Below are 72089 nucleotides of genomic sequence, written 5' to 3'. Positions count from 1 at the left end.
TTTTGACGTTTCAAATTCGATCAGATGGGCTGATGCATCTACCTTGGTAATTGTGCTATGAACAAAAATCAGCTGACTGCCATTTAAATCCTCCAAAATGTATATCTAAATGCAATGAGATTTGTGCTGGATTTATTAAATCCAGTCGAGGATTTATGGCTAGTCTAAATGAGCTATTATACCATGATATTTTAGGAATTCAGGAAAAACAAGGGTTCTATAGATTTTTTCCATTTAAATCTACCTCTTTACTTCTGCATATGAATCGGACCAAAAATAGGGGTTGCATAAAATTCCGCTGTCTAGTAATAATATAAAGTGTAATAGCCCATTTAGATATGACATCACCAGCCGGATTTAGCACATTATCAGGTTTAATTTGCTAAATCCAGCCAAAATCTACCAGATTTCCCATACAAAAATAAATCCTCGTATTGGGTGGATTTGTTTTAAATCTGGCATAAATACTCGTATACAACTCTGTTTTTTGCAACATGTTGCTAGAAAATACAAAAAGTTGCAAGCTGGCACAAGAAACAAGGTAGATGCATCATTAAATTGCTACACTAAAAATAATTTAAAATGTAAACATTTGTAAATAAGACGGAAAAATTAAATTTGTTTTAATGTACAAAGTTTATTTTAATAAACCAAGAGTAATATTTACGATGTCTAAACGACAAACTGCGATAAAATAATTCTTTATTTGCTCTTTAGTTAGCATTATTAGCATAATGTGGTAACATTTTCAGTTTTAAACAATAAATTTGTAATTTGACGTATGTTTTTTGAGACGAATTCAATTTACAAAAAAAAATTTTGACGTTTCAAATTCGATCAGATGGGCTGATGCACCTACCTTGGTAATTGTGCTATGAACAAAAATCAGCTGACTGCCATTTAAATCCTCCAAAATGTATATCTAAAGGCAATGAGATTTGTAACGGATTTATTAAATCCAGTCGAGGATTTATGGCTAGTCTAAATGAGCTATAAGTGACAATCATACGGTTTTGGATATACCCCGAATATTCCAAAATTTAATAAAAAGATTTACAATCTGTTAGCCCCAATTTACATTAGGCGAGTTAACTTGCGGCAATTGTCAGTTTGTGGGTGGGAGAGGGTGTTGAGAGGCAAAGGGTTACCATATACCTCACCTCTCTCTCCATCAAACTGACAATTGCCGCAAGTAAACTCGCCTAATGTAAATTGGGACTTATATTCAGTACCGCATATTAAATATATGAAGTGTAGAATTTATCACATTTGCTCTGTTCCAGAACCTGCAAGAAGCATGGTATAAGTAAAGAGGTAGATTTAAATGAAAAAATCTATAGAACCCTTGTTTCTCTTGAATTCCTAAAACTTCAAAATAAAATCAACAAGCGAGGTTGTTTACAATGCATTTTTTGAGCATTTTATAAAAAACGAGAAAAATGAATGAAGAGTTATGTTTTCTCCACATAATCGAATTGTGAATATGATCAACTGATTGTTTCAATACAAATCTCACCAATCTCTTCCATACAAATGGTCTAAAAACAATTTTAAAATCATTGAATTCGATTGTTTTTAAAATTGTTTAGCATATTATTCAAACACCACACACACATACACAGTTTGTTTATATTGTTTTGAAGTTTTAGGCATATTCGAATGAAAAAATTTAAATTGACATAAAGCTTTGGCTAACCTTTATTATTAAACCATGGCAAGAAGCTACTATTTTTACTACGATAACATTTTTTCCTTTATGTTATCGGAGAAAATAGTAAAAAATAGTAGATTCTTGCAGTTCTGGAACAGACCAATTATGTATAGAGTAATTTCGATGAAAATTAAATTTTAAATCTTCTCTTTTATTTCCTGTAAATTTTTCTGAACTATTTTGTATTCAAATGTTGCCATTGAAATTTAGTTTCCATAAAACCATGTTGTTATTGTAAAATTGTTAGTTGTTGTAATTCATGTAAACACCTTAAGGCCTGGTTGCCTTGCTTTCCTGCTTCATTTTTGACATAACCCAGCAAAAAAGTTTGGGAGTAGTGCAATGCAGAGTTATGATTTCAATACATTTTTCCATGCAGTCCACACGGAGTTATGAAAAATGCACTCCCCTCGATACATTTTAGAAGCACTCGTATAGATCCCTAGCCAAGCAAGCCAATTTTTTGATACCTACAGTCGCAGTCTTTTTTTCTGAACACAAGAAAGAGTGTCTAACATTATAAGAATTTGTTTAAAAAAAATAAAGAAATACAAACTAAAGATACTAACATTGCTGTAATTCACGAGACGCAAATTATTTTTGAACTGGAGTTAGTTTTTTTTGAAATCTGAACTGGAGTTGGAGGAAAAATGAAAAACCATTTGGATGATGAAGCAATATCAGTTGCGGTGTCACAAAAAGCAGAGCAGAGGAAATAAACTCAGTTATGATCAAATTAGTGTAATAAAGTTAGTGTTCTTGTTTACACGAATAAGCTATGTATTTTATTTTGGGATATTTGCAATGGCTTGCATTTTATAGCATCTTTAGACTGCATTTAAATTCAATCCAAAACACTGCATCAATGGCTGTGATTTGGATCGAAAATGGAGTGCATCCTAGCTGTGTGCCATGGAAGCAAAATGGAGTGCATCCTAGCTGCGCGCTCTCTTGTAAAATTCATAGGTGAATTCATAGGAAAAGATGTACTCCAGCGGCAATTGTTCTAGTGATTTAACTGCATCCGCGGATGCAAACTTTTTGCTGGGAATAAAAATAAAAGAATAAAGGAGGCCGAGCAAATTTCGAACTGGGTTGCCCTTTTCCTTTTTATTCTTTTATCAGAAGCAAGCAAGGCAACCAGGCGAGGCAGCTTATGTACGTAGGCCTTTACTTCTTACACCATGGTTGAACTTTACCCTGCGTTTACAAATGCCAGGACAGTTGACTTCATGTATTGATTGTCAAAATCCCACAACTTGCCTGTGTGACGTAGGCGTCCCAACAACTGCAAAAACAGTTGTAAAATTTTGAATGAAAATCATCGACATCTTTTTGTTTTCAGTTCACATATTTTGTTATTGTTCATGTTCTTTTGTTTTCAACACATTTCAATTATTATCTCACTTATTTTTACAAGAATGTCAAAAATTTGTTAACCCGGCTGTCTGTGAAAAAATGATGTACAGCTGGGAGACAAACTACAAATGTATGTATGTGTTAGTAAATCAGAGTTGTATTTGAAGACAAACTGTCTGGTGTAAACGCCTAGTTAGATGGGTAATATGTTTTTTACATTAGCATAAAAATGAGGTTTTAGGGCTGGTGCTGGATTCTTGTTCTATGAAAATTTGAAATGAAAAATATTTCTATTTGAAAATTTTGCCTATTAGGCGAAGGTCATTTTTTATTAATTTTTTAATTAATTTCTCGTTAGAGACGAGCTTACTGACCAAGATGCTTTTTGAAAAAGGAAAGCCGACGATACGAACCCACACAATCACCACTGTGTGACATGCATGTTTCGCCTTTTGGTTTAGGAAGGCTCCTCAGACACATCGACTGTGGGGCGGCTTCGCTATCCTCTAACTTATTTCCTCTTTCAAATGCAAGTTGTTTTTTTTACAAAGTTGAATTTTTTGTTCAAATCTTTGTATGGCTTTCATGACAAACGCTTAGCGTAGCCTTTGAAAGTTATGAGTTTGGTTCTGAACACTAACACGCCGTGACAACACTTTTTTCCATGTGTTTTTCAAGGACGTGGGTTCGAACCCCAGCCTGGCTCAAGCTGATTTTTATTTTTATTTGAAAATTTTGCCTATTAGGCGAAGGTCATTTTTTATTATACCCTCCACCATATGGAGGGTATAATTAAATTTGTCATTCCGTTTGTAACACATCGAAATATTCGTCGGAGACCCTATAAAGTATATATATTATTGATCAGCATAAAATTCTATGTCGATTTGACCATGTCCGTCTGTCCGTCCGTCCGTCTGTCTGTCTGTTGAAATCAAGATACAGCTCGCAATTTAAAAGATAGAGAGTCAAAATTTGGTACAGAAGTTTTTATTACTTGCAGGATGGTTGGTATTGAAAATGGGATATATCGGTCCACGTTTTGATATAGCCCCCATAGAACGGTACCTCCCGATTTTCGGTATTTTTAAGGTTTTAGCTTCATTATCCTACCAAAATAGCTGAAATTTGGTACGTAATCTTCTTTAGGGGTATAAAACTTTCCCCCAGAATTTTGTCGGTATCGGTCCACACCTTCATATAGCCCCCATAGAACGGTACCTCCCGATTTTCGGTATTTTTAAGGTTTTAGCTTAATTATCCTACCAAAATGGCTGAAATTTGGTACGTAGTCTTCTTTAGGGGTATAAAACTTTCCCCCAGAATTTTGTCGGTATCGGTCCACACCTTCATATAGCCCCCATAGAACGGTACCTCCCGATTTTCGGTATTTTTAAGGTTTTAGCTTCATTATCCTACCAAAATGGCTGAAATTTGGTACGTAGTCTTCTTTAGGGGTATAAAACTTTCCCCCAGAATTTTGTCGGTATCGGTCCACACCTTCATATAGCCCCCATAGAACGGTACCTCCCGATTTTCGGTATTTTTAAGGTTTTAGCTTCATTATCCTACCAAAATGGCTGAAATTTAGTACGTAGTCTTCTTTAGGGGTATAAAACTTTCCCCCAGAATTTTGTCGGTATCGGTTCACACCTTCATATAGCCCCCATAGAACGGTACCTCCCGATTTTCGGTATTTTTAAGGTTTTAGCTTAATTATCCTACCAAAATGGCTGAAATTTGGTACGCAGTCTTCTTTAGGTGTACAAAACTATTCCCCAGAATTTCGTCGGTATCGGTCCACACCTTCATATAGCCCCCATAGAACGGTACCTCCCGATTTTCGGTATTTTGAAGGTTTTAGCTACATTATCACACGGAAATGGCTGAAATTTGGTACTTAGTCTACGTTGGTGGTATAAAACTTTCCCCCGGAACTTTGTCGGTATGGGTCCATGCCTTCATATAGCCCCCATAGAACGGTACCTCCCGATTTTCGGTATTTTGAACGTTGTGACCTGAATATTCCACCGAAATGTCTGAAACTTGGTATTTAGACTTCGTTGGGGGTACTCAAACTTCCCCTTTACATTTGTCGGTATCGGTCCACGCCTATATATAGCCCCCATGGAAAGGTATCTCCCGATTTTTCGTATTTTGAAGGTCGTGCCTTTAATATTCCACATAAAATGGCTGAAATTTGGTATTTAGTCTTCAATGTGATATAAAACTGTTCACCAGAAACATGTCTGTACAGGTCCACGCTTTCATATTGCCCCATTTCTGACTACAATTCGTCGGTATAGGTCCACGTTTCGATATAGCCCCCATATAACGGTACATCCCGATTTTCGTAATACTGAAGAGTGTTACGTCAATATCCAACCGAAATGGCTGAAATTCATTATTTCGTCTTCCAAGAGTTATAAAATATTCCAGAAGAGTATTATCAGTATAGGTCCACGTCTTCCTATATACCCATAGAAGCGTACTTCTTGATTCTCTTACCGAAATATAGAAAATTTGGTATTTAGTGTTCTTTGAGCCTAAAAACTTTCCGTCAGAAATTCGCTATCCTCTAACTTATTTCCTCTTTCAAATGCAAGTTGTTTTTTTTACAAAGTTGAATTTTTTGTTCAAATCTTTGTATGGCTTTCATGACAAACGCTTAGCGTAGCCTTTGAAAGTTATGAGTTTGGTTCTGAACACTAACACGCCGTGACAACACTTTTTTCCATGTGTTTTTCAAGGACGTGGGTTCGAACCCCAGCCTGGCTCAAGCTGATTTTTATTTTTATTTGAAAATTTTGCCTATTAGGCGAAGGTCATTTTTTAGTAATTTCTTAATTAATTTCTCGTTAGAGACGAGCTTACTGACCAAGATGCTTTTTGAAAAAGGAAAGCCGACGATACGAACCCACACAATCACCACTGTGTGACATGCATGTTTCGCCTTTTGGTTTAGGAAGGCTCCTCAGACACATCGACTGTGGGGCGGCTTCGCTATCCTCTAACTTATTTCCTCTTTCAAATGCAAGTTGTTTTTTTTACAAAGTTGAATTTTTTGTTCAAATCTTTGTATGGCTTTCATGACAAACGCTTAGCGTAGCCTTTGAAAGTTATGAGTTTCCTTTTATAATTTTTTTCATTTGACAGTTTTCTCCTTTATAAAAGTCCCGGTCCACACTGGAGTGATTTCATTTAAAAAATTGCATGAAATTATGCGTCTCTAGATCGACTTCCATAGTAGAGTAAAATAATAAAATTGTTGTAGTGGGGAATTCGATTTAAGAACGCCTAATTTCATGAAATTTTTTAATGAAATTCATGCTAGTGTGGACCGGGACAAAGTTTTCATTTCACATTTTCATAGAAACAGAATTGAGCCCCTGGTTCGTCATTTATTTGCTAAAACAGGCAAAATTTTTCGTCATTTACCATACAAAAATAAATGGCGATAGCTACGTCATTTATTCTAAACCACGCACGAAAACGCCATACTATTATAAGAACCCTGCTTTTTTGTCATAAACTACCGAAAAATTCAACTGTTTTATGTTGTTGTTGTATGATGGAGAAAAACAAAAATACTCAAACAATAATAAAAGTGGAAATAAATGGTTAAAAAACTAGCAAAATTATGTTTTTTGTTTTTGAACTAAGTCAAATTAGTTGGCAAATATTTGTGTTGTGAAATTCCTATTTTTTCCGAATAAAAATTATTGCGTACGTGTGTTCCAAATGTAAATAACTTCATTTATTTCTAAGATTTCGTAAAACGAAATCATATAATGTGCAAATCTAAAAAGCCTTTAAGCGCTTAAGGCCTGGGTACATAAGCTGCCTCGCCTGGTTGCCTTGCTTTCCTGCTTCATTTCTGACATAACAAAAATAAAAGAATAAAGAAGGCCGAGCAAATTTCGAACTTGGTTGCCCTTTTCTCTTTTATTCTTTTATCAGAAGCAAGCAAGCCAAGCAGGCGAGGCAGCGTATGTACCTAGGCCTTTACTGTAACAATAATATCGTCTGCTCCGTCGAAAAAGGTCGTAAATCCCTCTCAATAAATTTTTCAGGAGGAAGAAAAACATTCCAGCGCTTTCTGTATTAAAGATTTTATTATGGTGGTAAAGGCAGTATTCTTCGTTTATTATTTCCGCTTCAATATCTGTACTTTGTTTGATAAAATTCCGTCGCGTTTTGGAGGTAATTGGATGTTTTTGGACTTGTGACCTTTTCCTTGTACAGTTTTGTATTTTTGTAGGGACTTAAGGGCTGAGTACATAAGCTGCTTTGCCTGCTTAACTTGCTTGCTTCTAATCAAAAAAAGAATAAAAAAAGAATAGGGCAACCCAGTTCGAAATTTGCTCGGTCTTCTTTATTCTTTAATTTTTGTTATGTCAGAAATGAAGCAGGAAAGCAAGGCAACCATTTTAAGAATGATTTGAGTTTAAGAGAAAGGATAAGCTTGCAATTTAACATGGTGATCAGATAATTATTAGCGGGTTTAATGGGTGAAATATTTAATATAAAACATGATTATTATAATTACTATATATTTATTCCTTTAAGACACGCTGTCCTTACGAATTTTTGTTTATACAGTTTATGTATTTTTGCTGCGAATTGCGACCTTTTCCTTCAATATGAATTTCATGGAATAAATAATGTTACGAATGTAACTGATAGGCTTAAGTTAGTTTAGTTTAATTTCCGTTAATTTAAAAATTTGAATTGTAACGTAAAGTTTTATGTACGCAGGTCTTTACTTTATTTAAGCAACAACAACTACCATGTAGAACTCTCTTCATTATTCTAGATGTTACTTTACCTTTCATTTATGTGCTTCTGTTTTGTTTTGCCACAATCATGTAATTATTGTTTAGTTTGTTACTTCGTTATTTCTTGCATCTGTTTGTTGTTGTAGTTACGTCATTACTGTGCTTGTCGTCCAATTGTATTCCCCCCCCCATGTATGTATGTGAGTATAGTTGTTCGCTTAGGCGGCCATCAGACCATCTGCTTTTTCACATGTATGTTGTCACTTTGGGTATACTAATATACAGAACAGCTGATGTCATACATGTGAAAAAGCAGATGGTCTGATGACGGCCTTAGTGCGAATGTGCGTCTGTGTGTTCGTTGCACAGATTCGAGATGTTGCCAGATTTTGTGGATACTTCTAGAACAGGGAGACTTTGGGGTATAAATACAGGGGAAATGGCAATGACGTTTTGAGTTGTGAATTTTATACCGAAGTGTAAACATCGACTAGTAAAGAAGTAAAGTAAAGCTATAACAGTCAGCTCCGAATAAGTGTGATAAATTAAATAAAGCATTGTAGAAACGTAATCTGAAACAAACCCTGTTTTATTTGGTGCAAATCGTATCGGGAAATAAAACAACGTCTACACGGAGATTAGTTAAACCTAATTCCGTAACAATTGGTGTCAGAAGTGGGATTACGATCATCCTACAATGAAGTTTAAGGACCTACGAGTGGAAGACTTGAAGAAGGAGCTAAGTAAGTTGGAGTTGTGTTCTACTGGCAACAAGGCCGAACTACAAAAACGCTTGTTGGAAGAGTTCGAGCGCCGTGGAATGAACATCGATGAATATGAGTTTGACAGTAAGGAGGAAGTCGAGTTATCGGCAAAGGGTGAATCCAGCGTTGAGGAAGTTTCATCGGTAGCTGCCACGGGTGACGATTTGAAATCAATGCTGGCTATGATGATGCTGGAAATGAAATCTGACAACTGTAAGATGTTAGAAGAGATGTCTAGAAAGAATGAAGAAACTTCCAGACTTATGATGGAAATGAAAGCAGAAAACTGTCGAATGAGCGAAGAAACCTCCAAACTTATGATGGAAATGAAAGCGGAAAATTCTAGGATGTTTGAAGAAAATTCAAGAAACTTAAAAGAGGAGTTGGAAGAGAATTCTAGAAAAATTAACGAGAAACTCGAGAACATCACGATAGTGATTGAAAAGAGAGTAGAAAACATGGAGGTGCAAATTAAAGAGTTGGATAAAAAGATTCTGTCTGTTGACGAGAAATTTCTGGCCCATGACGAGAAATTTGTGAACCTGGAGAAGAAAATGTCGGAACTGGAAATCAAAGGTGGCCCAGTGAGAGCTACATAGCACCTTAAAAATCAAGACTCCTGTGTTCGACGGCTCAACCTCTTTCAATGTGTTCAAATTACAGTTCGAGACCGTGGCTACTAGAGATTCTTGGAACGACAATGACAAGGCTGTATCACTACTTATGGCATTGCAGGGCGGTGCTGCTGAGGTAATACAGACTATTCCCGCCGCTTCTAGAAACAGTTATGGGGATATAATGGCTGCTCTCGAACGTAAGTACGGTGGCGAACATAAGCAAAACATCTACCTAATGGAATTAAAGGGAAGAGTACAGAAGCCAAATGAGACCTTACAGGACTTCGCAACGGAAGTAGAACGTTTGGTGCTAATGACGTATCCAGGAGAAAACCAGCCATTGCTGGACCGTATGAAAATCGAAACATTTGTGAATGGTATACGTGACGCCGAGATCAAACGTGCAACGTATGCGTCACCAAAATCGTCATTTGTTGAAACCGTGTCGTACGCCCTTACACAAGAGACGGCAAGAATAATCACCAATCCCCAGACTCACAAGGTCCGCAAACTGGATACCGAGTTCGATGAACCCAAATATCGTGTTAACGAGATCGAGGCAGCAATGAAGCGGGTATTACAAGGAAGGTATACGACAACACCAACTAAGGCCAAGGGTAGGTGTCACAATTGCGACAAAATGGGTCATTTTGCGCGTGAATGTAGAGCGAAGCGCAAGCGTTCGAGGTCATCGTCACCATCCCCGTCAAAAGAAAGTAAAAGAGTGGCTCAACGTTCTGCAAATGAGTCACCGTCGACGACGGCCCCACAATCTCCATAGCGATAGTACAACAGAAAAACCACAACCTTACAACAACTGGTTATATCAATGGCGACAAGCGAATTCTGACCTTGGATACAGGCGCATCAAAGTCCATCATCAGATCAGATCTGGCCAGGGGGAAGATAACGCCACTAAATGGAGTCAGACTGCGCACAGCAACAGGGGAGCCTGCGGCAGTACATGGAAAGATAACCGTGAGACTAACTATTGTCAATAAATCGGTCGATTACGAGTTTATAGTTGCTGATATCGTAGACGAAGTTATAATAGGTGCAGATTTTATGATTGCCTTTGGTCTTAATCTGGATATGAAAGAACGTGTGATGACATGGTCCAATGTGGAAATTCCATTAAATATGGGTTACGAGGAAAACACACCTATTAGACGTCTGACTATGGAACATCCGGAGATTATACCGCCTTGTGCCGAAACATTGATATGGGTACCAATGGATGGAGATTGTGGAGTCGGGAAATTGTGGGTGGTGGAACCAGCAGAGAACAAAAATAGTAACATCTTAATAGCGAATGCCCTGGTGAAAAGCAACGAGGATGGATTGATTCCAGTTAGAGTTTTGAACCTGTCAGATAAGCAAGAACAAATTTGCCAATTTTCCGACTTTGGACAATGTACACCAGCCGAAGCTGTAATCTATTTGGAAAATAACACCGAAAAATCAGCAGCCACGGAAAAGAAGCACCTCGATGGTTACATCAAAGAGTGGACACACAACTTATCACCTTCCGAGAAGAACAAGGCCAAGCAGTTATTATGGAAACATGCCTCTACCTTTGCGTCTACAAAAGGGCATCAAGGAAGAACATCGGTGGTGAAACATGAAATAAACACAGCAGACGCAAGACCAATAAAACAGGCCCCAAGAAGCGTTCCACTGGCAAAAAGGGACGAAGTCCAGAAGTTGATAAGCGAAATGGAGGAGAGTGGTGTGATCGAACCGTCGTCGAGTCCCTGGTGTTCCCCAGTAGTACTGGTCAAGAAGAAAGATGGAAGTACCAGATTTTGTGTGGATTACAGAAGACTAAATGATGTCACCAAGAAAGATAGCTACCCGCTCCCAAGAATCGATGACACACTAGACACCTTAGCCGGGACGTCATGGTTCTCTACCCTCGATCTGCAGAGTGGTTACTGGCAGGTAGAGATAGCCGAAAAAGATAAGGAAAAGACAGCGTTTGGCGTTAACGGCGGTCTCTGGCAATTTAATGTCATGCCATTCGGGCTCTGCAACGCCCCGGCCACCTTTGAAAGGCTGATGGAGCGGGTGCTGAAAGGGTTGCAGTGGAAGTCGTGCCTTATATACTTGGATGACATCATAGTCATGGGACAGACCTTCGACGAACACCTCACGAATTTAAGGAATGTACTCCAGCAGCTATCGTCTTCGGGTCTAAAACTTAACCCGAAGAAGTGTAACCTCTTCCAGCGAGAGGTGAAGTTCCTGGGGCACCATGTGACGACGGAGGGCATATCGACGGATAGCGAGAAGATTAAAGCCGTCAGAGACTGGCCGCAGCCTCGAAACCTCCATGATCTGCGAAGCTTTCTGGGTCTCTGCACCTATTACCGTCGGTTTGTCCCCAATTTTGCCAACATTGCCGCAAGCTTACACCGACTGACTCAAAAAGGGCAGAAATTTCTATGGAGCAACGACCAGGAAGAGACATTCCAAAAACTCAAAGACATGCTCTGCAAAACTCCTCTTTTGGCGTACCCTGTACCCGGTGGTAAGTTTGTGTTGGACACTGACGCCAGTGCGTACGGGATCGGTGGTGTCCTTTCCCAGGAAATAGACGGCCAAGAAAAAGTCATCGGGTACTACAGCCGAACATTGTCAAAGCCTGAGAGGAATTACTGTGTGACGAGGAGAGAGCTGCTGGCAGTTGTGGAGAGCATCAAACACTATCACAAATACCTGTATGGACAGCCCTTCCTGCTAAGAACCGATCATTCCGCTCTGCGATGGCTGCTCCAGTTTAAGAACCCGGAAGGTCAATTGGCCCGTTGGATAGAGAGGCTTCAGAGTTATGACCTAAGTATCGAGCACAGAAAAGGTGGAAAACACGGTAATGCTGATGCCCTGTCTCGTCGGCCATGCAAAATTGAATGTAGACATTGCTTGAAGGCTGAAAGCAAAGCAAGTATCGTCGATGTCCGGCTACTGCAGGTTGAGTCCGGCGAGGATTGGTCGGCGGAACAAAGAAAAGATCGCACCCTAGGCAAAATAATTTCTGCTATGGAAATGGGCGAACGCCCTAGTCGCAAAGAAATAGCGCCCGAAAGCCCCCTTTTGAAATCTTATTGGGCCCAGTGGAACAGTCTACTTCTAATAGATGGGTGCCTACATCGTAAGTGGGAGAGCGACGATGGAAAAACACACCGTAACTTGATCGTCGTACCAGACTCCAAAATAAAAGACGTCTTGTCAGAGTTTCACGATGGGCCAAGTGGAGGACACCTTGGTGTAACAAAGACTGCTGAAAAGATAAAGCAGAGGTTCTATTGGGTCGGCTGTCAGAAATCCATTGCAGACTGGATTGCCAATTGTGAGAGGTGTATAAGAGCTAAAGGTCCAACCCGGAAGAGTCGAGGCCAAATGCAACAGTATAATTCAGGAGCTCCATTTGAAAGAATCGCAATGGATGTGGCTGGACCGTTTCCAATAAGCGACTCTGGGAACCGGTATGTCTTAGTGGTCATGGATTACTTCAGCAAATGGCCAGAGGTTTATGCCATTCCCAACCAGGAAGCCAAGACAATAGTGGATGTGTTCAGCAAGAATTGGATTTGTCGCTATGGTGTCCCATCCGAGGTTCATCCCGATCAAGGAAGAAATTTTGAGTCAGCGATCTTCAAAGAAATGTGTGACACCTACGGAATCAAGAAAACGAGGACAACGCCCCTGCATCCACAATCAGATGGCATGGTGGAGAGATTTAATCGCACTCTGGAAGAGCATCTACGAAAGGTGGTAGATAGCGGCCAAAGAGACTGGGATGAGCATATTCCAAAATTCCTACTAGCCTATAGGTCGGCCATTCATGACTCCACATCTCGAACACCAGCCAGAATTTTGTTCGGTAATGAATTAAAGCTGCCTGGTGACTTGATCTTCGGTGCCACACCAAACCCCGAAATTGATAACGATGAAAACAGTCAAAACTCTTTCAGTGAAGTCCACGATGCAGTACGCCATCGGATAAAAATGGTCAGCAATCGCATGAAGGCGAGGTACGATCGAGCGGCAAATACTGATGGGTTCAAAGAAGGGCAACTGGTACTATTGTTCAACCCACAACGGAAAAAAGGACTATGCCCCAAATTACAAACGCACTGGGAAGGCCCCTACAAGGTAGTCACGAAAATAAATGACGTCGTGTATCGCATACAGAGGAGCGACAGCCCTAGATCAAAGATGAAGGTGGTACATCTAGAACGGTTGGCCCGCTATGGAACGAGAACTGTGCCAGGTCATGAGGATCAGGCTTAAGCGGGAGGCAGTGTGTTACCAATGACCATACCACAGAGAGGGAACTGTGCCTATTCGGGACGAACAGGCTTAAGCGGGAGGCAATGTTACGAATGTAACTGATAGGTTTAAGTTAGTTTAGTTTAATTTCCGTTAATTTAAAAATTTGAATTGTAACGTAAAGTTTTATGTACGCAGGCCTTTACTTTATTTAAGCAACAACAACTACCATGTAGAACTCTCTTCATTATTCTAGATGTTACTTTACCTTTCATTTACAGTATTGCAAAAACCAAAATTGTAGAAAATTACATATGAATTGTTCGTTTATGGCAACAAATTATGTAAAAACTATACGGTTTTTTGTGCAAATATCTTGCTATAGGTCCTTACAACAATATTCCGTCAAAACATGCAAAGGTTATTTGCGACTTATAACAAATACGGTCAAAAATAAGAATTAACTACTACTTGGGGGTGACAATAAAAGTATTGCAAAGGGAAAATCAGTACTATAAAACTATAAAATTTTTGCAAATTTTTGCGGTCATTATGCATTTTTATGACTTTTGCGGCTAATAATAGAATAACAGTATTGAATGTAATAAAGTTCAGTGATAAAAAATGCCGTCCTGGAGGGTCTTCAGACAGGTAAAAAACGCATGGGACCATATTAACAATTAACCATGACGAATAGGCCACAGGCAAGTAGGCAAAGAATGAATATTTGACTCAATATATATTGTAGGATAATGGAACAATGCAAAACAGTCCGATTTTGGCTTTGAGAAAATCGAAATACCTCTGGAAAGTATATGGAAAAAATTTATACCAGTGTAGTATTTTGGAACGACCTACGACAGAGCACTATTTCGTCTCCCAATGGTATTGATATGATTTAATTTTTGCTAAGTGGATAGATATTATCCTCTGCTATCATAATAAATCCAAAAAATTGCGTCAAATCCAATAAAACCCATCAAATATGGAAATTAAACCGCTACTGGAGAAGCTGGAATACCGAATATTTGCGTACTATATTCTTTAACATGGAAAATAGTATGCAAAATTGGGTTTACGGATATAATAATAATTGGGAAGGCATTCCTACTGACATTATTAAGAAATATTTAATATTCATTAGTCTGAAAGTCAGAAAAATCGATCCCGAATGATCAAACAAAGTCAACTACCACCATTCCAAAGACCAGATAATTACATGTTAATCTTATTTGTGTAAATTGCCGATGTAATATAACAACACAAAACTCTTAAATGCATCGGACCAACATCCTGATATCAACCCTCATAAAATGTTTGGGCCCAATTTAACAAAAAGCTCCAAAAACATCCTGCAACGAAGGATCAAGATTTACTAAAAATTGGGAACCAGTATCCTTAGAGTGGAACATACCGAGCCTTATTTTTTGGTTTAAATAAGCTCATTAATGCTCAAATGAATGTCCAAAGTGGATAGCAACTCATTAAAGAACACATCTTTGGTAATTCTCGAAGAAACCATGAATTTGGTAATTTTTGCAATACTTTTATTGTCACCCCCAAATAGTAGTTAATTCTTATTTTTGACCGTATTTGTTATAAATCGCATATAACCTTTGCATGTTTTGACGGAATATTGTTGTAAGGACCTATAGCAAGAAATTTGCACAAAAAACCGTATAGTTTTTACATAACTTGTTGCCATAAACGAACAAGAAATATGAAATTTTCTACAATTTTGGTTTTTGCAATACATTTCTTGCCTAACTGTATGTGCTTCTGTTTTGTTTTGCCACAATCATGTAATTATTGTTTAGTTTGTTACTTCGTTATTTCTTGCATCTGTTTGTTGTTGTAGTTACGTCATTACTGTGCTTGTCGTCCAATTGTATTCCCCCCCCCCATGTATGTATGTGAGTATAGTTGTTCGCTTTGTGCGAATGTGCGTCTGTGTGTTCGTTGCACAGATTCGAGATGTTGCCAGATTTTGTGGATACTTCTAGAACAGGGAGACTTTGGGGTATAAATACAGGGGAAATGGCAATGACGTTTTGAGTTGTGAATTTTATACCGAAGTGTAAACATCGACTAGTAAAGAAGTAAAGTAAAGCTATAACAGTCAGCTCCGAATAAGTGTGATAAATTAAATAAAGCATTGTAGAAACGTAATCTGAAACGAACCCTGTTTTATTTGGTGCAAATCGTATCGGGAAATAAAACAACGTCTACACGGAGATTAGTTAAACCTAATTCCGTAACAATAATTTACTGTATATACATACATACATAGTTTGTTAATTAAATTAAAAAATGCTTATTTAGCATCGCCTTTACCACGACCAGGGGCTCAATTCTGTTTCTATGAAAATGTGAAATGAAAACTTTTATAAAGGAGAAAACTGTCAAATGGAAAAAATTATAAAGGAAAAATTTTTAATTTCAAATTTTCATAGAACAAGAATCCAGCCCCAGGTCGAAAAGATTTGAAAAATGAAACGTTTTTAAAACTTTTAAAAAAGGCTTACGGCGGGCTGCTTTGCAAATACCAATACATACAGTGACACAGAAAAGTATACATACACCCTACAAAAGTGCAGTTTTGGCTAAATCGTCGGGATTTTTACAGCAACAACTGCACTGCTTGGCTCCTTGGTGACAAAATAACCATAGTTACACAAATTTATTTTAATCTAATGCGTATATTTAATACAATTGAAGAAATTCAATTTTCACAACACAGAAAAGTATACATACACCCCAAGGAAATACGAGTATTATCGTAAAATTTATGGTATTAGTAGCAAAATGTATACATTTCTTAGTTTTGGCGAATGTCTCTGGGTGTCTGAGATATATTTTATAGAAAAGAAAATAATTTTTGGGGGTCAAATGCCGTTATTTAGGGCCAAATTTCTTATATACCTCGTTAAAGCGAGCCTTGCTTAATTTTTTGCGTTTTTAGGTATTGTACTTTATAAAAAGCACAAAATTAGTTTCTGATTGCAAATCTTGAGACCCAAGAAAGTTATTGAGCAAAATATTCCTTCCTGGATGCCGATTAATGCACGTTTTTCCTAAAATTTCTCAGGAAGTTAATATATTCCGCGGAATTCCTGGCGCAAATTACATACAAAGTGCATTGAATTGCCTTGTAATATGGTCTGATACAATCCTTGGGCATTAATTGAATTAGAAATTTGACATACATATTTTGTTACAAACCTGTTCCCAAAGCTTCTAAAGCAACAAAATATAAGCACTACCAAAAAAGCATGAAATTTGTACTGTGAACAACGTCGTTTTCGTATTACGATCATTACCGTTACTATAGGCGCGAAACGTTTCGTATAATTGTATATTTCTGAGTCAATTGATGCCCAAGGATTGTATCCGACAATATTACAAGGCAATTCAAGGCCATCTATATGTAATTTGCACAAAGAATTCCGCAAAATCTATTCACTTCCTGAGAAATCTATGGGAAAAATTGCATTTATCGACGTTCAGGAAGGTATATTACGCACAAAAACAACTTCAAAGCTTTCTATGGTCCCAAGATTTGCCATCTGATACGAATTTTGTGCTTTTTATAAAGTAAAATACCTAAAAACGCAAAAAATTAAGCAAGGGTCAGCTTTAACGAGGTATATAAGAAATTTGACCCTAAATAACGGCATTTGACCCCCAAAAGTTATTTTATTTTCTCTAAAATATATCACAGACACCCAGAGACATTCGACAAAGCTAAAAAATGTATAAATTTTGATACTAATTCCATAAATTTTACGATAATACTTGTATTTCCTTGGGGTGTATGTATACTTTTCTGTGTTGTGAAAATTGAATTTCTTCAATTGTATTTAATATACGCATTAGATTAAAATAAATTTGTGTAATTATGGTAATTTTGTCACCAAGCAGCCACACAGTGCAGTTGTTGCTGTAAAAAACCCAATGATTTAGCCAAAACTGCACTTTTGTAGGGTGTATGTATACTTTTCTGTGTCACTGTATATTGGGATGGGACATCAATATCTTTATTTTTCAAGGCGCGTTCAATTGAGTAGTGGACACTATCTCCTTCCATTTGGGTGTGGCCGATTTCTAGAATTTTGTTCAATTTTGTTCAATGTTGCTCATTATACAGTTGCGATTTGGTATGTACAACCATCACTGTAAAATATTATTTTTGTAGGATTTTTATTGTCAGGCAGTACTTTTCCTCGATAAAAAAAGTCCATATGCTTGCAAACACTTCTGCACTCAAACCATCTTCCGCCTCATCCCACAGAAAACAATAAAGGCCTGGGTACATAAGCTGCTTTACCTGGTTGCCTTGCTTTCCTGCTTCATTTTGACATAATAAAAATAAAAGAATAAAGGAGGCCGAGCAAATTTCGAACTTGGTTGCCCTTTTCTTTTTTAATCTTTTATCAGAAGCAAGCAAGGCAACCAGGCGAGGCAGCTTATGTACGTAGGCCTTAAGCTTTTTGATTTTTTAAGTTGGAAAAAACTAAATTATGAATTTGTAGCTTTGATCGATAATGTAAGCTGCTGACCTGCAATTTTGGAGCCATTAGGTCAGCTTGTGGGTCAACAGTGAAAACATGACTTTCTTCTTCCTTATTTGGTCCTGGGAAGTGGTTTAATCTTCTGTTTTGTGCAGAAATCATTAACATAAAATTTGTAAAGTTGCCCTTTAGAACCCCATTCATATTTTTTGCTAGTGAGCGCTCGACAATAGTGTGACTCCATTTTAGGCAGGGAATCAAAAAACGAGTTGAGGCATTGCCGACGCTGCATTAGGCATCTATTTTCTGAACCACTTTTGTTTTTCAATGTACGCGCAACGTTCAACAATGTTCAACGTATTTAAAAACATCTTTTCAAAACTCGCATATCTTGTTTACTTTTAGATAGTATTGGATACAACGTCCTCTTCTGGATTTATCGTTCTGTTTTCTATTTCTGGCCCTTGATGATGGAACATATTGGATTAATGTTTTTACATGCATACCTTTTTCCTCCCATGTCATTCTCCAAAATCGTTTAAAAATATCTCTTCTATTTTCATCGGAGATCTGCGAACATTTCACGGAAATTATTTTTTTCACAAGCACCGTTCCTTTAATGTACGTGGTTTTTTGCTACATTGTAATACCAAATAGCGTCCTTTTTTGTCTTTCCAAGATTTCTGTCCCAACTCCCTGCATCTTTTGTTTTTGTCTACAAACCATGTAGAATCATCATCATGAAATTTCTTCCTGCGTTTAGGAAGTTCATCATCTGAGCTTTCAGAACACTGTGAAAACCATAGGGAACTAGACCCATGACACCGTCGTCTAATTCCATTCCAAATTCATACTGCCCGTTGTTAGCAGAAACCATGATGCCTTCGTAGTTTAATAACATTTCAATCAATTAACATTTTAGAATCATTAAACATTGCACTTACGCGTCCGTTAGAATGTATTACTTTATTGAATTCAGAATACAAACTAATATCGTTATGTGAATAAATGTCCCTGGAGAAAGCACAAATTACCAGCCTACTTGGTTCAGTTAATAAAGTTAAGTAAGATATGCGATAGAAAAAACAGTAAAAATTAAGATTTTTATACCCTCAGCCTTTAGGCTAAAGAGGGTATTTACACTTTGATACGACCAAAAATGTGCCTCATCGAAATAATGGTTTTAGACCCCAAGTATGTTTGTACGATATCCGTTTAAGACAATTTTGAGTAGATCTAGCAATGTCCGTCTGTCTGTCTGGCAGGCTGGTGCGCACGATAACTCTCGAACGGATCAATCGATTCGGTTCAAATTTTGGGTATCGAAATATTTTGTCCAGATTCGATTTAAGTTCGAAGATGGGCCATATAGGTCCACTCCTTAAGGTACCTCTCCCACAAATGTTCAAAAATTGTCGCAAAACTTGTGCGCACGATAACTCTTGTAGGGAATAACCGATTTGGTCCATACTTTGCACATCGTGTAATTTCTACCAAACTTAGATGAGGTTTCAATATGGACTCAATCGGTCCACTCCTTCGGGTACCTCCCACACAAAATTTCGGAAAAGTTCAGTTTAGGACCTGGTCTCGAATCGCTTTGATTTTTGTTTACGCAAGTTGTATTTGCTGTCCTCTATACGACGCTGTAAGTTTTATTAGGGGCAAGTCCATACTTCCTGAGAAAATAGCCTGAAAGTTACAAGAAACCCTATGACACCGTGTGTAATGGTTGGAGCGCAAGATAACTCTCGAACGGATCTGCCGATTCGGTCCAAAATTTGGCTTTCGTAATATTTTGTCCAAACTTAGTTCAAGTTCAAAGATGGATTATATCGGTCCACTCCTTCCGGTACCTCCCCCACAAAAGTCGGAAAATTTGTGCGTACGATAACTCTTGAAGGGAATAACCGATTTGGTATATACTTTGCACATTATGTAATTTCTACCAGGCTTAGATGAGGTTTCAATATGGACTCAATTGGTAAACTCCTTCGAGTACCTCCCACACAAAATTTCGGGAAAGTTCCGTTTAGGACCTGCTCTCGAATCGCCTTGGTTTTTGTTGTAGCATCTTGTATTCACTGTCCCCTATACGAAGGTACAAGTTTCCTCCGGGGCAAGTCCATACTTCCTGAAAAAATAGCATGAAAGTTGAAAAACAAACCCTATGACACCATGTTTATGGGTGGAAGCGCAAGATAATTCTCGAACGGAAATACCGATTCCGGCCAAAATTTGGCCTTCGTAATATTGTTTCCAAACTTACTTTAAGTTCGTAGATAAGCCATATCGGTCCACTCCTTCAGGTACCTACCACACAAATAATAATGAAATATTCGGAAAAGTTGTGCGCACGATAACTCTTGATGGGAGTGACCGATTTGGTACATACTTTACACATTCTCATAATAACTACCAGATATAGATCAGGTTCCAATACGGACTATATTTGTCCACTCCATCCCGTACCTCCCACACAAAATTTTGGATAAGTTCACTTTAAGACCTGCTATTGAATCACTTTGATTTTTGTTGAAGCAACTTACATTCGTTACCTCAATTACGATGCACATTGGGCCCAATGGCAGGTTTCTGAGGCAAAAAGTCTAGTTTTGAAGTCATATATTTGTATAAATTAGTAACGGGATTAGATTCTTAACACTTTGAGCCACTTAGAAACAAAATCATTTCAACCTGGCAACGCTTCGTGGTCACATACCGAGCTGTCAAAGATATTGCATGTTACTTTGTAAAATTTTATAAAAATTTATCCAACGAAGAACAAATTTGTTTCGCTCGGCAATTAAAAACCGCTGATTTAATAAACAGTTTTTTTAATGGATAAAACGTGTAAAGGTATATAAATTAATATTCTGATTAAGAAATAAAAGAAGTTAGATTTGGTAAGGAATATTTGAAGTAGACTTGTGGTGTATTTTTTGTGTAGTTCGTATTGTAGTTTAAATAGTTTTTGGAATAAAACACGCGGTATTGCGACGTATTGTCGAAACTATATATATCTGATAGAAGGTAATAGTGAGTACTATATGTGTAAAAAAATTTCATGTCCGTATGGATCCGAATACTTATAGAAAATTACTTACATATAGCGTGACACTTAAAAATGTGGATATTTTAATTTATTAGACTGGGTTGGGACTGGACGATGCTCAATATGACACAAGTCGCCAAATTTTATAGTAATCTTATCCGAGTTACACCAAGCATTGAAATCTTCAATATTCTAGATCTTTAAATTTAATAACTGGTACTACAAACACCTACTAAATTTCAAGATCTTAACCTGTAATTATAAAGTTTTCAAATAACGGACGCGATCGCGGTTTTCTACTTCCAAAACATAAATTAATGATAGAGGTCACAATTACTATTGTTTTGTATACCAATGCGTCTAATAATCTCTGAGATTTCGCGTTTGGCTAAAACTTGTTGTGGGGGAGGTCCCCCACCCCCTCCATTTTTCGGTATAAAAAGTACCTTACGATCTATTCTCAGACCTTATGAATCTACAAACAAAATTTTATCAAATTCGGTCCAGCCATTTCAGAAGATTTATATTTCGAACATCATGGTATACCTGAAAAGGTTTCTATATATATGTAGATATATATCTGAACCGATCAGAGCCAAATTTTCAGGACCCGATTCTAACCTGAACAGGATTTACCATATCAAATTTTAAGGCGATCGGATGCAAATTGTGACCTTTGTGGGGCTTAAAAATAAAATCGGATTAAATCGGATGAAACATATACATGAAAACTATATCTATATCTGAACCGATTCTTACCAAATTTTGCAGAAGTACTTTTATGCCCATTAAAAACATTGGAACGAAATTTGGTAGCTCTAGCTGCTTCCAGTGACTTGTTGCCTCAAAAACCTGTCATTGGGCCCAATGTGCGATGGTAAAAGTTGTTTCAGGGGCAAGTCCATACTTCTTGAGAAAACAGCCCGAAGGGTGTAAAAACCCCCTATGGCACCCCCATGGTCTATGTTTGCCCATTCCTTTAAGTACCTTTTCCGCAAAATTTTTGAACTTTAATCCTAATCAACATTTTTGTCGGTTCATACGACAAAAATTTTGAAACCCCCTAAATACATAAGTTTTTTGTGAAAAAAAGTGTTTCAATTTGCAAAGGCTGAGGGTATATCTCTGTCGGCAAAGCAGACTGATACTTTTTTACTTGTTTTACAAATTTTTCAATATGTTAGGCATTTGTACACATACAGCATCCTAATTGGTATCAATGAAAGGCAGAAGTCCATCTTTTATAATCAGTTCGCTTATAGAGGAAAATAGATTTCAATTGTAAATTTTCGTTGCAATATAGAAATTGTACCCCAAAAAAGGATGGCGTTAAACATTATATCTGAACTACATTAGTTGTAGTATTCTTTTAAAATATAAATATTCTTGTGGACTTACGACATTTTCGTACTCAAATTTGTTTTGTGGACTTAGGACCTTTTCCGACAAGGGCAAAACATATAGAAAAACGCGACATACTACCATTTTCTTTGTATCATACGACGTGTTTTGACTTGTACTATCATCCTGTACCAAAAACGCGATTTCCAAAAAACTACTTATCGCTCATTAACTCAAAGAGTGACACATTTCAAAAAATCAAGTTTCGAGAAAAATGCGTTTTAAGTTGCCGATTGAAATTTGACTGCTTGGACCATCTTTTGTAAAGAGCTACCCAGATATCAGTGTTAAATTTCTGTGCAAGATCAAGTAGGATTTGAAGTGTTTTAGTGCTTCATAAATTCAAAAAACTTTTTTTTTGTTAATTTATGCCAAACTCCTAGAGAATAAGCTGTAAATCCTTGAGTTTTACAGATATCAACTTAAAAATTTGACACAAGATAAAGTAGAAGTCGTAAAAAAATAGAAATTGCTAACTCCAAAAAACTATTTTTTGAGTTGTGCCACTCTTTGAGTAAATGAGCGATATGATCGTAAAGACATAGAAAAACAATGATGCAAATAAACAATTATTAAATCAGTGATGTCATCTCGAAACACTACAAGGTCCTCCTTGCAATATAATGATCACTTTTGACTTTGAAGTTTACCTGAACGCTATAAATATGTTCGAAAAATCCAAACTATAACAAAAGAAGTCTTATAATAATGGGGAAAAGTCCATATTTACATTCGGCAATTTTCCTTGCGGCAATTGTCAGTTCGATGGAGAGAGAGGTGAGGCATATGGTAACCCTTTGCCTCTCAACACCCTCTCTCACCAACTAACTGACAATTGCCGCAAGCAAAATTGCCGAACGTAAATAAGGACAAAATCTTGTTTAGAAAACATTTAAAATAATGTAAATTACGAGGAAAGGGGAGGAGATTTCTATTAGTGAGACCTTAGTCTCTTCTTACCCCCCAACCTTGCCTACCTTCGCTGACGCACAAGGTCGTCGGTGTGAATTGGAACCAACTGAAGACAATTCAGTTTTTCCAGTGATGTTATTCCTTGATCGTCATCAAAGCATGCGAAACGGAAGAGTAGACAGGCTGTGGCATTGTCGACTACTTCACAATATGATGCTGAAGATCTTAGAAGACCCAATCCTCTTCCCGAACACTGGCCGAGGATTCGTTATGATCCCAGACTCCAAAGATGCAGTTAAATCATATGTACAAGTGATCTGGAAGTGCATCAAATTATGCATTTTCACTCATGATTTTTACAGGAGCGTGACTACTGAAAAATGCACTCCATTAGCACTGCATTTTAACTAAGCCTTTAGAGTAGAATAGGAAGCAGTCCAATTTGCATCCAAAGCACGTGGTTTGATGCAGTGCTTTGAATTGAATTTAAAGGCACTCTTCGGAATGTTTTTATGCAGTTCAAAGATGCAATAAAAATGCAAGCCACTGCAAACTACCCCAAAAAAATAAAAAGAATTGACTGTTTGCGTAGTTGTATTTTTTTATTTTATATAAAAAAAATTAGAAATTGATGCACACTTTTTCTATCTTTCAAAAAATTCTGTAGTTGTAGGTATCTACAAATTGGCTTGTTTACTAGGGATCACTAAGTAATTGCTTGTAAAATGTATCGGAGTGCCTTTCTCACAACTCCCTTGAACTGCATCCGGATGCAATTTATATGTGAGAAATGGATGTCAATCATTGGATCGCATCCAAGTGCTGTTAAAATGTAAGGAATTGGAGTGCTTTTTTCACGACTCCGTTTGAACTGCATCAAAACATGCCGTGAAAGAACTAGTCTACATTGCACTACTTCCTATTTATTTAGCTGGGGTATGCGCTTCTGGTTTTTGAGCAGACACCACTGTTTAAACCCTATTTATTTGGTCCACACAGTTACAGCTGTGTTCAAAATAATAGGAGTGCTCATTAACACCAAGGGAATGGTCGAATAAACATGGTTAAACATACCCATTTTGGTTTATTTTGAATTTGTTTAACATTGTTGACATCCCAACAGTTAATTCATCAGCAGAAATGTGGTAATCTGTTTTAAATTATTTACTGTTTACACCAACATTATAAATCGCCTTCAAAATAGTTGTTCAAAAAAATAGGAGTGCGGAAGAAAAAGGATAATAAAAATATTTTTAGTTGAGTTTAAGATCAAAAGTGTCTATATTTTAGTTGACAGTAGTGAATCCAATAGATTTTATGAGATTTGATGGCTGTTGAAAAACAAAAGATCTTTTGGAGGTAGCCTAAAAACAGGTGATTGTCCTTGCAGCGATTTTTTCCATAAATTGAGCACTTATTGGGTAACTCAATGGATTTTGTAGACAGAACTTTAGTGACTAGAGTTTTTTGATTCTCTGACTGTTATCTCGAACAATATATAATCATCGGTATCCCAGAAATTTGTGTATTTTCATCCTTGGGCCAAGTTAAAGCCGGTTTCCGTTACCTCTTTACGTAAGGATCGGTTAAAAAAAGCGTATCTATAAGGCATTAATTTCTCAATCAAGTGATGTTTTGAGGTCCTTAGCATCTTAACTGCACGCAGAATTCATTATATGGTTCATTTTTGAATAATTGGATGATTGGTACATATGAGACATTTTTCAAAACGCTTTGTTGAGAAGGAAACTTTAAAGACAAACTTTTGAAGTTGGCCTAATAGGCCGTTTACATATAACCGGGTTAACCCAGTGGGTCTGGGTTTCAAAAGTCATTTCCATTGTGTATACTTCAAATAAATCCTCATAAAGAAGGTTAACCCCGCAAAAAACTATAATATAAACGCCGTATAAGATTATTTTTATTAGGTTTTGCATCGTATAATAAACAGTTTTCTAATGAAAATAACCTAAATAAAGTATTTTTAAGTGAAAAACGTAATTTATATTGAAAAATATATTACGGCGTATGCCAACCTTAGTGCAATCCCAGCCTGCCTATCACTAAATGGTTCAAAGTACATTTCAACCGTTCACGTTTTAAACATTTTTTGAATAGAAGCGAAACTGATTGCATATACAAGGTTAGCATCCTAAGGACTTTTAAATATGATTTGGTTAGGGGAATAAATTCCTTATAGATACGATTTTTTGGACGATCCTTGCCTTAAGGGCTAATGTAAACTGTCCTTAAACTTGGCTTAAGGATCAAAATACACAAATTTATGGGATACCAATCATTATATATTGTTAGAGATAACATCCATAGCATCAAACAAATCTAATCGCTAAAGCTTTTGTCTACAAAATCCATTGAGTTGCCCAATAAATGCTCAATTTATGGAAACAATTTCTGCAAGGACAATCGCCTGTTTCTTGGCTACCTCCAAAGGACTTTTTTTCAAACAGCAATCAAATCTCATAAAATCTATTGGATTTACTACTGTTAACTAAAATATTGACAATTTTGATCCTAAACTCAACTAAAGCTATTTTATCGTCCTTTTTCTTCCACACTCCTACTTTTTTGAACAAAAACTTTAAACACGATTTATAATGTTGGTGTAAACAGTAAATAATTTAAAACAGATTGCCACATTTCTGCTGATGAATTAACTGTTGGGATGTCAACAATGTTAAACAAATTCAAAATAAACCAAAATGGGTAAGTTTAAACATATTTTTTGACAATTTTCTTTTTTTGTATGGGCGCTCCTATTATTTTGAACGCAACTGTAGGTCTAAACCCTGCTTGTTCTTTGCGTGGACATTTGTCTAGTGGATCGAGTATGAGGTGAGTATAATTCTGTTAAAGATTTTGTTGCTTTACTATTTTTAATAGTCCCAATTTACATTAGGCGAGTTTACTTGCGGCAATTGTCAGTTTGATGGAGAGAGAGTTGAGGTATATGGTAACCCTTTGCCTCTCAATACCCTCTCTCACCGCTTCTATTTCACTTATTGAGCAAGTACCCGAATTTATATACATACATATTCAGTAGGGCGGTTGCTGGTGTGGCGTTGTACTCCATCGTTATTGAACTCGGTAGCTCGTTCGGTAGTGCGATTTAGGATATTCTCAAAGTCCTGCTTCCATCTTTTGAGCCGGGCGTATGTGTTCTCGGATATTGCGTTTTCCCTGAAACTTTTGGGGACTTTCTCTTCGATGATATTCTCTACAGTCAATCATTTCGTCAAGTTCTCCCCCCCGTACTCCCCCTTTGAATTTAAATTCTGGTGACCGCCAAGGGGTATCCCAAACTATAAACACTGGGATGAAAATATTTGTCATGCCAATTAAACAGAGGTTTTGGTGGTCGACGGTGTCGAACGCTTTTGAATGGTCAAGGAGGACTAAGAAACATACCTTATTTTCATCAATATCATCCGAATCTATTAGGGGTGATATTGATGAAAATAAGGTATGTTTCTTAGTCCTCCTTGACCATTCAAAAGCGTTCGACACCGTCGACCACCAAAACCTCTGTTTCAAACTACGCCATTTTTTCAGCTTTACTACTACATCAACAAAGCTTATAATGTCCTATCTCACTAATAGAACACAATCCGTTTATATTGGGTCATCGAAATCGAAACCATTAGCAGTTGGAAAAGGAGTACCTCAAGGATCCATTGTTGGTCCACTTCTTTTTTCAATGTATGCCAATGATCTCCCTGATCAACTAGTTTACAGTAGAGTACATATGTACGCTGACGATGTTCAAATTTATTTGAGCAGCCAACTGAATGATATTAGTCAGTCCCTTGTTAAACTCAACAGTGATCTGCACAATGTATGTGAATGGGCCAAGGCAAATGGTCTAGTTTTAAATCCTACTAAATCAAAATGTTTGATTATACACAAAAATAAAAAAATGTCTTTGCAAAATATCGACGTATATGTTAACAACGAAAAGGTTGAAGTTGTACCCACTGCCAAAAATTTAGGGGTTGTATTTAATAATTCACTCAGTTGGTCACATCACATAAACACAGCCGTTGGGCAGACATTTGCGAAATTACGTACGCTCTGGTTAACGCATTCATTCACACCACTTAAAATTCGAAGTCTCATAGCTAAAACTATTTTGGTTCCCAGGTTGCTATACGGAAGTGAACTCTTTGGAAATTGTGACACTATAAGTCGTGATAAATTAAATGTGGCGTATAACTCTATAATAAGATACGTATATGGATTAAGAAGAACCCAAAATGTTTCCCTTTACGCAAATTCTCTTTATGGGTTCAGTTTTAACTCACTCATTAAAATAAAGTCATTGCAATTCCTTCACAAGATCATAACCAAACAAACACCTAAAAATCTATTCCAAAGAGTCACATTTGGCAGATCCAAAAGAGGAAGAAGGATTAAACCTCTAAGGCGACGAAGCCTAGTTTCAGAATGGCAGTTCTTTGTTAGTTCAATACGTCTTTGGAACACGTTACCACACAATTTGCAGTGTATCAGCAACGCATATATTTTTAAAAACAAGCTTAAAAGTTTTTTTTCATCCACATCGTAAAATCAATTTATTTTGTCCCTTATTTACCGATCAACTAAGTTATCACAATTTTAATTTAAAATGTTTATTTTTATAATTTTTATAATTTGTATTTTAATTTGGAGAAATGATTGTACTTATAAACCTGTACCGTAATTTATAAGACATTGTCTTGTTGTGCAGGTATAAATAAATAAATAAATAAATAAATAAATAATTTAAAATACATTACATTCCTTGAATAGTCTTTTGAATTAACCAATTGAAAGTTACTTTGCAATGTAATTGTCTACATTCCAGGAGTCTTGGAATTGCGTGATTTGCAACACTATAAACTATGAAAAACAGTGAATGAAATCATTGAACCCACCATACACACTCCCACCAATGGAAGCAAATAGGTAGTTGGTATATAAAACATACACAAAAGGAATCTTTTACCAAGAATTCAACAACAAATTTGGTTGTATAAGCCGGGCCGCCAAGTTTGTTTACAAACATTCATTCATTCCAATTGCCACATTTCTAGAAGTTATTTCTCTTCACACTCTCATAATTGGTTCTCTTAGCAACGTCTATTGTTATGGAAAATCAGTGGTTAAGGGGTGGTTTATATGAAAAATTTCTATGAAAATAACTTTAGTTGTTTGCAAGAATTCCAAGAGAAAAGTTTACAAGAATTTCAGGTCCATTCATTACCAACCATCAATTTGTATATCAACAAATTTAAAATATCTAATAATGGCTTATACAGCTCGTCCAAATTACAAACGTTCTTTGGAACATAACTTTGATTGCTGCATAGCTTCGCGAGAACCTTTTCGTTATCGTTCAAAATCAGCAAATCCACCAGTTGGCAATAAAACACTTTATTCGGTACCGGTCTCAGCAGCTAAAACTCGTTATGTTCCCCCTTTTTCCATACAAACAAAACAAAGAAACACAAAAGTGGTTGATGCTCCCATGGTCAAGGGACCATTGTCGACGGATCAGAAAAGTAGGATTTTTCTTACGTTCTTAATGCTAATTGTTATCTTATTTCATTTTCCGTTTTTTTTTCATTTTCTCCAAAAAGCTATACGTCTATCGGTGACCAAAGTTAAATTGGCTTCTAATAATGATTTATGTAAACCACATCGTAGTTCATCGTTCCGGATGTATTTCGACCGTGGTGATTTACCCATAAAAATGGAATATTTATGTGGTGGTGATAAAATCGGTTGGACGGTAAGTAAAATATCTAAAACATGTGAATGGACAATTTAAATGATGAGTTGTATATTGACAAAATTAAGTTATGAATCAAATATTTACTTAGAAAAATTAAGCTGAGTGACGACGATTTGTAGACTACAATCGGTTCGGAATAGGCCAGTATGAAAGATGGAGACCATTGTATGGTTTTGTATCTTTTTGAATTCAAAGATATCCAAATTTCCTATATTAATACGCCCAATCCAAACACTCACACAAACACTTAGAGCCGTTCATATATCGTATCTTTTAAGTCCATTTTTCTTATCCCTTACTTTAAGAAAAGTAAGAAACAAAGATTGCATTACCAAGGATTTGTTATAACATTTTCCATTTAACATTAACGTTTGGTCTGTTCCTTTACCTTTAAAAATGGTAAAACCGGCAAAAGTTGTAAACTGTTCTCATATGAATTGTATGGTGTCTGAAGTTTAGGAACACTTTTCAAGTAAAAAGTTGTAAAACTTGAAGATTCTTGCACGTAAAGGAACAGAGCTGTAAAAATATGGCAATAACGAGCCAAAAACCATTATTGAAATCTGATTGGTTGATTAAAATTTTCGGTCAAATTTTCCTTTGTAATGGTGTAGCTTACTCTCGGGCGGAAAACATTGGCGGTTTGGCGGATTTACGTGTCGACCGTATAACTTTAAAGCCTTAATTAGTATGATGCCCGTTCATATCGTTTGAAATCTTCGATTATTTGTGCAGGACAAGAGCAGAAGAGATCCTCAAGCGTTTCCTCGACTTCTGCAGCAGCTGCGGAAACGAAGAAGATGAGGAAACGCTTGAGGATCTCTTCCGGTCTTGTCCTGCACAAATAAATCGAAGAACACCGGCGCTCTGAATAATTGTATCAATGCTAAAATATGGGTATATGTATAGTAAGAAAAACAGCAACACAGTGGGCGCCAGCAGAATGCTATTCAACTACTCCCATTGGAGCCTTCAGGAGCTCGTTAGAGGATGACCATGTAGAAACTACTCTGCAGGTTATCTGCAAGACCTTAAAGCGCTCGGCACATACGATGCGTTGAGCGTCGCGGTACAACAACCACATGAAAAAAGTGTAAATGATGCCAAGTTTTTTGAAAAGCAACAATGTGGCTGACGCATTAAAGTTAAACATAATTTAACTTTTTTGGGACAACGGGTGTCCCAACGTGTGGTGGGATTGAGCTTCATATTCACAGCTTTTCGGCCTTGTCGATGTCATGTTCAACGTCATATCTACTCGGACCAGATGGCCGTATGAACTTGATTTCAGCAGATTGGGGTCGCCACACTCTATTTTAGGCAACCAAACTCTGGCACGAGGTCTCACCGTGATTTCCTACGCAAGGGTCAGCCTCAGGTCGATGTCGTCCCAAGCATTGCTACGGTTAGGTTAAAGTACGTCTTGTGGTCCATTGTGTTCATCCTAATAGAGTGCCGAAAAAAATTATAGAAAATAGATATTGTGGACAGAGGATGCAGAAATTATTACAGAATTTAAAAATTATATTGATGAGTGTAGGTGTTAAGGCTTGGGTACATAAGCTGCCTCGCCTGCATAATTTCTGACATAACAAAAATTAAAGAATAAAGAAGGCCGATCCAATTTCGAACTAGGTTGCCCTTTTCTATTTTTATTCAAAGATGTCAATATTACAAGATAGGAAAAGTCAATTGTTAAAAATTAACTGTAGAGGGAGTTAACCTCTGTTGCTACGACATCATAGCAACATTCTGTTAAATGAAAACTGTTACTCATTGGAATATTGACAAGAAAAACATTAAAACTCAAATTTTAAGGCGTTGACTTTTGTTTTTTTATTAAATAAAAAATAAGAAATAGTGAAGAAATAAATTTCAGCCACAAAACACAACGTTAATGTTTTCTGCCGCGAGAAATGGGAATCAAAAACTATTGACATTGCTGTTATCATTTCCAATGAGTTGTGTAGCCATCTGAAACCAAAATGTGAAACTATTATCATATGTTTTTGGAAAATGCATTTGTTCGGGTCTTTATTACTTTACGTCTTTGTTTTATTCTTTTATCATAAGCAAGACAAGCAGGCAAGCTGCTTATGAACTCAGGCCTGTATGAAGAAGGAAGGCCATTTCAGACCCTTGGTAAGGAGAAGCAGGTTTGCACGGTTTAGCAGGAGGTTATCAGAGATTGGATCGTGCGTTTATCCATGATTCGCAGTCTTCGAGTCGTGAGCATTGGACAGCGACATAATAAGTGCTCGATTGTCAATGTTTTTTCTTCATCTTCGCATAACCTGCAGTAGTCAGCAGTATCACCTCCTTCACATTTGCAGGACAATGATCATATCCTGCAGTGGACTATTCCCACCGTTAGTTTCGGGTCAGATTTCTTCATGGAAAGCTGAGATGTAGTTCTTTGCTTGGAGGGGGTTGGCCAGATATTAGTGTCTCCAGAGCGATCTTGCAGTCGAAAACCGCAGCAGGCTTGATAGTATGTGAACTGAGTGATTTAAGGATCGCTTCACTATCCACGTATATAGTGTCGGGTCCAACTTCTTCCCTTTTCAAATTGCCTATCAGTTTTGTGGCTTTTTTTGATTGCAAAGATCTCGACTTGGAAGAAATTACTGTTTTCGTTCAGTTTATAACGTTGTAGATGCCTGCTCCTGCTCCCTATACCGAATAGAGGTGGGGAGATGCGGCCCCAGGCCTCCCTGTACATTAATCAAGTCGAAGTGCCGTTGTGGTGATACATAATCACTGATTACTCCCAATCCCAATGGTAGCCCTATCATGCAGTGTGACCATATTCGGTGCCATGAATATGCACTCTTGTCTGCCAGTTCTTGCACCACCAGATTATATGGATGAAGATTGGGTAGTACATTGAGAGCCGCTTGTGGAATGCTGATTCCAAGGTCCAGCAATCTTTCTACTTGACTTCCCCCTTTGGGAATGAACTCACTGTGACAATAAACACAAACTCTGAAATATGTTCAAGATGTGGTATCAATACAGCATTAACCAACCACTACGAATGTACGAATTTAAGCGCTTTGTTTGTGGGTCTCAAAGACGCAAGAGCTTCACTATCGATAAACGTCGTGTCGGTTAAAGCATTGCTAAAAATTAAAAAAACAAGCAGCACCAGCTTCTTCATTGAAACTTATGCCTTGTTCATACTAAAGCTAATTCGCTCTAAGTACATATTTATCGAAATAAATTAAATATAACAGGCAAAATCATGGTTCAATTATTAGAAGGTTGGGCAGGTTCATGAAATTATAAAAAAAAAACAACTCTGGTGCCGGTTTGCTTATAACAAGAGCTCTGTTCCTTTACGTGCAAGAATCTACAAGTTTTACAACTTTTTACTCGAAAAGCGTTCCTTTAGTACGTGTTTAGACACACAAGTTTCTCGGGAAAGTAAATTGAGTTTTTTGGGAGAGAGCGGAGAGGAAAGAGCTCCTCAATACTCTTTCCTACCCCCTATTGCCTAAGAACTGAATTTACTTTCCCGAGAAATTTGTGTGTCTAAACACGGACTTACTTCAGACACGATACAATTCATATGGAAGCAGATTACAACTATTGCTACTTTTGCCGGTTTTACCACTTTCAAAAGTAAAGGAACAGACCAAAGGTAAATTCATATAAGGTATATGCAAGAATTACAACAACTAACAAATTTACAAAAACAACATTGTTGTTGTTGAAAATTAATTGTCAAAGATATATTGAATAATAGGGTCGTTCCAAAAATTTTTTCAGGGAAAACATAAATACATTTTGAAAATCATCTAAAATAAAACAAATTTGAATCAAAATGTAAATATAACGCATTCAGAACTCTCGTAGGTAATTTTTATTACACGTTTATGATGAAAATAAGTATTTTATGGTAGAAAATTTCGAAGTTTCAAAATTCACGAGTAGACCCTATTACATTTTGAAAACCAAATTTACAAAAAAAAAAAGTAAAAATACAGCTGATTGTCACTTCTACCTTCTATAAATGTGCCTTGACCTGTTGCATGGTTTTGTTTATTTGAAATATTGTCAAATATTCAAATTGAAATAAATTATGTATGCATGTCCACGTTTGCCCCCATATAACGGTACCTGCAGATTTTAGTTCAGAAAACTTTGGAGGATATAAAACGTTCGGCTCGGCCCAATGGACACTGAGCTCACCGGGGTCATCTTGGGAGCTACCTTTAACATCCGTTAAGGGTAGCGAGCTAGCATGTTTACTCATAAAAACGTTAAAACTTGAGTTGGGCATTGGACTAATAACACAACCCTCCCAAACATCGTACTATGAAAGGACAGAAAACAATCCCTCTGTAGATGAAGACCCCCGCAAACGTTGTATGTATCATAAACTGCGAATCGGCGCCTGGATTGTTCCGAATATTTATAGAAGTGCGGTTTACGCACTGGAAGATGAACTTGAAAAATATATGTCCTATACAGGAAATAAGATGGATTTGGAAAGGCGTTACAACAACACCTAAAGGTGACCACTGTATTACAGCTGCCATTAAAATAAAGCCTGAGTTTGGTGCAGATTTGTTGTTGGTCGGAGGTGAAAGCGTCTGGTATGCGGCTTCATTTCAGTGATTGAAAGACTTGCTACAATTCGTACAGAAGCTAAATTTTTCAGCATCAGTTTTATTTGTGCTCATGCACCCACAGAAGACAAGGACGATCCGACCAAATACATACATCTGTATTTTATGAGCGCTTAGAAGAAAGGAATGAGGCTGATAGAATTAGCAGCGGCAAAAGCATGGTAGTTTGCAGTAACAGATTCAAAACGGAAGTTTGACATCAGCAAGCTGCAATCATAACACATATCCACAGCATTTCCACTCATCTGGCCAAATTGCTTAACTAAAGTATTCTCGACAATGTTGAAGTCATTTCTGTTTTCAAATATCTTCTTCTATTTGTCTCCTTCTTTGTCTTCTATTTGTATTTATCAATATTAAATTTGGTTTTAAATAAATTTATTTTGTCGTTTGTCAACCTTGTAAAAACTGTTTTGACACAATAGGAGGACCTCAAGAAAAAATTGTAATCAGATGTTTGCTCTGTCCTACCCATGTTACCCAGGTAGTGGCATCGTAAAATTTTGAATATGTTATGTCAAAACTTTCTTTATGTTGTTGGGAAATTACAACAAAAATATTTTTTTTTATAAAGGGATTTGACTTATCATATTCGATCAGCTGGTGTGATACCACTACCTGGTAGTTCTGCCATGGTCCTACCTTGTAATGATTGTACCATGAGGCAAAATATAAAATTTAAAAATGTATTAAAAACACAAACATTTTTAGAAAAACTGCAAAACATGAATGAAAAGTAAACGGTTCAACGATTGGTATACCTTCAAAGCATAGTAAATGTTGTCTTCTCTTTCATTGCATTTACATTTCTTGTCCATTGTTTCAAATTCGCGTACAAATTTAGAAACTAAAATCAAATGCCTGCCTGAAAGTCTGTATACCAAAAAGTTATTTTGGCAGGTCTCTCTCTCGTTAATTTTGAAAACAGAACATTTGAAAAATGTGTTGAAAACATCACAATTTTAAGAGAAAATAGTAAAGTGAATGAAAAGATTAGAATTTAACATAAAATAGATGTTTGAACTAATAAAATGTCAAACTATCCAGCAACCACAAAATATTTTGTGTTGCCTGATGACTGACAAAAATGAACGGCCACACTGGCAAGCAACCGATTATTTGAGGAAAACTGACCGTCACAATTGATTGTGTGTACACCACTTTAAAATGAACAAACAGAAAGTATGAAAATATGAGCTATGTATGTTGCTACGAAGTTAAAGCACTGGTATAAACATGGCATTAATATAGATACAGAAGGAAGAAGGTGGTGTTTCATACTTAATCTCATACACATGTATTGTCCATTAGTTTAAAATCGCGTAAAAAAATTAGAAACAAAAACGAAACCAATAGGCCTGCTCGATAACCCAAAAATTTGTACAAGTTTTTACAAATTTTACAAAATGCTTTTCAATAACAAACTTATTCTATAAAATAGAACTGAGAGAACTTGCAAGTATTTGCAAGAACTTTTTACTTGCAAAGTTATCGAACAGGCCAAATAACTAGAAGCGAAGAAGAATGAAGCATGTTACTATGATTGACGAATGGTGTCGTGGAAACGAGTGTATTCGTGTACGTCGTTCGACAGGCGAACAACGCATTTCAAACGCTCGTGGGAACATGCTATTAGAAAACAACTGAAATTATAGCTCTGTTCCTTTACGTGCCTGAGGTTACCATTTCTTACCATTTTTAACCTGCAAAGTGTTCCTTTACTTTTAAAAGCATACAATTTATATGAGACCAGTTCACCACTTTTACCATTTTTTGCCACTGTTACCATTTTTAAATGTAAAGGAACAGACCATATATTTGTATTCCCTTGACGCACTTGTGCGCTATAGCTTGCAAGGCAGGGTCAAAGCTTCAGATGTGTTATGCACTTGGGCCTCTGGTGCGTCCGTGCAGTTAGTGAAGTGGGTATTAGCTTGGAGATCCAGCTTTTCTAGACCGACATTTGTTCATGTACCATCTTCACGTTTGATACAGTCGACGGCTTTGTGGTCCTTTCCATGGGCGTAGCCAGGGATGATTTTTTGTCGTTGAAGGGGGGACAAATGATTATCCACAAGAACCGTTATTATATGTTTCACTGCGCTGTGATACTCGATAGCTCTTGTAGGTTTGTACAAATTGTCACAAAGCCAGCTCAGGCAACTTTGATTCTTCATTACTGCACAGTGGTGGTAGGGCAAAGCTTTTCATTCTTGTCGTTGACTAAAAAAACTGCTTGTCCTTAACGACTTCATTGAAAGGACTTTTTGTTGTAGATGAAAATGGGGTGTTGTGCTTCAACGGACGACGAAAGGTGGGAACACTTTCTATGCATTGCCCAGCTTTCGCTAACATCAAATGCTCTCGGGAAACGACAGAATACAAGAACTAAACCAAATCAAATCTGAGTAATGCTTGGTTTACATTTACGAAATCCACACGATTTCATCTGTCAATTCCTTTGTGTATACGTCAAATGAAAACTCATCTGAAATCGATTGGATTTCATTTGACGTTTGAGCAATGGAATTGACAGATGAAATCGAGTGGGTTTCTTAAATGTAAACATAGTATAACACCTTTTTTCGCCATGGTCTATAGCATGTTTTGCAGTATTTGTTTCACATTTGTACATACTGTACTCACTTTAAATACAAAATAAACAAATTTGGAGGCTTTAATAATATAAATTTCACATTAAAAGTTACTGCTGAAGCGGTGCACTTTTCATGTTAATTTCACTTTTAAGTTAAAGATAACCCGAAGGCTATAATGGCCTCAGCACAATCACTCCGTTGAGTGCCGCGTTACAACCACCACAGGGTGATGGCAAGGTTTTTGTTTTGAAGTTTTAATGTGATTGTTGTTTTTAAAGCTTGACGCACTCACATCGGACCTATTGTGCCGCGGCCTTAAATCTGTTCGAAAAACACAAACATCCTAAAAGCCTAAAGCTAAATAAATGAGCTGAAACTGATCTAGATTGCATTATTATATACTATATTTAGAAGATCCGAGGACTGAAGACAGAGAAAAATCGACTACTGTTAGAAGGATTACTTTCACTTTGAAGACTTTTCATTACTGTTACTTTAATCTTTTTAATTTTTAAAATTCTGAAAAATGACTTATTTATTCCAAACACTTACATATTTAAGGTGCCAGTAAAAATAAGGTTTAATTTGTGACCTTCACAAATGACGTTATTCTTCCAAACGGATATCACATTGTGATACCGCTTTTGACTGTCTAATGAATATCCTTGACATGAAAATATTGTTTATTTGTTGATATTAAATAAGTTTCAAACGATTGTATCATTCCGAACAGCACAGAGTGTTGTAGACTTCACACTAGGACTTTTGCCAAAAAACAAGAACAGCAAACAAACACCAATCGAAGTAGGAAAAAAACCTTTGTAACACGAAACAAATGTTTTGAATGTAATTTGCAAATTGATTTTCAACATTTGCCAACAATTCTAATATTTTGATTGATTTGCGATTTGCTAAACCAATTAATGTGTAAATATACATATTTTGGCAACAAACACACATCTATACATCGATACCTGTCGATTAAATAGATACACACCTCCGTGTTCCTTTCCCGCATTAATGACAACTTTATGAAAACACCCAAAACTATCACCAATAAGAAAGCATTTTTGTGCCCGGTGATGATGAATCCCTAAAAAGTGTGATAGTAAGGTGAGAGTGTGAGGAGGTTTACGCTCTGTTCTAGAACCTGCAGAAATCTATTATTTATGATTTTTTTATTTTTTTCCTTTATAAATTTAAAAACTATTGCAGGTTTTTATGTACATGAACACACACACTTAATTTCTATTCACTTTTCTCTTTTTCAGGTCGATATTGATAAATTGGATTACAGTCTTTATTTGCCACTGTTTTTCGATGGCCTCTGCGAAACTGAACATCCCTATAAAACATATGCTCGCCAAGGTGTATCGGATTTGTTGTTAGCTGGTGGGGATAAAATAGCTCCGGTTATACCACAACTGATATTACCGTTAAAAAGTAAGTATGATTCACAAAGTGCTGTTCTTAAACCATTTTTTAAAGTCCATTTTTGTTATCCCTTACTTTAAGAAAAGTAGGGAATAAAGTTCGCATTACCAGTGATTTTTTATTACATCTTCCATTTAATATTAATAGCCTAGACAGACGGCAGTCTTAATTTGCATTAATTTAAATTAATTTGAACATTATCCCCATTTGTATACCCTCAGCATTTATGTTAACGAGGGTATATACACTTTCATACGGGCAAAATGTGCCGCACGAAAACTCTCGAACGGATGAACCGATTTGTTCCAAAATTTGGCTTTCCCAATATTTTGTCCAAACTTAGTTTAAGTTCGAAGATGGGTTTTATCGGTCCACTCCTTCCGGTACCTCCCCAAGTAAAGTTCGAAAATGTTCGGCAAATTTGTGCGCACGATAACTCTGGAAGGTAGTAACCGATTTGGTCCATACTTTGCACTTCGTGAAATTTCTACCAAACTTCGATGTGGTTCCAATATGGACTTAATCGCTCCACTCCTTCATGTAGCTCCCACACAAAATTTCGGAAAAGTTCAGTTTAGGACCTGCTCTCGAATCGTTTTGATTTTTGTTGTAACAACTTGTATTCACGGCCCCCCATACGCCGGTTAATGTTTCATCAGGGGCTAAACCATACTTCCTGAGAAAATAGCCAAAAAGAAAATAGCCGGCACCGTTTGTAGTGATTGGAACGCAGGATAACTCTCAAACGGATCTGCCGATTTGATTCAAAATTTGGTCTTCCTAATATTTGGCCCAAACTTAGTTGAAGTTCGAAGATAAGCCACATCGGTTCACTCCTTCAGGTACCTCCCCCACAAAAGTTCAAAAATGTTGGGAAAATTGTGCGCACGATAACTCTTGAAGGGAAGGACCATACTTTACGCATCCTAATATATCTACCAGATATAGATCAGGTTTGAATATGGACTATATTTGTCCATTCCTTCGGGTACCTCCCACACCAAATTTCGGATAAGTTCACTTTAAGTTCATGACTAACTTTGATTTCTGTTGAAGCACCTTGCAATCGCTGTCTCAATTGCGACGGAAAAAGTTTTTTTTTTCAGTGGCAAGTCTATACTTCTAGGGAAAACAGCCGGAAAGTTGTAAAAAACCCCTATGGTACCATATGTAGTAGCTGGAGAGCACAATAACTCTCGAACTGATAAACCGATTTGGTCCAAAATTTGGCTTTCGTCATATTTTGTCCAACCTTACTTTAACTTCTAAAATGACCCACATCGGTCCTCTCCTTACCCAGCGTTTATACATGACCGGACAGTTGACTTCATGTATTGATTGTCAAAATACCAAAACTTGTGTGACGTAGGCGTCCCGACAACTGCAAAAACAGTTGTAAAATTATGAATAAAATCATCGGTTTCTTTTTGTTTTCGTTCACATATTTTGTTTTTGTTCATGTTCTTTTGTTTTCAACACATTTCAATAATTATCTCACACATTTTCATAAAAAAAATGTCAAAATTTTGTTAACCCGACTGTCTGTGAAAAAATGATAGACAGCTGGGAGACAAACGACGTGTTAGTAAATCAGAGTTGTATTTGAAGACAAACTGTCTGGTGTAAACGCCTAGTTAGGATACATCCCCCACAAAAGTTCAACATTTGTGTCTAAGTGCAGTTTAAGGTCTGTTCGGAGATGCTTTGGAAATGTATACCGATGGTGTTCGTTATTGTCCTGCTTACAGCGGTATTATGGTTTCCGTGGACAAGTCCATGCTTCCTGGCATACTGGTCCAAAAGTTATACGATATGACTAGTGGGCGCGATAAGATATGACTCCCAAAATAATATCCACTTCCATAATGGACTATGTCGGCTATTCCTTTAAGTACCTCCTCCGCAACACTTTTGAACTTGAATCCTAATCCATATTTTCGTCGGGAAGTTCAAATGTCCAAAAAGGCCACCGTAGATGAAAGTTTCAATTCACATAGGCTGAGGGTATATCTCTGTCGGCAAATCCGACTGATACTTTTTTACTTGTTAATGCACAATATCAAACTGAATTTTTGCTTTGATGTGTATATTTGTATACCGGGCTGTTTCGGTCAGATGTATATGAGAAAAATAAAACTAATTTATTTCATTTTTACTCTACGTTTCGTTGGTTTGATTCCAACTTCTTCAAGAGTCTTTATTGGAAATCCTTGGACAAAACATTAATTTTAGTTCCAAATCATATTTAGAAACTTTTAGTTTAAAGTTTTACTAACAATTAGTTTCTCTTACATAGTCGCGGTATTATTCTTAATTATAAAAAACTGGACTTCACAACACAAATTTTTGTATAAATAAAAATAATCACAAACTTAAATAAAAATATTGTAGCAAAACCTTAAAATAAGTCACAGAACCGTCCTTTTCAAAATATTGCAACCGAGTATTGATGTTTATACCCTAGACAGACGGCAGCGTTAATTTGCATTAACTGCCTTAATTCAAATTTGGTCTGTTCCTTTACTTTTGAAAGTGGTAAAACCGGCAAAAGTAGCAAAAGTGGTAATCTGCTTCCATATGAATTGTATGGTGTCTGAAGTAAAGGAACGCTTTTCGAGTAAAAAGTTGTAAAACTTGAAGATTCTTGCACGTAAAGGAACAGAGCTATAAATTCGTGCATTATCCACATTCTTAATGCACAAAATCAAAGGGAATTTAGAAGGCATTTAGGTATTTCAATATGGCAATACCGTAAAAGAGGCCTATATTCATATGAGGGAGAGGCAGTGTTGCCGAATTTGCTGATTTATCGTCATTTTGACGACTTTTTGTCCCAAAATTGAAAAATGACGATTTGACGATTTTATGGTCCAAAATGACGATTTTTCACGTAAGCCAGTAGTGGGATTCTGTAACTCATTTTTGCTGTTACCGACAAAAATCGGTAAAATTAAATCGCAAAATTATGACTAAAAACATAAAGAAAAGTTGGCATCACTGTTTGTGTCGGTAGAGGCTAGCGACTACTTTTTATTCATCGTTAACTTACCGAAAATGTTCGTTAATTATCGAAATTATAAGCATTTTAATTTTACCGACAATTATCGATAACAGCAAAAATGAGTTACAGAATCCCACTACAGAAATGCATGAAATAAAAGACGATAACTACATTTTGAACAAAGCTTCACGAAAGATACTAAGGAAAGCAATGTTCCTAACTTGATTTTTGAGCTTTTTTATGTTTTGTAGCAATTTCCGGACGGATTGGCTATATTTAGGCACATACATATCTGGAAAACAGGTATTTTCATAGTTTTTGCATGAGCTGAAAATTTTCGTTTAGTTTTCGAGATAAAATATTAATTATGTTTATTTTGTTATAAAAAATATGAGTCAAGCTTTACTAACTTCCTACAAATGCCCTCTTTAAGCTGTCAGCCAGTTTGAATGACAATTTTTGTCGATTTCCGACTGCACAACAACCAAAATATACGTGTACGGACAAACATGGACGGTCACACTGTCAAGCAAGCGATATTTGAGCTAACCTGCCATTTAAAATGGCAATGTGTACCCAAGCTTTACCATGCTGCATTAATGCAATCTCGATAACCATAGGAAAACTATCATTTCTGAGAGCAGTTTTTATAGCAGTATTTAAGTGATATTAGGTTAGATTTATTGCTATGGGTTGTATATTATATGTTGTCAGTCTCATTCATTCATTCATTAAACGGTAACCAAACCGAGTTTTGGACCATGTTGACGATTTTTCAAATATTGCTGACGATTTGACGATTTTTTTGACGATTTCCGATCAAAAACTGTCGGCAACGCTGGGGAGAGGGCATTTTCATGCTCTGGGACACAAGGAAAACTAAAAATTGCAGTGCAAACAACAACAAAACAGCAATCAGCTGTTTCGTAAATGCAGAAACTGTCGTCCGTCAATGCAAATTAACGATGCCGTCTGTCTAGGGCATTGGTGCTCGCGCCTTTACGCTACCGTAAATACCAGATACTCTTTAGTGTTGTTATTTCAGCAAAACATCAACGTTTGTTGTAATCTTTGAATTAATTCATCTCAGATAGTTTTTTTAATTACAATTATGTTTAAAAATTTTTAAATATCTAATGAAAACTCAAGAAAAACTAAAATATGGATTTCTCTTAAATACAGTTGTGAGCAGCCCTGGTCTAGGGTATAACGTTGCCGCTGATCAAACTTGAAAATTCTTACAAGAAAAATTTTGCTGTCAAAAACTTGTAAGTTCTCACTTACAAAAGTCTCCAAAACTCCCCAAAATTCTCTCCAAATTCGCTCTCTTTTACTTTAAAGTGGGGTACACACGATCAGTTTTGACGGTCAGTTTTGCTCAAATAATCGGTTGTGTCCCAGTGTGGCCGTTCATTTTTGTCAGTCATCAGGCAACCACAAAATATTTTGTGGTTGCTGGACAGTTTGACATTTATCGATATTTCCGAAAAATCGACAGTCAAAACTGATCGTGTGTACCCCGCTTTAAAGTTTGTTATCGAACAGAATTTTGTAAAAGTTTTTACAAATTTGTACAAACTTTTGGGTTATCGTACAGACCTATTGTCTTTGTCTTCTTTTGTATTCATAGATTCATACATTCTCTCTTGTATCGGTAAACCCTCAAGGGTATATATCTTGTTTTCGTTTTTCTCTTTATCGAGTATTTTTACATTTTTAAAATCTGAATTTAACAATTTCAATATGGCAATGCTGTTGAAAATCAATTGTCAATTCGTCGGTGTCATGCTTAAGTGTTCCATACGCCATTTTTGACATTTTGAGATAAAGGTACCTTACAAGGTTTTGAACCATGTTCTTTCAGATTTTTTGGTCGGTTTTTCTCTATCTCTTATAGTTTCTGAGATATTCAGATGCCAGTATGTTTCATATCCGCTTTGTGACCCAAAAAATCTTGTCGTTTTGTTCCATATCCATAAAGCCTGACGTATGGAACAAAACAACCTTGAACTTTTTAGTTCCATATCCATGTCGTTCGGCGTATGGAACAAAAAGAGACAAAAACGAATTGTTCCGCACCAAAAATGATGGCGTTTGGAACAAAAAATTGCCAATTTTTGCCAAGTTACGGAATAATGTGGCATATGGAACAAACTGTTTTAAAGGACTTTGTTTAAAAACTGAAGAATAATAGTTTCTAAATCCCAATATTTTTGAATATTGTATTGTTATATGAAAACGAAAATTTATCAATCGTTTAAACAAAAAATCCCTTGTTTAAAGACAAAATTTTGATGTAAGTCCACAAACATATACTCAAAAACGTTCATTCGACTTGAAGTTAGTGTGTACACCGACTAAAAAAATGGTATTATAAGAAAAACGCGTTAAATGTTTTATGTTACCTTAGAAATGCAAAATATCAATCCGTTTTGTCCGATTTTACCACAAAAAATAGTGATAAGTGAAGGCAATCCCTTAAATAAATGTTAAGGAAACCTATAATAATGGCTCTTTTATATTTATATGAGAAACATAAATGTGTCATTTAAAGTCCCGATTTTTCAACTCAACAGTAGCACTTCATATAAGGGAGGTGGAACACGATTGATAAAAAGTGTTTTGGCTGAAATGCGACAAAACGTGTTCCATGTGACACAAACTGCCAAAAACATGAAAAAAAGATACCATGGAACAATTCAGCAACTTTTTGAAATTATAAAAATTGGCCATAACTTCTAGACTATCACAGATATCTGACTAAAATAATCTACTGATATACTCTATGAGTTTATTTAAGTAGAACTGAGCTCTTAAAGTATTAAATTATTGCACCATTTTTGTCCTGTATGGCCTTAAACATTAACTTGAGTTTTTCTCAAATCAGGGAAATGGCGTATGGAATACTTAAGCATAACATCGACGAATTGTCTTTTGTCAAATTTCCTTTCTTTCAAATAAGCATAGCAGCTAATCGTTTTTAGCGCCTTCTACCAATTCTATTTTTAAAGGCTTTAACTATCTCTTAAGCTACACACTGAAACTTTCATACGAAACTTTCACATTATTTTGGCGTTTATAGATCGAGTTCCATACTAAAGTGTTTTTATGAAATTACTGTATTGGGAAACTCGACCTAAGAACGCCAGAATAATGGGAAAGTTTCGTAAGAAAGTTTCAGCGTGTGGCTTTAAAGTAATTAACTGCGTGTTGCGTGTGCGTTCAAAAAACAAAAACAAAATACATGTATTTGTTTTTGTTTTCAATTTGAAATACATTGCTCTGTTCCAGAACCTGCAAGAAGCTATTATTTTTTTACTACGATAGCATTTTTCCCTTTATGTTATCGGAAAAAAATAGTAAAAATTAGTAGATTCTTGCAGTTCTGGAACAGACCACATGTATTTTGTTTTTGTTTTTTCGAACGCACACGCAATTAATTAGGTAAAGCCTTAAAATTTTTATTTTCACAAACATTTCATTACCCACAATACCAATTCTATCGAAAAAAAATTATCTTCAAACGTTTCTTTACAGTTTTGTGACATCTTTATAATATTAAAATGACTCAAAATTATCGCGAATAAATTAAATTTATTTTGTTTCTGCTTAATATTTTTGACCAATGTAATTTTTTATTTTCTTTATTATGTATTTTGTTGGGCTTTTCGTGGTCAGATTGCTTTATGACAATAAAAAACGAGTTTTATTTCATTTTCTGCTCGACGTTTCGCTGGCTTTTTTCCAGCTTTTTCAAGAGCTTTTTATTGAATATCTGGTAATTAAAATTTAAAATTTCCTCCTAAATTGTTACCAGATATTCAATAAAAAGCTCTTGAAAAAGCTGGAAAAAAGCCAGCGAAACGTCGAGCAGAAAATGAAATAAAACACGTTTTTTATTGTCATAAAGCAATCTGACCACGAAAAGCCCAACAAAATACATAATAAAGAAAATAAATTTATTTTGGCTTTATCGTGATGGAAAAGTCAGTAGTAAAAAGTATATTTGCAAAGACATACAGTCTGTCGCAAAAGTTAGTATACACCGTTGAAACCAAAATGTATTAGTGATAAATATCACTATAACTTATAGAAAACAACAAACATTTAGATTTATTTGATAGACAAGAAGGTTGTCTTCCGTAATAACAATTCAAAGTGCGCAATATTTGCATACATTAGCAAATGTACGGTTCGAATCCCAAAAATACCAAAATTTATGTCGCAAAAGTTAGTATACAATGGAGAATCCTCGTGGAACTGTGTAAAAAATTCTTGATATTTTTGAACAAAATGAAACTAAATCTGTACTTAAGATCATAAAGAGTATATTAATTGGTTTTAATGACAGTTATAGAACTTGTAGTGACAAGTCCAACGTACACTGGGTCGTAAAATCCACAAAAATTGGTCATCTACAAATACAACAACTGTAGCGACAAAATTCCGGGTGTTATGTCCTGTTTATGGATTCTAAAGCCATGAAATGCTCAGAAAAGCTCTAAAGTTTCAATATGGGGTGATCTTGATCGAGTTTCGCCTTGTCCTGTATGAAAAAACGGGAATTTCTTGAAGGAAACCCATACTTTTGAGGTCATTGTCCTTTTGAAACGTGTAATAATCCTTAATCCTTACACATAAGGACTTTCCTTTTGAGTTAATTTTCTCACAAATGTTGCCCCTTTTCATATTCCCACCAAAAGTAAATAGTAGGAGAACCTCAAAGTCCGTTGTAAGCCCTACAGTTAAACTGTCCTACCGGCCTTTTAGCAGTATCGAACATGCTTCACATGTCCCTAGTGTCTAATGTACTACTAATGTCTAATGAACTTCTTCTAACTGATACATTTAGTTGTATTTTGGTCCTAAGTGAAGCGAACACAGCTTTTCAGAACGTTCTTGCACAATCCATGCGTTATAACAGCAGAGAAAGCTCTGTATTAAAATTTTTAATAAGGTATCATATCCTTCTGTAGTGGTGGAGTATCACTGTAGAACTTACACCCGAACTTGAGGTTCTCCTACTATTTGTTTTTGGTGGGAATGTGAAAAGGTACATAACTTGTGAGAAAATTAACTGAAAAGGAAAGTCCTTATGTGTAAGGATTAAGGATTATTACACGTTTCTAAAGGACAACGGCCTCAAAAGTATGGGTTTCCTTCAAGAAGTTCCCGTTTTTTTCAAACAGGACAAGCCGAAACTCGATCAAGATCACCCCATATTGAAACTTTATAGCTTTTCTGAGCATTTCATGGCTTTAGAATCCATAAACAGGACATAACACCCGGAATTTTGTCGCTACAGTCGTTGTATTTGTAGATGACCAATTTTTGTGGATTTTACGACCCAGTGTACGTTGGACTTGTCACTATAAGTACTATAACTGCCATTAAAACCAATTAATATACTCTTTATGATCTTAAGTACAGATTTAGTTTCATTTTGTTCAAAAATATCAAGAATTTTTTACACAGTTCTACGAGGATTCTCCATTGTATACTAACTTTTGCGACATAAATTTTGGTCTTTTTGGGATTCGAACCCTACATTTGCTAATGTATGCACATATTGCGCACTTTTAATTGTTATTACGGAAGACAACCTTCTTGTCTATCAAATAAAACTAATTGTTTGTTGTTTTCAATAAGTTATAGTGATATTTATCCCTAATACATTCTGGTTTCAACAGTGTATACTAATTTTTGCGACAGACTGTAAAATATAACAAGATGGGACATTTCCATTGCTACTATACATCGGCAGATGGAGTTGGAGGTCTAACATAATGTTATATTCCAATATGGGGACATAACATTATGTTATACTTGTTTTTGTTGCCGTCGTGTTCTGTTAGTTGTATGTTAAACACAAACACCATCTATGGTTTAATAGTAAAATTGAACTGCATTATGCACTATGTCCAATCTTTACAGTTCTATGTCTTTGATATTTGTTTCAAATTAAGGAATTTTTAATGAAAATTAACTCTGCCGTCTGTCTAGGGTATAACGTTATATTATGTAAAAAAATATGGCAATATCGAGCAAAATAACCAGTATTCTTCAAGTTTATTCAAATCTGATTGTTTGATTTTTATTCGCAGTAAAATTTTCCTTGATTTTGGTGTAGCATACATTCGGGCGCAATTTTATTAGTTGTTCACACATTTTTTACCACAAAGCGTTCCCGTACAGCAACCATGCACGCATCTTTCGAAAAAGTTAACTACAACACATACGAACACTTATGGCCCCGGCACATAGGGTCCGTTCTGCGTCGTTTCAAGCGTTAATAACAACAACCACATGAAAAAAGTGTAAGTGATGCCAAGTTTGTTCTTGAAGTTTTCATGTGGTTGTTGTAACGCGACGCTCAACGGACCGTATGTGCCGAGCCCTTTAATGGCCCCGGCACATAGGGTCCGTTCTGCGTCGTGTCAAGCGTTAATAACAACAACCACATGAAAAAAAGTGTAAGTGATGCCAAGTTTGTTCTTGAAGTTTTCATGTGGTTGTTGTAACGCGACGCTCAACGGACCGTATGTGCCGAGCCCTTTAAGCCCTCGGCACATACGGTCCGTTTAGTGACACGTTGGGACACGCGTTGTCCCAAAACAGTTAAATTATGTTTAACTTTAATGCGTCAGCCATATTGTTGTTTTTCAAAAAACTTGGCTTCACTTACACTTTTTTCATGTGGTTGTTGTACCGCAACGCACAACGCACCGTATGTGCCGAGCGCTTTACGCGCAGTTGTTTAGTCGTTGTTGAGTAGAGTTGGACAATATAGTTCCCGGAGCTGATCGATCTTTCTTAATATAGTTCCAAATGGTTCCGGGACCGATGTAGTTCAATAAATCTTTATCGTTCGTCGTTATTTTACTTCCTTCGTTCCAAATAGTTCCGAGACCAAAATAGTTCAACGATTCTTTCTCTTTCATCGTTCTCTTTGTTTTTATCATTTGGTGGATTAATTGACATAAACAAATCGATATAAAAATAAATTCCAAAGATCGAAGTGAGTGTGGAATTGAAGGAAGGAGAGTGAAAGGAGCTATATAAATGGAAAAATTGGATATAGTTCCAATAGTTCCTTGTCCGGAATAGTTCCTTGGAACTAGTTCGTTCCGGAAGTACATAACTCTATTTTTGAGAAGGCAACGGATTAACATGCGCACGGATGTATACATTATTTGCTTTGATATATATGAAAATCGTGGTTTTTAACTAAAATTTTAACTTTTACACATAGTTCTTTATTCAAATTTCCTTTTTGGACTTTCTTTATTGATTTAACAATGAAAAAAAACATAACTTAAAATGTTTAAATTACTCTTAGAAAGTTGGTTTTTCTTTCCCATACAATCACCCAAAATAGCATGCTCTTCATGTGCACCACTGCCGTACATCAAAAAGTAGTAAAATGTTCAGTTCTCTTTAAATGAAAATGGCGCTGAAAGACGCTCTCTTTAAAAACTTTGTACTCGACAAATTTGAAGGTGAAAAAAAATAATAACATGGTTACCGGCTTCTAATGGAAACGAAGAACTACAACATGTTTCAGTGGACCATATACATGAGGTTGCAAAGATTCTTCCATTACAGCAACACAATGCGATGCTTTCGTCGCAGTACTTGGTTAGGTGTTACCGTGAGAGCCATCCCAATCACCACATCAAGAAGGATCTTTACGTTCTAGAGAGGGAGGTCCAGCGATACAGGAGAGAACCCCTTGATCAACAATAAGCAACTATAGTGTGAATAAAGTCCTCAGAGACTTTGTTACCTTTCCCCATTTTCATAATTTTTTATTTTCATATTTATGTCCAAAAAGGGAATTTTTGTCAATTCGATAAGAATATCCCATAATTGATTCTAGTGGTTCTCAAAGTTTTAAAATATTTGGTCTGTTCCAGAAGTGCAAGAATCTACTAATTTTTACTATTTTTTCCGATAACATAAGGGAAAAAATGTTATCGTAGTAAAAAATAGTAGCTTCTTGCAGGTTCTGGAACAGAGCAATTGATTTTAAAGAATTCAACTTTTTAAAATTATTCTCCTTGCGGAAAATTCCGAGGGAAATATTCATGACTGCCCTGATTATTTTTGGTCTGTTCCAGTACTGCAAGAATCTACAAATTTTTACTATTTTTTCGATAACATAAAGGAAAAGTTGTTATCGTAGTAAAAAGTAGTAGCTTCTTGCAGGTTCTGGAACAGAGCATTTATTAATTTGCCCAATGAAAATTGTGTGAAATTTCAATTTTCTATACATATTTTTGTTATTCCCATTTAAATATCTTTTTTATATAATTGCAACTGAAGACAATGAACAAATTGTTACTGGATTCGTTTACTCTACTCTAGTATAATGCCCTTTTCCTTTCCCAGAAATGACTTCAGCCAGAATGCCAGCCGCTTATGTGTCAAGGCCTTTAGTCGGCTGCAAGAAGTAATTGTACTTGTACAAATTTGTACAAATTATTGAGCAAACGAACCACTTAATGTTGTATGGAGAAAGTTTCAAAGAATCTGTTCTACAGTAATATAAATAAATAACGTAACGCCTCTTTTCAAACAGCTATGTACATACATACAGGATGATTAATATGCAACACATTTACATTTTAATGATACCAGGAAATGAACTTTAATAAAGAAATTGGAATAGTTGAAAATAAAGAAAATATAAACTGAGTTTTATGCAGTCTATTCATCTTGTTTTATTTGGGAATCACAAAAGGTTATTTTAAACTAAATAGAATGAGAAGATAGTACTTGTACTCAAAAATTTAACTACCCTACACATAAGTCCCAATTTACATTAGGCGAGTTTACTTGCGGCAATTGTCAGTTTGTTGGTGAGAGAGGGGGCTGAGAGGCAAAGGGTTACCATATGCCTCACCTCTCTCTCCATCAAACTGACAATTGCCGCAAGTAAACTCGCCTAATGTAAATTGGGACTAACTGTTCTATTCCAGAACCTGCAAGAAACTACTACTTTTTACTACGATAACATTTTTTCCTTTATGTTATCGAAAAAAATAGTGAAAATTAGTAGATTCTTGCAGTACTGGAACAGACCAAACATGTGTACAGTATATATTAGGAAATACTCCAATCTTGTAGTATTTATTTTTTTTCTTTCTTACCTTCTTTTAGATGCCTTAAGTACGAAAAATTTGGAAGTCATGTGCACAACATTAAAAATCATACAACAATTGGTATTATCTTCGGATCAAGTTGGACCAGCTTTGGTGCCATTTTATCGACAATTGCTACCAATGTTCAATGCCTATAAGGTTAAAAATTGTAAGTCTAATTTAAAGAAAAATTTTCCTCGATATAAAATTTCCGTTTGTACATATTTTTAGTGAATTGTGGCGATGAAATCGACTATGCCCAAAAGAACAATATGAATCTTGGTGATTTGATTGATGAAACTTTACAAGTTCTGGAATTACATGGCGGCGAAGATGCTTTCATTAATATTAAGTATATGGTTCCAACATATGTGGTCGCACACGCATGGGGTTTTGTCTCATAAATGCATCTTGTAAGTCGACTAGTTTAACTTTGTAAATATATATCTAAGTGTAAACCTAGCTTAAGGCACTTCCCCTGCGTACGCGAACCGTTGCATATGGCACCACTGGCATTTTGTATGACAGTTCTCGCCCTTTGTTATTGCCTTTGCCCTTTTATTGCCAGTCTTTGTTGATCGTTCGTACCGCTTTCTAGCAATTTAGCTCTCGTGAAAAAACATAAAACAAACGCCGCTCGCTTTGAACGATAATAGCTAATAAGAAACTCGAAAAGTGAAATAAATCCCAATCCTAATTATTGAAAGGAAAAGAATCGAAAATAAACGTCTTTTATTCCTCAAATTGTGTTTAAAATCTAATCTTGCCCAAAAGGGGTCTGTGTTGTTGATCATAGTGTCGTGTTTCCACCTTGCCCAAAAGGACTGTGTTCGGTGTGCATATCGCCATTTCTTGCCTTGTCCCTAAGAGGATTTGTGAACGAGGGTGTCCACTGGACTGTTGTTTTTTGCCCAAATAAGGCTTGTGTATTTTTGTGCCTATCTAACAATTTCCTACCACCAATAAGGGGTTTGTATGTTGTAGCCCGTATCCCTCTCCCGTGTTCGGTAAAGATTCCGGGTTAAACGGTTTTGTAGCACACGGTATTCCCTCTCTGCGCTTCGGATATCTACGGTGCCGGTGTTGTTATTGACGTTACGCGATAACATATGGTCCTATCGAACCACTAGACAACGCAGCGACTACATCATCATATCAGGCAGATATCAAGCAAATTGAGGTACGTACAGTGCAAGATTTTAGTACCCACCATAACCTGTACCCACTTTAACCTGTACCCACCATAACCTGTCCCTCCATCCATTCCCTTGTTTTTGGTGTCATTGCTAAATGCGACGTTGCAAAATTTCGAGAAAAAAAAAAGATAAATAACATAATTTGAAAAAAAAAGGAAATAAGAATAAACACAAGCCGTTACCAGGCAATTGTTGTTGTTTTTGCGGTAGGTTAGTGTCATCACCTACATAAGAAGAGAAGAAGCAAAAGTAAATAGAAACAATTTTTGGCGCATAAGCACCCATACAAACGCATGTTAAAGAGTATTTATTTGATAAACTTGCACACTGATGTGATCTATTTGAACAGCTCCTTCGGTCTCTTATTATTTTAAGAAGAAGAAGAGTTAAATGCAAGCATTAGGAGAGTTGGAAAAATACATTTTATATTTTAAGAAAGTAAAATAAAAAAACTGCCTCGAAACGGGGAAATTTCTTAATTAAATAAACTAAATAATACAATTTTGCAAAATTTAATGCCAATCGGAAACGCGTTTATTTGGTGTAGTAATACAAAAGAGATTTGCCTTTTTATTCCTTGTCATCAGCAGACAATACTTTTTTTCTCTTTGACTACATCGTCTCATAAATTTAATTTGCCAAATATTCTCTCTTACCCACGGTCTGTCTCATTAACATTCTCTGTAATTTGAATACAAATTGTGTTACCAATTGGAATTGTACTATCCGCTCACGGTAACACTGGAAGAGACTACATACACCGAACAACAAGAGTACTGGCACCAAGTTAAGAGAATATTGGATAAATAATAAATGAGTTTTTGTCCCAAGAAGGGAGTATAAAAACAATAACAAAGGAGCAAAACATTGTCATCTATCCGATGCATATTTTATAACAACATTGCGGCAATCGACTGGTATTGGCCTATATGTCATTAGAAGGGCCTTTGAGTTGGCAATTACTCTTGCATACAAACAATAATCTAGGCACAGTGGCACGGAAAGAAGTTTATAAAAATTGATGGTGCGCATAATTTGAACTGGTCCGAAAAAGAAATAAATATAAATAATTTTATCAATAACAAAGCAGTTGCTGGTAGCACGTTTTTATTTTATATGGTCTTTAGTTTTTATTCATTGAGCTGATACACCTGTTGTTGGCATACTTGTTAAGAAGAGACACTGTGGTGTGGTGGAAAACGTTTAACCCCGTGCACAGGATTTTTTGGTGGTTGCTTGGTTTGTTTTTGTTTTTGGCGGACAAACAATCACACTCACAGTATATCTGTCTCTCTACCTTTGGTGTGCTACTCTCTGCTGTAATTGTCGCTTCGCACTGTTTTTACCATATAAAGAAAAGAACATTTCTAAACACAGTGCTTTGAAATGCAGTACAAATAAATAAATAATAAAAATTCAAAGCAAAATTGTTTACGTAGATACGACCCCATTGAAAACAATTCATATTATCAACCGTATTTAAAAATTTGGATCGTTTTGGGGAAACCTTGAGGAGAGACAAAAATCTATTGTTTACTAAAGTAGATGTTGCAATTTCTTCTTTTCAATGCCCCACACACAATTACCGTAAATTGGAAAGAAAACTATTAGTGTCGCACAAGAAGTTGTTCGGTTGCCTTTGCTTTCCTTTACTTGGTTGTTTCGTGCTTGGTGCTGATTGCACTTAGATAGTTAGCGAAATCCTGGTGGTAGTCATACAAAAGAAACATACATATAAGAAAGAGAGTACTGCGTTTTGTTGGCGATATTTGTTGTCACACTGTCTCTATTGAAGTCGTCGACATTAAAAATTTTGAAAGAGAACTTTGATCGAGTATCGTTTTGTTTTAGTAATTTTTTTACGCTATTAACAACTTGCTTTGATTTGAAAAATCTGTATATTCTGAGCACAGTGGTGCTGAAAGCAATATACATACATACAAGTAAAAAATAATACTGCAATTGATTATAGAAAAATACTGTCCCATAGAACAATAAATCATTCGTGGATTATCCTGTTTATATTTTTTCTGGGAACAAACTGAAAATAAATACATTTATCTGTCTCCGTGGTGGGCAGTATTTCATACATCAGGGCATACGTTTGCATGAACAGTGGTTCAAAACTCTATTGAAAAATAAAAACAGCTTTTTATAATCTCGATATTATTGCAATTTCTGTCTCTAAAAAGGAGATTATTATTCCGTAAATCACATGATAAAATCCTTCCAAAACAAACATAAAATAAAAACAACGAGTTTTCAAATTGAATTTACCTTTTCCCAATTTTGAGACTTAAATTGAGGAACAAGTTCATTTTCAATAAATCAATACTTTCCCAAACATCGTTGAAGATTTGTCCCAGTTGCTTAGCAGCGACTTAATACATATTTTTGGCTTCAAAAATATTTAATTTATTGACCTGATTCTAATCGCAATGGGCGTAATGGAAGAATTTTTAGTTCAGTGTGAGGAGATAACGTCGTTTGAAAGTCAGCTTACAGAAGCCGATCTGAAAGAATATAACGATATAGCCTTGGATGCAGAAAAACAAGAACTAGAAAACTTATGGGAAGAGTGGAAAGCCTGTTATAAAAAATGTATTTCTGACCCTGATTTTCAGAAAAAGGACAAAACCACTGTAAGAAACAAAAAAAGCGAAATTCATAAAATATATATGAAATGTCTCACCCGGATAGGAGATGCGAAAGATAGCATAAAAGCATCGTCTTCAAAGATAAATCAAAAAATTAGTTCGTCAGTTACTGTCCCACCATGCGATACAGAAATATTTTATGGGGATTATTTAAAATGGCCCAGTTTCCGAGACTTGTTTACGGCAATATATGCAAGCAATAAAAAACTTAACCCCGTAGAGAAATTGTATCATCTTTTCCAGAAAACTAGCGGGGAAGCGAAACAAATAATTCAGCATATACCTCTGACTGATGAGGGTTTTGATATCGCATGGGAAAATTTGAAGTGCCAGTATGAAAACAAGCGTATTTTAATAAATAATCAATTGCGAACTATTTTTAATTTGCCCCAATGTTCTCAAGAATCATCGAGTTCTTTGAAAAAACTGCAAAGAGACATTAATAATGCAATTGCAGTGCTAAAGTTATACAAAATAGATATTGGATCATGGGATCCTATCTTTGTATTCCAATGTTCCTCAAAGCTACCAAAGTTAACATTGTCTCTTTGGGAACAGTCGATAGCTAAAAAAACCGAAATGCCATCCTGGGAGGACCTAAATACCTTTTTAACAGAAAGATATCATGCACTAGAGAGTGTATCCGATATATATGGCCCACAAGGCTCGCGATCTTCTTTGCCCCAACAGCAGAAGTTCCATAACTTTGACAGATCGAAGAACTATAAAGTTCACCACACAAAGGTGAACAATCCAAAATGTAATTTGTGTAAAGGAAGCCATATTTTGCGTTCATGTCCCAAGTTTTTGAGCATGGATTTTAACAATAGGTTATCCATTGTCAAACGCGACAACCACTGTCTGAACTGCCTAGCTCAAGGCCATATGGTGGCAAATTGCACTAGCCAGAAAACTTGTTCTGAGTGTAATTCGAAACACCACACGCTCTTGCACAGAGCAAAATTGTCCCAACAGGGAGACAACAGATCGAAAGTGTCAAAAAAAGTGTCCCAGTCTTCTCAGACATCTACTGTACAGTCCACAGAATTGCCGTCAACCTCTGAGAATGTCAGAACTTACCACACTTCAGTAGCGAACAAGACAATGTTAGCCACGGCTTGGGTTACAATTGTCAAAGATGGTATGTCTCACAAGGTCAGAGCCCTAATCGATCCCTGCTCGGACGATTCATTTGTTTCAAGAAGAGTACAGAAACTCTTAAAACTACCTACAATGCCGATAACGGCTGAAATTAGTGGTCTCGGCGGCGAATGCCTAGCGAGATGTTCAAAAATAGCCATTTTTAAGATATCATCCTTGGTAAATCCGAATTTTTCATTGGAAATCGATGCATTAGTGGTCCCAGACGTCACGGGAAATGTTCCCACTCATTCTTTTAATCACGTTGAAAGAAACAAACTGCCTAATCTAAAATTTGCTGACCCGGAATTCTATAAAAGTGCCCCAATAGACGTCCTTATAGGAGGAAATTTGTACCCACTAATTCTACTCAGTGGAGTGGAACATGGGATATTGGGATCGTTGGTAGCCCAGGAAACGGTCTTTGGATGGATCGTGACTGGCCCAACAGGAAATAGTACAGCGAGACATACGGTTAGAGCGTCACATTGTACGAGAGTATCAATTGACAAACAGTTGGCCCGATTTTGGGAAATCGAGGAGGTCCCAACCAAACCAACTGTCTCTGAGGAGGATCAAATTTGTGAAGACATATATAAATCTACCGTTAATAGGAATAAGGATGGAAGATATAGTGTCGATTTGCCCTTTAAAAATGGAACGCCGACGAAATCGGTTCTCGGTTCCAATAGGTACGTAGCTCTTTGTCAATTCTTACGAAACGAACAGTCAATGAGTAAGAAACCAGAGCTTAAATCGATGTATGATGACGTCATACAAGAGTATATGTCCCTGGGACATTTGGAATTAGTTGAAACGACAGAGACGTACTCGGATCCTTGTTTTTATTTGCCTCATCACGGCGTGTATAAGCCAGAAAGTACTACAACAAAACTCAGGGTAGTTTTCAATGGTTCTTGCCCTACGGCAACTGGTAAGAGTCTTAACGACTTATTATATGTGGGCCCGGTTCTGCAAAACGACATAATCTCACTGATTATGAATTGGCGTCTGTATAAATTTGTCTTTAATGCAGACATAACGAAAATGTACAGACAGATACAGGTCAACCCAAAGCACGCTACTTTCCAGCGCATCGTTTATCGTTCTTCCCCTGATGAAGAAGTCAAAGACTATCAGTTAAAAACGGTAACCTTCGGTCTCAATTGTGCCCCATACCTGGCACTACGAACATTGTTACAACTGGCCCACGATGAGGAGTATAGATTCCCCATAGGAGCAAAAATATTAAGAGATAACATGTATGTTGACGACGCCCTAGTTGGCATACATTCGGTCCCTGAAGGAATAGCCGCGAAACAGCAACTGATAGACATTCTGGGATCCGCAGGATTTCAGTTACGTAAGTGGACATCCAATAGTAGGGATATTATAAAAGATCTGCCCCGAGACCATCTTCTCCATGGAGAATTCCTAGATTTTGATAGTAAAAGCATGGCCAAAACTCTAGGAATAAGATGGAACGCGGCCACAGACACATTTTATTTCGTAACAGAAAAAATAGCGGAAAGAAATACGTTTACAAAAAGAGAGGTCTTGTCGGTGATAGCCCGTCTGTTTGATCCTTTGGGGTGGCTGGCGCCTGTGGTGATAACAGCAAAAATATTCATGCAGCATTTGTGGTTGGATGAAATTAAGTGGGATGATCACCTGAAACCAATTTCTCTAGTGAAATGGAAATCATTTTTAGAAAGCTACATTCACATTGATAAGATAACGATACCTAGATGGATAAAATACTCGCCAGAATGCACCATACAGTTGCATGGGTTCTGTGATTCCTCAGAACTGGCCTATGCTGCTGTTTTATATGCCAGAGTAGCAGTAGGGAACACAATTGCTACTAATTTATTGGTCGCGAAATCTAAAGTTGCACCAATAAAGAAAGTTTCTTTGCCCCGTCTAGAGCTATGTGGCGCTCATCTGTTGGCAGATTTGATCCATACATTTCTACCCCAGTTGTGTATTAAAAATCATACACTACATCTTTGGTCGGACTCAACAATAGTCCTAGCGTGGCTCAAAAAACCTTCCCACACCTGGACAACATTTGTGGCAAACAGGGTGGCGAAAATTCATGACGCAGTTGGAGATATCTGGAAGCATGTTTCCACACATGACAACCCCGCAGACCTTGCAACCCGGGGGGTGACTCCTTTAGAATTAAAGGAGAGAAGTCTGTGGTGGTTTGGACCCAACTGGCTCCAAAAGGATGAGAAATTCTGGCCCTCAACAAAATGTATCCCAGAGATACGTTTAGAAATGAAAACCTCACCAGAAAATGGCGTACCGAAAACATATGCCTCTCAAGTATTGGTAGCTAGGTCTGAGGAGTCGTCGCACCCTTCGAAGGAATCGAGAGTAGGCGAAGCGGACCGTCAAGATCCAGAAGCGCACTTAAACCATATTCACCGTTTCCTTACCGCGGTACACGTGTTTGGATACATAGAGAGATTTATCAGAGCTCTTCATCCTACCTCAAGACATACTTACACATACGACAGTAAACAATTATCCTTCAAGGAGCTAGCTGCCGGCCGAAATCATCTAATCAAGTTGTCCCAAAAGATATATTTCCCTGCTGAATATGCGGCTCTGTCTCAAGGGAAGCAATTGGACAAAAGGAGCACTCTTCTAACTCTTACACCCTACCTCGATAAGGAGGGGATAATTCGTGCCAATGGGCGATTAGGATCCACAGCATCTCTGTCCCCAAGTGAAAGACACCCTTTTATCTTGTCCTCTGCGAGCAAATTTGCCAAACTGTATGTCTCGTTCATACACGATATGACCTTGCATGGAGGACCTCAATTAATGATGGCAACTATAAGATTAGAGTGCTGGATTATAAGGGGAAGAAACTTAGTAAAATCCCAAATTAAAAATTGCATCAAATGTGTTTTGGCCCGTAAAAGGCTGCAAGGACAGGTGATGGCAGCTTTACCACCGGAAAGGACGATGTTAAGCAGACCGTTTGCAAACACGGGAGTCGACTATGCCGGTCCTTTTGACCTGAAAACCTTTCACGGTCGCGGCTGTCGCATCATCAAAGGCTACATCTGTCTCTTCGTTTGTTTTGCTACTAAAGCAATTCATCTGGAAGCAGTCAGCGACCTCTCTACCCCGGCCTTTATGGCAGCGTTGACACGATTTGTCTCGCGACGAGGCTGTCCCAGCAAAATATTCTCCGACAATGGTCGTAATTTTGTTGGCGCGGCTCGAGAAATTAGGGAGAATTTTCAAAAGGCTATTTCTGAAACGAAGCAGACCGCGATACAGCGGTACAGCCATCACAAACTCGAATGGCATTTCATACCAGCTGCTTCTCCGCATATGGGAGGTCTATGGGAGGCGGGCGTTAAAAGTTGTAAAACACACCTTAAAAAGATCGCTGGACAGATTCGTTATACATTTGAGGAGTTCTGTACCATGTTAGCTGCGATCGAAGCCTGCCTCAATTCACGCCCGTTGACTCCTCAGTCGGAAGATATTGATGACCTGACGGCTCTTACGCCTGGTCACTTTTTGATTGGATCGCCACTACTGTCTCCGGCCGAACCCGAGGAAGTTCCGTCCCAGACTGCTTTGCTAAATCGATGGCGAAAGTTAAAGATCATACACCAAGAATTCGGTCGCCGATGGAAATCGGACTACTTGAAAGAACTCAATAAGAGAAATAAGTGGAAGCATCCATCAGCAAATTTAAGATTAAATGATTTGGTCGTCTTGCCCCAAGAAATGGGAAGTCCGACAGAATGGCGTTTAGGACGTATCATAAAGTTGTATCCTGGCCCAGATGGACACGTAAGGGTCGTGGACTTAAAGACTGCCTCTGGCGTGTTCCGACGTCCTGTTCATAAATTAGTTTTGTTACCTCGTTCGCAATAACTCCATACTTATCCTATCCCAATCCTTTATTGCCCTAATACCATCAAGACTATTAAAAAAAAAAATAATATATATATATATATACATAAATCGTTTGTTTTCCCCTAGGAGAGATGAACTTTATGGAGGAGTATCGTTGCCCAATTTGTTCCACTCGCCACTCTCTCAGGCTGTGTCGATGCTTCTTGTCCCTGCACCCGAAGGAGAAGATGAGGTTTGTGCAAGAGAAGAAAGTGTGCGAGAATTGTTTGGGTCTCTCTCACACACTGAAAGACTGTCGAAGTTGTGACGTGTGTCGCGTATGCTGGCGTCGGCATCACACCCTTCTTCACCCTCTGGATGATAGTAAGACGCAATGGCTACAGATGACGGCTCAGGTTCTAGTGCGTCTTCATGGGGAAGGTACGGAGAACCGTGTTATGCGGGTTTTGCTTGACCCAACAGTGCCCGAGAGCTACATCGCACCACCATACTGCCGCATGCCTTTTAGAACGGACTATGACATTCCAGATTACAAAATCCAACTCACTGATAGGCACAGTGAGGTGCGGACGTTAACTGTAAGGTTAAAGTGTGGTAAGTTTGCACCTCAGCGCACGCCTCAGGCTCATTGTGTCCCGGGACCAGTATGGAAAATGTGCGACATCGAAGACGTGGCAGACACGTCCTTTTATCTCCCGTGGGGTTGCTCGCTAGTGCTGGGACAGGATGTGGCAAAATACGTTTACTTAGGGTTACCGCAAGAACAGAAGGGGTTACCCTACAAACAAAACACGATATTTGGGTTTGCCTTTTTTGGTCCGGTGGCTAAGGATGTCGAGAGCACAGCTTTGGAGCAAGAATTTTTGTCCCGTAATACGATAGAAGATTAATCTGGCCCGGAGAAGTCTGACTGAGAAATGTCTTTATCATTGCCATAGATAGTTTTATAAATACTATTGATTTTCTTTATATTCCCCGTAGGGGGTGAATTGAATTGCCTTTGTTTTATAATGAATTTTATTTTTTTTTGTTGGTAGTCAAACTATCTTATCTGAATTATTACCTTTTTATCTATATAGTAGACATAACTTGTTGAACTAATCGTTCAAGGGAGGCGGCATGGTCGCACACGCATGGGGTTTTGTCTCATAAATGCATCTTGTAAGTCGACTAGTTTAACTTTGTAAATATATATCTAAGTGTAAACCTAGCTTAAGGCACTTCCCCTGCGTACGCGAACCGTTGCATATGGCACCACTGGCATTTTGTATGACAGTTCTCGCCCTTTGTTATTGCCTTTGCCCTTTTATTGCCAGTCTTTGTTGATCGTTCGTACCGCTTTCTAGCAATTTAGCTCTCGTGAAAAAACATAAAACAAACGCCGCTCGCTTTGAACGATAATAGCTAATAAGAAACTCGAAAAGTGAAATAAATCCCAATCCTAATTATTGAAAGGAAAAGAATCGAAAATAAACGTCTTTTATTCCTCAAATTGTGTTTAAAATCTAATCTTGCCCAAAAGGGGTCTGTGTTGTTGATCATAGTGTCGTGTTTCCACCTTGCCCAAAAGGACTGTGTTCGGTGTGCATATCGCCATTTCTTGCCTTGTCCCTAAGAGGATTTGTGAACGAGGGTGTCCACTGGACTGTTGTTTTTTGCCCAAATAAGGCTTGTGTATTTTTGTGCCTATCTAACAATTTCCTACCACCAATAAGGGGTTTGTATGTTGTAGCCCGTATCCCTCTCCCGTGTTCGGTAAAGATTCCGGGTTAAACGGTTTTGTAGCACACGGTATTCCCTCTCTGCGCTTCGGATATCTACGGTGCCGGTGTTGTTATTGACGTTACGCGATAACAATATGAATCGTGTTATTTAAATTAATTTGTTAATGTTTTGTTTTTTTTTATTAATTTTATAACTAAAATCAAAAATAAAATTGGTGGTAACATCAATAAAATTTTAAAACCCCAATGACAAGTGCGTTGCCATTTTACAAGTGCATTTCATTTGTGATTAAAAAAATCATTTGAAATTCAGAAATTCCATTTGAAAATCTTAAGTTGTGTTTTTTTTTTTTCTTGAAACTCGAACTTATTGTTCTGTTCATCTGTGTACAAAAGAATTTTTGTCGCATTCATATTACAATAATTGGTCTCATCCAGAACTACAATAATCTACTAATTTTTACTACGATAACATTTTTTGCTTTATAATATCGGAAAATAACAAAATTTGGTAGATTCTTGGAGTTCTGAAACATACCAATTACCAAGTTAAATTAAAGCCTTGTTAATACTGATGGTAATTCGCTCTTTATTCGTTGTTCAACAGAACCTGCAAGAAACTACTAATTTTTACTACTACAACATTTTTTCCTTTATGTTATGGGAAAAACAGTAAATATTAGTAGATTCTTGCAGTTCTGGAACAGACCAATTATTTTCCACACAAATGGTCTGTTCCTGTAGTGGAATTCTGTAATGCCATGTTCATACCAGCATTTGAATAACGTCGTTCGTTCTCATAATTACGTACACGAATTAACCCGTTCATACGACATGGTACATCATTCATAGCAACATGATTAATATTTTCATAGTTTTTGTTTACTGATTTTAAAGAAAGTTTTAGCCAAAAGACGAGTAAAGTTAATTGATATGAACTGAAAAAATAGTTGTCCTTCTTTCTGATATCTATTTAATATTAAATTATATTAGTTTCATTCATGTTTTCTAGTTTTTCTCACAATTTTGGTGTTTTCAGTATATTTTCAAATTTTTCTATTTTAAAAATTAACTAGAGAGAGACCTGCCAAAATAACTTTTTGGTATACAGACTTTCTAGCAGGCATTTGATTTTTGTTTTTTGTGCGTGAATTTGAAACGATGAACAAGAAATACAACTGCAATGGAAGGGAACACATAATTTGCTATGATTTGAATCATGGCACAATTACCCAGGTAGTGGCATCGTAAAATTTTGAATATGTTATGTCAAAACTTCCTTTATGTTGTTGGGGAAATTACAACAAAAATAATTTTTTTATAAAGGGATTTGACTTTTCATATTCGATCAGCTGGTGTGATACCACTACCTGGTAGTTCTGCCATGATTTGAATGCATGCTGGTCCTTAAACCGTGTACTTTTCATTCATGTTTTGCAGTTTTTCTAAAAATGTTTGGGTTTTTAATAAATTTTTAAATTATTTATTTTTTCTGTCATAATTAATTTATTTTAATAAATTCTCTCATTTGTTAGAGATGGGACATATTTTATCGTCGTTCTGAGAGTAATTTAAATTGAACAATGTACAAAAATCGTTGTTCGTTCTCAAAATTTTGTATGGGAAATGAAATATATATTTACATCGTAATTTGGGTTCGAACAACAAATAGAAAGCGAATTATGCTTTGTTTACATTTACGAAATCCACTCGATTTCAACTGTCAATTCCATTGCTTAAACGTCAAATGAAATCCAAAGGATTTCAGATGAGTTTTCATTTGACGTACACGCAAATGAATTGACAGTTGAAATCGAGTGGATTTCATAAATGTAAACCAAGCATTAGCCTTATGCTAAGTTTACATTTACGAAATCCACTGGATTTCAACTGTCAATTCCATAGCGCAAACGTCAAATTAAATTTCATCTGAAATCCATTGGATTTCATTTGACGTTTAACCTATGGGTTTGACAGTTGAAATCGAGTGTATTTCGTAAATGTAAACCTAGCATTAGTATGAACAAGGCATTAAAACGGGGTACACACGATCAGTTTCGACTGACAGCTTTGCTCAAATAATCGGTTGCTTGCCAGTGTGGCCCTTCATTTACGTCAATCATCAGGCAACCACAAAATTGTTTGTGGATGTTGGACAGTCAACTGTTGGTTGTTTGCTAGTTTGATAGTGTGAACAAAAAAGTGTCATTCAATGAATAAATTTTGCGGTGTAAAGTACAGTAAACATTGTCAGTTTTGAATGATGATTTTTTGCAATTATCGATAACTGTCAAACCGTCCAGCAACCACAAAATATTTTGTGGTTGCATGATGAATAACAAAAATGAACGGCCACACTTGCAAGCAACAACAAAGCTGTCATTCAAAACTGACAATGTGTACCCAGCCTAAATATCATATAAAAAGTAAATAATTACTGTGTTCCTATTAATTTTGAATATTACTATTGAAAATAGCGATACAGTCTGTCATAATAAAAGCAAATTGACGAAGTAGTGAGTGTAAAGTCCAATTTACATATGCATATTAAATGATTTCGTTTTACGAAATCCTAGAATCAAATGAAGTGTATTTACATCTGTTTTTTTGCGTCATTTGCTTACGCACACAATCGCACATACACACTTATACAATAACAAAAACACACGCACACAATATATTTATTCAGAAAAATAGGAATTTCACAACACAAATGTGTATCAAATAACTTAAATTAATTCCAAAAACAGAAAAACATAATTTTTGCAAGTTTTTTTAACCATTTATTTTCACTTTTGTCATCGTTTGAGTATTTTTGTTTTTCTACAACACACACAAACAAACAAAGACATCATAAAACAGTTGCATTTTTTGGTAGTTTATGACGAAAAAGCAGGGTTGCGTATAAAAGTATGGTGTTTTCGTGCGTTCTTTAGAATAATGCCAAGTTTACACTTGCGCTCCAAAATCCACTGGATTTCACGAAATCCTGAAATACACCCCGGTGTTTACACTTATTTTTTGTTGATTTCAAACATATCACAATGATCAAGGTAGATGCATATGCGCAGCTGATCGAACATGAATTTTCAAAACAAGTTGTTGTAAATTGAATTAATCATCAAAAATATACGACAATATAGAACTTTACAACTTTATTTGGAAAATTATCGTAAAATTATCTATATATCGTATTAATTGTGTATAGTACATACAAATGAAAAAATAAAAAAAAAATGATTTTATCGTTGAGACTTCGTTATAATAAATTTTGATAGATAAAAGTTGTGCTCAGAACCTGCACAATATTAGTACTTGCAGTAGTTTACCCGTTTAGTGCTAAAAATGCGTTCCCGTACTCCGAAATCTAGCAAGACTTGCACTTCTCTTTAAACTAAAATAGCGCCGAATAAGACCCTCTTCTCCTGTTTTCTGCCATACAATTTTGGCCTAGTGGAAACTAGCAGCCAACATGTTCATTGGCATCTAATATGATAGCTGATACGTTGATTTTGACATTTATGCTGGAGTTTTTGCAATTTCCGTCATTTTTCCGTTCCCGTATTTTTTTAAGAAATTTGTATGGGGAAACAATTCGCTCTTTTTTCTAACAATACCATTAAAAAAGTACGGGAACACAATGAAAAATAGCATTGTAACAAAGTAATTTAATATTTTTTCACATTGTTTACAAATTTTGATACTAAAATTTTTTGTTGCAGCAATTGACCATCTACCTTGTTTATTGTGATACGTGAAAAGTGTTGCAACTTTTGGTATTTTTTAGGCAAAAACAGGGTTGTATATCATGTGTACTGTGATTTCGATGTTGATTTCGCTGAAATCACGAAATGAGATGATTTCATTTTTGTATGCGAAATCATGATAAATTTTGCTTGATTCCGCGCGAAATCACGAAACGCCCTCGAAATCACGAAACGTCGCCAAATGTAAACTAAGCATAAATGACGTAGCTATCGTCATTTATTTTTGTATGGTAAATGACGCAAAATGTTGCCTGTTTTAGCAAATAAATGACGAAACAGCTCTAAATGACGAAAAAGTTGCTAATGTAAATTGGCCATAATATAAAGGAAAAAAGCCGATGATGGCCCTATGGGCTAGGTTATTGTATTAGCTTAGCATAAATAAATAAATAAAAAAATTCATTCCGAGGATGACGCAAAAACAAAAGAAACAAAGCAAATTTGTCTATTGTGCTGATGGAATAATTATGTTGACAACTTTCCAATTTTTAAATTGAATGTGCTGTACAAATAAACGCTATGTTTTAATAAATAAATGCCTGTAGTTTTCCAATTTCATAATACCTATGTGTTTTTTCATGTTAATGGAAAGTCATGGGTCTCAGAGTAGGGAATTTCATGTGCATTATTTTCAAGTATATATAAAAAAGACATGTATTTATTAATACGGATCATTATATTGTGTTTTTCATCCGTCTTTAGTAGTCAGTGCCCATGTTTATTAAACAAATTTTAGCTCTGTTCCAGAACTAAAAAGTTTTTACAATTTTTACACATTTTGCGTTCCCGTACACAAAATTTATATGAAAATCGTTTACAACTTTTACGACTTTTACCACTTTATAAAGTACGGGAACATGCCATTTATAAGATAAATGACTGACATCCAACATAAATGATAGTTAGAGTTGGGTAATCTAGTTCCTAGTTCCTTGTACTAGTTCCAAAGCGTATGAGTAACATCAGGAAATATAACGTGTGATATTAAGTATACGCAGTTGGTTCAAAGAAAAAATGTGGGCCATTGGAACTGCCAAATAAACTAGATAGTTCCATATAGTTCCTTTGGCACAACTCTAATGATAGTAGCTGTGTTCATTTACTTACCTGAGGTTACCATTTGTTACCATTTTTACCCTGCAAAACATTCCTTAACTGGCTGCAATTTTTAAGAGAGTGAGAGAGGAGAGAGAGCACATATGCCTTTCTCTTCTAGCAAAGGCTACCAGACAAATTTCTGCAGGTAAAAAATGGTAGAACTGATTTTTCGACATTTGTTTGACGATTATTTCACAATGAAGAAAAAATGAAGTAAAAACAGAAGAAAAAGTCGAACGCTGACAAAACAAAATTAAAAACTGTGAAATAAAAGAAGAAATTTGAATTTTTATGTTTCTTCTCGACATTGCTACCAGATCTTCCATTATTTCGTTCCTTCACATTTCTGGTAAAAATGTTAATGAGAGAAAAATTTTGACACTTTTCTCTTTTACCACTTTTGCCATTAAAAAAGTAAAGGAACAAAGCTAGTGTGACCGCTCCGAAAAACACAACAAAACTGAAGCAATCGATATTTGCGAAAAATCGATAAGTGTCAAACTGTCCATCAACAACAAAATATTTTGTGGTTGCCTGATGGCTGACAAAAATAAAGTCCCGGGCCACACCAGAATAATTTCACTGAAATTTTGACATGAAATTATGCGTCCCTAGATCGAGTTCCATAGTAGAGTAAAATCATGAAATTGCTGTAGTGAGGAATTCGACCTAAGAACTCCTAATTTCATGAAATTTTTTGATGAAATTCACTCTAGTGTGGACCGGGACAAACGGACACACTTGCAAGCAACCGATTATTTGAGAAAAACTGACAGTCAAATAATCGGTTGCTCGCCAGTGTGGACGTTCACTTTTGTCAGTCATCAGGCAACCACAAAATATTTTGTGGTTGCTGGACGGTTGGACAGTTATCGATAATTCCGAAAAATCGACATTCAAAACTGATCGTGTGTACCCTGCTTAAGGAAAACGATACCCTCATCAACGAAAAAGTTGTTATCGTAGTAAAAACGTGTAGATTCTTGCAAGTTCTAGAACAGGCATTTGAATATATGGTCTGTTCCAGTACTGCAAGAATTTACTAATTTTTTCGATAACGTAAAGAAAAAAATGTTATCGTAGTAAAAAATAGTAGCTTCTTGCAGGTTCTGGAACAGAGCAATTGTTTTAGCAATTCATCTACCTTGTTTATTGTGCCATCGATATTGACTCAAAACATAAACTGCTATCGATACTGTGTTATCGGTTGTTTGACAGCTCTAATTTGGTGGTCGGCGAAGGGAATGTGAATGTTATTAAATAACATTAATTTGCAATATTTTCTAATAGTTTTCAATAAAAATGAACAATATTGTGAAAGTTCTGTAAGTACATGTGGCAAAAATAACAAAATCTGCGTGTTTAATATACGGCATGTCTTTTTTCTTTCAGCCTACCTCGCATGCTGTCGGTCAGACAGATGTCTGCCTATCCCAAGCATTATGTAGATCCCATATTCACTAAAGAAGCTCAAATGGCTGCCAAGGAACAAGACGAATATAACCGTCTGCTGCATGTTCCAACAAAGGCCACGAAAAACGATGAATCCTTATCGGTGTTCTACAATCCATTCGTGCAGAAAATCATTAACTACATGACCTATGGTGGTAACAAGAAATTGGCACGAGAACTTTTTGATAAAAGCATGGAGAGTGTAAAACGTACTCAAATCGAAAGAATCAATTTGGGTAAATTGGAAGGTGCCACTGCAGATCCTTATGCTTTATTGATACAAGCTATTGAGAACAGTCGCCCACTTTTGCAGTTAACCGCCATTAAGAGAGGTGGTGTCACCTATCAGGTGCCGGTACCAATCACAGAAAAACGTTCTTACTTTTTGGCCATGAAATGGCTATTGGAAGCTGCTCGTGAAAAAGAACGTAAAGTACATTTTCCTGAAAAATTTGCATGGGAAATTCTCGATGCTGCCTACGGTCAGGGTAGAGTGATAAAGAAGAAAAACGATTTGCACAGACAAGCTGAGAGTAATAGAGCATACGCTCATTATAGATGGAGTTAGATTTTTTTTTGTTTAAATAAATCTTTGTTAAACATTTCGAAAACTTATATAATATGTAATTGTTTCGCAGGGGAGCAAATCGATACATTGTGAAGAGTTCCATTGGGGAATTGGTTAACATACATATTTGAACGTCTCTTTCGATCATCTGAGGATACACTTTGTAATAAAGCTACCTTTGGGCCCTTTAACAAATGAATTTCGCTCTTCGTTAGGAAATCACAGTCTTAAAACTTCCTGTATCAGATGTATTTTAATTTGTCTTGTTTATAAATTTTGAAAGATCATATTCCGTCAAATGTTTCTATGTAGTGGTAATTCGCCGTTGCAACTGTCAGGTATGTGATGGAAAACGGTTCGACTCGTTTTGCCATAAATCGAAATCGTATAGGGTAAGTGCACCAGTAGTCGGCACTTTAAGGATTCTCGTATCTTTAGCCGTGTGTAATTCCGAGTCTAAAAGTCCAATCAAATTGAATTTTAGTTGTTATGATTCGTTATTTTGTGTAGTTTTAGATGATATAAACAATTTTTATACCCTCCACCATAGTATGGAGGGTATATTAAGTTTGTTTTTCCGTTTGTAACGCATTGAAATACTCATTTGCGACCCTATAAAGTATATATATTCTTGATCAGGGTAAAATTCTAAGTCGATCTGAGCACGTCCGTCCGTCCGTCCGTCCGTCTGTGGTAATCACTCTAGCATCCACAAAAATGGAGATAGGACGCTGAAATTTTGGGAAGATGCGTCTTTTGTTTGCAGGCAGGTCAAGTTCGATGATGGGCTATATCGGTCCACGTTTTGGTATAGCCCCCATATAACGGTACCCCCCGATTTACGGTATTTTGACGTTTTTAGCTACATTTTTAGACCGATTTGGCTATAATTTGACATTTAGGGTTCTTAAGTGTCAATAAACATATATAACAAAACTTGTGGACATAGGTCCACGTTTTGGTATAGCCCCCATATAACGGTACCCCCCGATTTGCGGTATTTTGACGTTTTTAGCTACATTTTTAGACCGATTTAGCTATAATTTGACATTTAGGGTTCTTAAGTATCAATAAACTTATATAACAAAAGTTGTGGACATAGGTCCACGTTTTGGTATAGCCCCCATATAACGGTACCCCCCGATTAACGGTATTTTGACGGTTTTAGCTACATTTTCAGACCGATTTGGCTATAATTTGACATTTAGGGTTCTTAAGTGTCAATAAACATATATAACAAAACTTGTGGACATAGGTCCACGTTTTGGTATAGCCCCCACATAACGGTACCTCCCGATTTGCGGTATTTTGACGTTTTTAGCTACATTTTTAGACCGATTTAGCTATAATTTGACATTTAGGGTTTTTAGGTATCAATAAACATATATAACAAAAGTTGTGGACATAGGTTCCTAAATGTCAATAAACTTATATAACAAAAGTTGTGGGCATAGGTCCACGTTTTGGTATAGCCCCCATATAACGGTACCCCCCGATTTACGGTATTTTTACGTTTTTAGCTACATTTTCAGACCGATATAGCTATAATTTGACCTTTAGGGTTCTTAAGTGTAACTAAACTTATATAACAAAAGTTGTGGACCTAGGTCCACGTTTTGGTATAGTGGACATAGGTCCATGTTCTGGAATAGCCCCCATATAACGTTACCGCCCGATTTCAGGTATTTTGAGAATTTTACCAACAAGTTTTAACCGAATTATCTGTAATTTGAACATTTGACATTTGAAATTCTTAGTGGTCACCACACCTCTCCACCAAAAATTGTCAGAAAGCCCCCATATAACGGTACCTCCCGATTTTCAGTAATTTGATGATTTTAGCTACAATATTAAACCGAACTAGCAGTAATTTGATATTTGAAGTTCTTAGTGGTCACAACACCTCTCCATCAAAAATTGTCAACATAGGTCCATGTTCGGATATAGCTCCCATGTAACGGTACCTCCCAATTTTCAGTAATTTGGCAATTTTAGCTACAATTTTTAACAGAACTAACTGTAATTTGGCATTTGAAGGTTGTAGTGGTCACCACACATCTGCATCAACAATTTCCAACATAGCCCCAATATAACGATACTTCCCGATTTTCGGTACTTTGAGGATTTTACTTAAAATGTTTAACCGAACGTAGGTCCATGTTTTTGTATAGCCCCAAAACAAACCTCCCGATTTTCTAAGGAATTTTTTTGGACGAACTTTCTGTAATTTGAAATTTAAAAGTCAAGTCATATTTTCGTATAGCCCAGATACTTTCGAACTAGCTGTTAATGACATTTGAAGTTCCCACATTATGTACCGATTATGTACGAATTAGGAGTTATTTGACATTAAAAGCTCCCATCAAAAACTGTCAACATAGGCCCATGTTTTATTATAACCCCTATATAACAGTACCTCCCAATTTCTAGACCACCAAAAATTGTCAACAGTTAGATATAGGCACCATAAAAAAGGGCCTCCCGAATGAAGCATTTTATGTACATTATCTGACATTTTAACGTACTCAATTAAAGTTGGGGACAGGAATGAATATTTTATGGTGGAGGGTATGAAAAGTTCGGCCCGGCCGAACTTAATGCTTTTTTACTTGTTTTTGATTATTTCTGTTCAACATGCAAAAATTACAATTTTAGTGAAATACTGTTTTTTCACCAGTAGTCGGCACCATTACCCAATAGTCGGCATGATATGATCCAGTAGTCGGCATGTTATATTTAAATAAAGAAAAAATGCATACTTTATATTTTTTCTTAAATATTTGAAAGAACAATAGCTTAAGCATAAGTTATTTATACATTTCTAGCTTATTATATACATTTCTATTGATTTCACTTCAAAAAACAAGGAAATTTAAACATATTGTTTAAATAAATTAGTTCGTACCAATAGTCGGCATCTATTACCCAGTTGTCGGCACCCCACAACGTACGTACTTCAAAACATGGCTAATATTGCTTAAAATCGCTAAAGTTCCTCTCAAAATTAAACAATTTTTTTATTAATTAGCCTTTAAAGTATTTTTTAGCATTTTTTATAATTTTTAGCTAAAAGTAATCGATAAAAACCAATTTTTATAACCCCATGCCGACTTCAGGCAAATTTTATATATTTTTTTGTCCCTAAAGTCGGCATCAGCAAAAATTGACAATTATAAATCTTTTTTAAAAATGTCTTTTTCTAAAGTGTTCTTTTAACTGTTTTCTACCTATATAACAAAAATGTTGTGGAAAATTTCTTCATTTTAATATAATTACAGAACTTATAACAAGTAAAAAAGCATTAAGTTCGGCCGGGCCGAACTTTTCATACCCTCCACCATAAAATATTCATTCCTGTCCCCAACTTTAATTGAGTACGTTAAAATGTCAGATAATGTACATAAAATGCTTCATTCGGGAGGCCCTTTTTTATGGTGCCTATATCTAACTGTTGACAATTTTTGGTGGTCTAGAAATTGGGAGGTACTGTTATATAGGGGTTATAATAAAACATGGGCCTATGTTGACAGTTTTTGATGGGAGCTTTTAATGTCAAATAACTCCTAATTCGTACATAATCGGTACATAATGTGGGAACTTCAAATGTCATTAACAGCTAGTTCGAAAGTATCTGGGCTATACGAAAATATGACTTGACTTTTAAATTTCAAATTACAGAAAGTTCGTCCAAAAAAATTCCTTAGAAAATCGGGAGGTTTGTTTTGGGGCTATACAAAAACATGGACCTACGTTCGGTTAAACATTTTAAGTAAAATCCTCAAAGTACCGAAAATCGGGAAGTATCGTTATATTGGGGCTATGTTGGAAATTGTTGATGCAGATGTGTGGTGACCACTACAACCTTCAAATGCCAAATTACAGTTAGTTCTGTTAAAAATTGTAGCTAAAATTGCCAAATTACTGAAAATTGGGAGGTACCGTTACATGGGAGCTATATCCGAACATGGACCTATGTTGACAATTTTTGATGGAGAGGTGTTGTGACCACTAAGAACTTCAAATATCAAATTACTGCTAGTTCGGTTTAATATTGTAGCTAAAATCATCAAATTACTGAAAATCGGGAGGTACCGTTATATGGGGGCTTTCTGACAATTTTTGGTGGAGAGGTGTGGTGACCACTAAGAATTTCAAATGTTCAAATTACAGATAATTCGGTTAAAACTTGTTGGTAAAATTCTCAAAATACCTGAAATCGGGCGGTAACGTTATATGGGGGCTATTCCAGAACATGGACCTATGTCCACTATACCAAAACGTGGACCTAGGTCCACAACTTTTGTTATATAAGTTTAGTTACACTTAAGAACCCTAAAGGTCAAATTATAGCTATATCGGTCTGAAAATGTAGCTAAAAACGTAAAAATACCGTAAATCGGGGGGTACCGTTATATGGGGGCTATACCAAAACGTGGACCTATGCCCACAACTTTTGTTATATAAGTTTATTGACATTTAGGAACCCTAAATGTCAAATTATAGCTACATCGGTCTGAAAATGTAGCTAAAAACGTCAAAATACCGTAAATCGGGGGCTACCGTTATATGGGGGCTATACCAAAACGTGGACCTATGTCCACAAGTTTTGTCACATA

At 36.4% G+C, this 72089-nt stretch overlaps 2 protein-coding genes across 3 annotated transcripts; both read left to right on the top strand.

Moving 5' to 3' along the window:
• The first annotated feature begins 28582 nt into the window (after positions 1-28582).
• On the top strand, positions 28583-63883 carry LOC141404833 (parkin coregulated gene protein homolog). Of its 2 annotated transcripts, none has more exons than XR_012413082.1 (6): positions 28583-28938; positions 29017-29168; positions 37674-37845; positions 50000-50149; positions 50212-51160; positions 58991-63883. XR_012413082.1 is itself a non-coding variant. In XM_073988570.1 (6 exons), exons 1-6 carry the CDS (start codon positions 28683-28685, stop codon positions 60743-60745), a joined length of 891 nt encoding a protein of 296 aa, XP_073844671.1. In that variant the 5' UTR covers positions 28583-28682; the 3' UTR covers positions 60746-60836. The 2 variants fall into 2 exon arrangements, 1 of the variants encoding a protein (XP_073844671.1); XM_073988570.1 differs by having other exon boundaries at positions 50212-50352; positions 60726-60836.
• Positions 63884-66618: 2735 nt separating this feature from the next.
• Positions 66619-67525, top strand: mRpS7 (mitochondrial ribosomal protein S7). Its single transcript, XM_073989134.1, has 2 exons — positions 66619-66778; positions 66846-67525. Exons 1-2 carry the CDS (start codon positions 66756-66758, stop codon positions 67471-67473), a joined length of 651 nt encoding a protein of 216 aa, XP_073845235.1. The 5' UTR covers positions 66619-66755; the 3' UTR covers positions 67474-67525.
• The last annotated feature ends 4564 nt before the right edge of the window (positions 67526-72089 follow it).

Source organism: Musca autumnalis, unplaced genomic scaffold (assembly GCF_047663935.1).
Source record: "Musca autumnalis isolate F117 unplaced genomic scaffold, ASM4766393v1 scaffold_5, whole genome shotgun sequence".
In the NCBI taxonomy this organism is placed as follows: domain Eukaryota; kingdom Metazoa; phylum Arthropoda; class Insecta; order Diptera; family Muscidae; genus Musca; species Musca autumnalis.
This window is presented reverse-complemented; position numbering and strand designations above follow the sequence as displayed.

Coding starts and splice junctions, on each gene's coding strand:
- LOC141404833 (XM_073988570.1), top strand. CDS start 28,683: ATGGCTTATACAGCTCGTCCAAATTACAAACGTTCTTTGGAACATAAC. Junction 29,169..37,673: donor GTGATAAAATCGGTTGGACG/GTAAGTAAAATA, acceptor TCTCTTTTTCAG/GTCGATATTGATAAATTGGA. Junction 37,846..49,999: donor ACTGATATTACCGTTAAAAA/GTAAGTATGATT, acceptor ACCTTCTTTTAG/ATGCCTTAAGTACGAAAAAT.
- mRpS7 (XM_073989134.1), top strand. CDS start 66,756: ATGAACAATATTGTGAAAGTTCT. Junction 66,779..66,845: donor AACAATATTGTGAAAGTTCT/GTAAGTACATGT, acceptor TTTTTCTTTCAG/CCTACCTCGCATGCTGTCGG.